The following is a 69,200-nucleotide window of genomic DNA, read 5'->3' as shown; positions in this document are numbered from 1 at the left end:
GATAGGGGCGCTAGGTGCTGATGCGAACGAAAAGGGGTAGACTGACTCACTAAACACAACGTGACGGGATATGATGATTTTATTTGTGGAAGGATTAAAGCATTTATACCCTCTGTGATTCGACGAATAGCCGAGAAACACACACGGAGAGGATCGAGCTTCGAGTTTATGACGAGATGTGGACGGAATGAGAGGAAAACAAAGGCATCCGAACACACGTAGATGAGAGTAGGTGGGATCTTTTTGATATAGAATTTTGGTGGGAGAATTATAACCAAAGACTTTGTGAGGGTAAATGTTTAGGAGATATGTTGCAAGTTCAAGGGCATGATGCTAAAATTGAAATGGAATTGATGCATGGTTCATAACAGTGCGGATGACATTGTTAATAGATCGGATTGTGCGTTCGGATTTACCGTTTTGAGATGATGTGTATGGACAGGAAAAACGAAATTGCATCCCATGATTATTGCAAAATTGATGAAAGGATTGATTGTTAAATCCACCTCCATTGTCACACTGGAAAACTTTTGATTTTTCCGCTCAAATTGAGTTTGGACATATGAACTGAAGGTAAGGAAAACAGAAAATACTTGTGATTTATTAGCTAATGGAAACGTCCACAAAAAATTTGTATAGCTATCAAGGAACAACACATAGTAACAATGACCACTAGAACTTAAAGTAGGAGAAGTTCAGATATCACTATGAATTACATCAAAGGGCATACATGCAACATTATACGAGGATTGAAACAGTAATTTGACTTGTTTTCCATTAATGCAAGAAGAACAAACAGAAATATCCTTAATCCTATTACAAGAAATTAAATTTTTATTCTGTAGGACACTCAACATAGGAAGTCCTGGATGACCTAAACGACTATGCCAGACATCGGAAAACAATGCAGTAAAAGCGGAGTGAGAGGAGGACGACATGGGAGGATTAGATGTGACTAGATAGAGGTCCCCTATACTGTTACATCTCATGATAGGTGTTCCCGTCTGTATATCCTTCACAGAAAAACCCAAAGGGTCAAATTCTACAGAAACATGGTTATTTTTAGTAAATTTACGGACGAAAATAAGATTTTTGATAAGTTGTGGAGCATGTAAGACATCATTTAATTTTAAGGGATAGTGTTTGGTAGCTAAATGTATATTGCCAGATCCACAAATTGGGACACAAGTACCAATACCAACAATAATATTACCATTGAAGCTCGAATTAAAATAAGACGTACGTGTACCTTTTTGAGCTGTCATGTGAGATGCTGCTCCTGTGTCCATATGCCATTGATCAGGGGGTGGGGTGATTGACATGGTGTGCATGGCTTCTGCAATGTCGGTTGGAACATATGATGGGGAGACCATATTGACATGTGCCTACTGTGTGTTTGGGCGCGGACTAAGGATGCCAAATTGAGAGACCGGTCGGCCTGATGAGTATTGTGGCTGCCAATTGTTTGTCGGGAAGGGGCAGGGTGGAGTGGCCCACAGCTATTGAGGCACCCATGGGTATTCAGGAGCCCAGGGCATGTATAGGGATGGCAACGGGTAGGGTACCCGCGGGTAGTGCTAATCCCAAACCCTTACCCGTTTATTTTTCAATTACCCGTACCCGTTCCATTACCCTAACGCGTATATTTTTGCATCCCATACCCTTCCCATTTAATTCGCGGGTACCCACGGGTACCCTTACCCGTTAAAAATCAATAAATAAAACAAAAAATATTATAAATTTAACAAAGTATAAATTTAATAAATCATTTATCTAAAAATTGAACAAATTAAACCTTAATCAATAAGAATAAATAGCTTAGTGATATCACTCAGTGGTTGAAAAACAAAAGATTGGGATTTAAAATCTCAAATATTACATTTAAAAAACAATAATTTTTTTAATATATAAAAGGATTATGACGGGTAACGGGTACCGCGTACCCTGGGGGATATTCCCATACCCGTCTCATTACCCTAACGGGTAATTATTTTGATCCCATACCCTTTTATACAGGGTACGAGTAGTCCCATTAGGGTCGGGTAGTATCAGGTACCCGCGGGTACACTACCTGTTGCCATCCCTAGGCGTGTAGGCAGCAGGACGGTAGCCTGAGTGAGCGGCAGACCGTGTGTGATAACGGACTCCTCGGTCGCGACTGGTTCGACCGTACCTGCCGCCGCGATAATAGGGCTGTTGACGCTGGTGCGGCAGGCAGGTAGGGGGAAAATGCGGCTGATGGGCGACGGAGTTGGTAGAGGTGGCGGTTAGGGCGACAGTGTCAGACGGCGGAAGATTCTTGCGGGCACGGGTTGTTTCCTCTAATATGAGCATGGATCGGGCTTTGTGAAAGGGGGGGAGAGGGTCCCCATGGAGAATCTGTGTTCCAATAGTGTCATAGGCATCAGTGAGACCAGATATGAGCTGCAGAACTATCTGATCATTGGTAACAGGGCAGTCCACATTGGCTAGTTGGTCAGACAAGGATTTTAGGTTTTGGCAGTATGAGGAGATATCAGAAAAATCGTCTAGTTTGGTTTTGGAGAATTCTTGTTGTAGGAAAAGGGCACGGGAGTGCTTGTTGTCGGAGAATATGTCCTGTAAACGGGTCCAGGCTGTGGCTGTGGCTGCGGTGGAATCTGCTTCAATAATGGTGTGAAGCAAATCAAGGGATATGGTATTGTATATCCATTGAAGGACAACAGCATCAATACGGGACCATAGGTCAGGGTTTCTAGTTTTGAGGGAGGTAGCAGGGGTTTCAAATGGGGGGATGATGTGGTCTAGGACTTTGAATGCTTTGGCATGAAGCTTGAATAAGGCTGCCCAGGTTGGATAGTGACATTTTTCAATGTGCAAGGTAATTTTAATAAATGTTGATATGTTTGAGACTGTCAGGGAGGGATGAGTTGTGGTATTGTTTTCGTTTGTGGGGGATTCAGTATTGGAATTTGCGACGTGTTGGTCATGGCGGCGGAAGGGAGAATCGACGGTGGTGAGACGGTGGGTTTAGGGTTTCTGCCGGCGGCAGAAATTAGGGTTTAGAGGAGAGAGAGATTTCGGAATTTTGAGGGAGGGAGGGAGAAGTAGGGTTTGGTCTCTGATACCATGTAACAATTTGAATTGTTCAGTGATTGTTATTGATGTGTAAAATGATAATATATACATAACACAGTTCACGTTTCAGTGAAACACTAATTCTAGAGTTTAGGCTAGAAATATGGAACTATCTAACTGTTGTGTAAATACAGTAAATTCTATAAACAGTAAATACTAATAAATATCTCTAATACAGATCACCTGCGGGAATGATTTGGAAGATCCAAAACAAAAAACAGTGGTATTTGCTAGCAACAACATAATGGAGGCAGTCAATCAATATGCATTGATCCTAAATCCGATTCAAATCCAATATAGTACCTATGGGTACATAAGAAATGTATTGACTCGATTCTTTTTAATGAATAGATCCGATTGTAACTTCGAATATGGAATTCAAAAGGTATCATTTTTTTTTTTAAATCATCATTTTCTTGATCTGGAGAGCTATTTTCTCACTTCACGTTGTTAAATGATTTAATCAGATTACAATTAGAAATTATAAACAAAACATGAATCAATTTCCTATTTCATAACATGGCTCTAACATGAAGAAAAGTTCATATTCTTTGAGCATAGATCAGATTAATTAATTCAATTTCGTTTTAAAACTTGAGTTTTGGGAATGTCCTCAATTAATTACTAACTATTAACTATATCATGAGATACTGTTTAGGCTTTATACTTTGGCCCTGTTTGGGAATTAGCTGTTAGCTGTTAGCTGATTACATTAGCTGATTTGACTAGCTGTTTGATAATAGCGGTTTGTGCAAAAAGACGAATAAGGGTATTAATTTTGGCGCAGGAGAAGAGGAAGTCTATCTATTAGGGTTAAAGAAGTCCATTAATTTTAATATTAGCGTTTTCATCCCAAAACTCTCTCCCAAACCTCTCTCCACCAAACACTCCAATTAGCGGTTTCAATGGTCAAACCTCTAAAGTTGGTCAAAACCGCTCTTTTTATCCCAAAACGCTCTTTACCAAAGAGGGCCTTTGTCCCAATCGAGGACAACAGCATGATTTAAGGTAGGAATAATTCTTTATAGGGAAAAAAGGTCTAAAGTAGCTTCATTTTATTTTTCTTTTTCCACAAAAGATTAAGATCCTATCATTTCTTTTCCTAATACATTCTTAGCCTCTAAATGTGTCCAAAACCCCTCCAATTTTGAAAACCATCAACTTGAAGTTGCTTAAAGCAATATGATTAACCTCCTACGTCTTGTGACGTTGAGCAAGTAGAGATTTGTACAAGTTGAAGCACAATCACTTTAAGAAAATTCAAGTGGGTTAGTTTAAGAAAATTCAGAGGGTCAATAAATCATTTTAAACAAATTTAAAGATTAGCTACAACTTTAAAGATAGTTAATCCGACGTTGTTTTCGAGGGATAATCAGCTTTTAGGCCAACTGGGAGGGATGTATATCTATATTAGACTCTCTCTTTTTACATGATAAACCATATACTGAATTTATCTCGACTATTTAAATTATAATCCATGGTTGTTGATATATCACTCTCTCTTCAAAATTTAAAACTAAATATTAGCCATTTATGTTAAGATTATTCTATATCATGTTCAAATGACCATGAAACCTTTTATCAAACCCAAGAACTGAAACAACCTAAAACAAGAAAGATTCAAAGAATAAGCCATAACCAAAGCAATGAATCCATATTGCTTTAGCAGCAATGGAAGAATTTCCTTAACCTTTCCATGTACTATAAAAACAAAATTATCATCACAACATAATCACACCCTTTTAATATATTTCAACTGAATTTCCTCCTCTTAACTCTCTCATCATTTCAAAAACACCCTTCACAATTCTTTCTCCTAAAAATGGCAGTAGTGGCTGATGCCCTTGTTTCGAAAGTGTTGGATATGCTGCTTTCCACCATTAGTAGCCAGATTGAGCAAGAAGCCAGGCTTATCTTTGGTGTCAAGAAACAAGTCAAATCACTCACAAGCAATCTCCAATCCATCCAAGCTGTCCTTGTGGATGCAGAGAAAAGGCAACTACAGGAGGTAACTGTTCAACTTTGGCTTGATAGGCTGAAAGTTGTATCCTATGACATTGATGATGTTTTGGATGAATGGAGTTTTGCAATTATGAGATCACAAATTAAGGGTGAGAAATATGCTAAGAAGCCTATAATTAGGAAGGTACGGTCTTTCATCCTATGTTCTTTTCATGAAGTTGTTTTCCGGCATCATATTGCTGTCAAAATTACAGAACTTAATGAAAGACTAGATGTTATTGCCAATGAGAAAGATAAGTATGGTTTTCGATTACTGAAAGGCGATAACGAACAAGTTGAACGGCCCATAACTACCTCTTTTGTTGACATATCAGAGGTGAAAGGCAGAGAGGTCGATAAAGAAAAACTCGTAAACTTTTTGTTGGCTGAGAGTAGTGAAACGCCAAAGCTCCATCTCGTGTCTATAGTAGGCATGGGAGGGATTGGAAAAACGACTCTTGCCAAACTAGTCTATAATGATGAAATGGTGAAGACCCGTTTCGAGAAAAGAATATGGGTCTGTGTCTCTGATCCTTTTGATGAGATTAGGATTGCCAAAGCAATTCTTGAATCTTCTCAAGGTTCTACTCCAAACCAAGTTGAGTTGCAAAATATAGTGGAGAAAATCCAGGAGTCTAGTGGGGGAAAAAAGTTTTTAGTTGTTTTAGATGATGTATCGAATGAAGATCCTAAGAAGTGGAAACAATTGGAAGATTGTCTGAAATGTGGTTTACCAGGAAGTAAGATTCTGGTGACTACACGTAAGGAAAATGTAGCAACAATCATGGGTTGCACACAATCAGACATATTCCGAATTGGATTGTTGTCCAAGGAGGAATTCTGGTCAATATTTTGTGACATTGCTTTCCTTGGGAAGTCTAGTTTAGAGAGGGAAGGTCTAGAAGACATTGGTAAAGAACTTGTAGGCAAGTGCAAGGGCTTGCCTCTTGCTGTGAAAACAATAGGAGGTCTTTTGCGTTTTAAGAGAACCCAAAACGAGTGGCAAAGTGTGTTAGATAGCGAATTTTGGGAATTGGAGGAAGTTGAAAGAGATATTTTAGCCCCATTATGGTTAAGTTATTATGACTTACCCTCTCCTTTGAAACAATGCTTCTCATACTGTGCCACTTATCCTAAAGATTATAGGATTGAAAAAGATCAATTGATTGAGCAATGGATGGCTCAAGATTACCTTAAAGAAACACAAACTAAGGATAAGGAAACGATTGGTGATTACTACTTCCAAAGTTTATTCATGAGATCTCTCTTTCAAGACTTTGAAGTAGAAGACCTATTGGATGGAAAGACTATATACTGTAAGATGCATGATATGGTGCATGATTTTGCTGCATCACTAGTTAAAAAAGAACATTGTTTCACCATGGAGTTTGGACAAAGAAACCCATTTCCTAGTTCATTCAAAAACCTAGAAAACTTGCGTAGTTTTAGTGTCCAATCAAGTCCTATGATTAGGGTTTCTTTACCTAAAATATTCAGTGAATTAACTTGCTTGAGATCACTAAACTTAAGTGGTTGTGGTGTTGTAGAAATACCATCTAAAATAAGTAAATTGATCCACTTGAGACTTCTCAACTTGTCTCATAATGCAAAGTTGAAGAACTTGCCTGAAAAGGTATGCAGATTGTATAATTTGCAAACCTTAAATGTGGATTGGTGTCAAGATCTACAAAAGCTTCCCAAAGGGATTGGAGAACTAGTCAATTTGAGGCATGTTCATAATTTTCAATCTCTATTTTTGTTGCCAAAACGAATTGGGAGTTTAAGTGGTCTCAGAAGGTTAGATCGGGTCAATATTGATCTTAATAACAAAGAAGCTTTTTCTCTTAAAGATCTCAAGAACTTGAATCACATTAGTGGATCATTGGACATTAGATGGCTAAACAGTAGTTCATATGATGTTGAAGATGCTAAGCAAGCACATTTGAAGGAAAAGAAATATATCATTGGACTGGGTCTACTGTTTCCTTTTTTGTCAACTGAGTACCAGCCAAGGCAAGAACGGTATGAAGAGTTACTTGAAGCTTTATTCGAGGAATCTCCAACATTTTCGGAACCACAAGATAAGTTAGTTGAAGCTTTACAGCCTCCTCCAAGTTTGGAACTCCTAAGAATACATAACTACATGGGTAAAAAAAGTCCAAGTTGGATCAACTCACTAACTTATCTTAGAAAACTTCAACTGATGAACTGGAGCAATTGCAAGTATTTCCCTCCTTTAGGGAAATTGCCTTGCCTTGAATTCCTTGACTTAACCTTCTTTGACAGAGTTAAAGAAGCTGGTGTTGAATTTCTGGGGATGGATGAGAGCATGCTTGTGTCGTCTTCATCATCGTCAAATGTTTCATTATTCCCTAAGTTGACAACTCTAAGTTTCATTTCCATGTATGAGTGGGAAGAGTGGAATAATTATGCTGGAGATGAAGAAATAATGCCATGCCTCAGATCTCTAACACTCCTTGAATGTGAAAAGCTGAAGGCATTGCCAAATTTTATTCTCAAAAAGACTCCAGTTCTACAACTGAGCATTGCTCAATGTTATCATCTGAAAGTTTAAACAAAAACACAAAGATCTTGGTAATTTTTTTATTTCTTCTCCTTCTTGTTCATTCTAACCCCATTCCAATTTCAAAAGCACTTTAATACTCTTAATATGCATACTATTTGTCACAGATTTGGAAGATTGGGATTAAATAAAATGGAGTTCAAATTATCAACTCCGGGTTGTGATTTGCAGGTGAGAAAATGTTGGAGTTGAACCTTGTTGCGATGCATAGCATTATTATATTTTCCTTGCTTTTCTTTTATGTTGGCTTGCTGATTTTTTATTATCAACTCAGATGCACACATGCAATAGATTGGAGCTTTGCTGGAAAATGAATTCATCGGGAGAAATCGTTGAGCATGGAAATGTTATTTGATGTCATAGTTGTGATTAATACTTCTAACTTTATTTTGTATTTTATTGGATATTGACTTCAAGGTTACAACTCATCAAATTTAATGATTATAAAAACAAAATAAATAGGTAATGTTTTTCTGTAAAGATTTTTTGTATTAGAATTATTGCAGGAGCTAGTTTAAGATGCAAGACCTGAAGTTCGAAGAAGAGTTACAGTTTGAAAGAGTTTCTTGGAAGTTCAAAGATTAGATTTTGGTGATTTATTTTCTGTTTACATACTGTAACAGTCTTGTTAAGGGTTGAGAAGGCCCCACAAAAGGAAGCTTGTTTGTGAGACTGGAAAAGTCTTGTTGGCATAGAAGTTTCTCGCAAGGTTCTTTGAGAAATCATCAAAGTTTTCTTGGTAGCATAGGAAGAACCAGAGGGAACCGTAATGTTCAGTGTAGAAACTATAGGGTTGTAACTCATTTAGCTCTTGCCCGTTGAAAATAGTTGATACTAGAGAGAAAATCTGTAACACCCTGTCCAATACACTTTGGGCCTCACGGCTTTAAAACGCGTCTGCATGTATTGGATTCTCATCTTATTAATCCACCTGGTTCGTCCCCGAATTACATCGTACATGGAGAGTCGGCTCTGATACCAATTGTAACATCCTGTCCAATACAATATAGATATTGTCCGCTCTGGCCCAAATCCAACACCTTGGGTCTCACCAATTTAAAACACGTCTGCATGTATTGGATTCTTATCTTATTAATAAGTCTCAATCACCGTCTCTCCATTTCTACTGTGGGATTCAGTTCATACCTACCCTATCGTCATCCCTTAAGGCCGCTCCTTACTCAGGCCTTCTACCCCAACGCCACCTATTTCGGACCAAGTCGTTACAAAATCTCAAGGAGGATCCTTGGGGATTGGATGTAGGCAACAAAAGCCGAACCACGATAGACTTTGAGTTTGATCTCTCTATCGCTTATTGTTTCTTAATATGCTGCATATTCTTTTGTCCAATCTGAAAACGTCTCATATATGTAGCCCCTCACTTATAATATGACAATTTGCTTCAGTTCATAATGTGATACAACTTTTTCTATTACCGATTACAAATATATGCATGTTAATAATTGTATAATAACATGTCGCAGAAAATTGCTATTATTATACAATTATCAATGTTCATATAGTTGTAAGCAATCATATCAAATTGGGAATAAGGGTGAAAAGTAAAAGTGCATAGGCTAAAAGATTCTAAATCAAAGCACATGCACATGAGGCCAATTAAAGAAGTAGAGTAGGCACAGATAGGAGACTTTTTATTTATCATAATAGTTTGACTCGAGAGGGTTCAGAGAGGACTAATTTGGCTTAGAACCAAACATCTTGGTTTGGAAATGAGTTTGGTCAGCAACAAACGCAGGAGTTCTATGGAGGAAGTTGCTTAGAGAAATTATCATTTAACATGATATGATTCTTGTTAATTTTGGTACACAATAAACGTATATACAATTGGGCAGAGGTTTTAGGTCTCAAAATCAACAATTCATCTCATAAAATCTTCAGATAGATCGATTATAATATTCAGTAACAGAAAGCATACCTTGACAAAAAGATTGAATCTCCTTCTGGATTTGTGAGATTAACAGAGAATCCGCTTGGGAGAACCTTGCAAACAAAGAGATCCAGCCAAACATCTGCTGCAGCATCAATCCAAATTTGAGCTATGGAAGGAGAAACGGAGTGGAGAATCAAGGATAGGACTATACCATCGCATCAATCCAAGTCACTTGTGGATCTGAATGGCGCCATCTATGGACCCGCACTTTGTTTCTCTCCAGTGAGAATTGAAGAAAACAACACCGATGATTAGGGAGCAGTGACTCTAGCAGTAATGGATTGCGAAAGAGCCATTGGAGAACAGAAAATCTCGTTGAGAGTAAAGAACATTAATTTAAATCTCATTGGGACAAATAAATTTGACAACATGCTGTGACTAAAACTATCCGTTGTAAAGTGGGTTTTATAGCAAGGGCCGTTTGGAGGATTAGGGTTGTAAATGAGCTGGGCTTATGAGCAGTTCGGTGGTCAGCGTGATAAAAGTGCGGTTCGACTCAGTTCGATTTGTAAACAAGTCGTTCGTGAGAACGATTTACTAGCTCGGTTCATAAACGAGCCAAACTTGAGCAGATCAAAGCTCGGTTTGAAAGCTCGCGAACAGGCTCGATTATAACATTTAGGGTAAATAATTATAAGATCTTTATGTTTTTACTTAATACGTTAGTAAGTCCATCATGTTATTACAAGGTCCTTAAGTTTTATCGTAATCAATTCTTTAGTCCTTCCATCTGTTTTTGTGAATTAGAGTCCAAAATTGACCCTAGTTATATACATAAAAAAAAATTAATCTTTTAGTTTCAAATTTAATTTAATTAGTTTTAATGAAGTTTTTGAACTATATATACACCGAAATTAATATACTTGAAAAACTATATTATTAATTTTTTTAAATTGTAATTATTTTTTTGATATAATATCTTTAAACTAATATTAAATATTATTATAAATTTTTTAAAATTCATATATATTTTTTTCATTCGTAAAATTTATTAGAATTGTAATTTTTTTTACAATGATAGTCTTACTCCTATTTTAATAATTTTTGAAATATTTTTTATTTATTTTTTAGTCAATAGATTTTACGTTATTAAATTAAAGTTCTATAATTGTATAAAATTTAATAAATCAAATACCTTATATTGAAGTTTATATTGGAGAGATTGTGATTATGTAGATTAAAACATAAAGTAAAGGGTAATTTTGGTATTTTAAAATTTATTTAGTATAGTTTGACCATTGACCCAAGCATAAGGACTAAGGAGTTAATAAAACTAAAAACTGAATGACTATATAATTATTTCTAAAAATATAGGGACTAAGTAGTGTATTAGGTAAAAACACAGGGACCATATAATTATTTACCCTAACATTTATGAACAAATTTTAGTCTTGTACAAAATTATATAGTTTTGTGTTAGTTTACAAATATCTAAACTTAATATTATTTCATTTGCGGCCTAATACTCCTCCAGCCCCCTTAACTTATCCAAATTGGTTACTTTACCCCCTCAACTTATCGAATATCCTATTTATCCCCTTAACTTCATAAAAGTGGTATTTCTCACCCCCTCAACTTATCCATTTATCCCCTCAACTCATAGAATATCATATTTACCCCCTTAACTTTATTAAAATGGTATTTCTCACCCCTTCAACTTGCCCATTTACCCCCTCCCCAACTCATAGAATGTCCTATTTACCTCCTTAACTTCATAAACGTGGTATTTCTCACCTCTTACAATCCGTCATCGATACCTAAATTGATACATTTTTTAAACGTTAAACCTATATTGGTGCTATTTTGTATGTGGAACCTAAATTGATACTTCTCCAAAATCATAAGCCTATTTTGGTACATTTTCCCTACATATAATTTCTTTAACTTGTTTATATTAATATTCTTAGTTTTTTATAAAAAAAAATATATATATTCTTGTTATTTGTATCTTTTATTCCTTCTTTCTCTTTACTTTTTTTACTAGTTAAATTTTGATTATCAAATTAAAACAAAATAAAAAATTGATATTAAAAATATATATTTTCAAACTCATTTGAATAAGTGCTATTAATTTTGCACTATAAAAGGGTAAGAAATACCACTTTTATGGAGTTAAGGGAGTAAATATGATCATAAGAGGTGAGAGATACCACTTTTATGGAGTTAAGATGGTAAATAGGACATTCAATGAGTTGATGATGGGTAAAATGACTAATTTGGACAAGTTAAGGGGGTGGAAAATACCATTTCTATGGAGTTAAGGGGTTAATAGGACATTCGATGAGTTTGAGGGGTAAAATGACCAATTTGAACAAGTTAACGGGGCTGGAGGAGCATTAAGCCTTTCATTTGCTATTAGATAAGTTCGTCCACAAACGTAATAAATGAGTAATAGATGAATTATTTGTAAGCATTTTGTTTATTTATTCACGAATTTTGCTTGTGCGCTTGTTTATATACACAATTAAAGAGTTATTTGCGAGCAAATTTCATAAATATAATTAACAATTTACTCACAAACAATTCATGGTTAGATAAATTTTTTAATGAATCAAATTCAAAGAGGATTTTGGACTCGAAACAAGCCCGAAACTCTGATCGAACTCGTTTATTTTCTAATGAGTTGAGCCGAACTTGAGCAAGGTAAAGCTCGTCTTGGATTCGAACTCGTTAATTTTATAACGAGCCGAGTTTGAGCAGACCAAAACCTACTCCGCTCGATTACAGCCCTATGAAGGACTACTCATACATAAAACAACACGTCACTTTTGTCATGATAAAAATGACATCGTTTTATGTATGGAGATCCTTGAGAGTCTTACTAAAATTTCACCACAAAATGAGTTATCTAATTTTTATTGGAACATAAATAACACTTCGGTTATTTAATCATTGACAAATTCAAATTTATCGAACCAAGTGAAACATTAGTCATAATTCAATTACGAAGTGTGCATTTATATGGATATTATATCATGATTTGTGCCTATAAGGATACTGTCAATTCTGCATATGATAGTTTATGTTTTGGATACGATATTATACAGTGTAATTTCAAACTTTGTAACGGAAGGGGATTGGACCTGTATACGGACCCCTATATGGTTATATTATATGCAATAGATATATGGAAGATTCATACAGTAAAACCTCTATAAATTAATATTCGATAAATTAATAAACTCTTTAAAATAATAACTTCTTCCGGTTCCGACTTGGGTCAGTTCAAAAAATGACCAATTTTAATAAATTAATAAGATAATAATTTTCTGGAACAACCCTTTATAAATACCTTGTATTATTACCTCTATAAATTAATAATTTCTCAAATACATATGCGAAATATATATAAATATATACTTAGGATAATTTAGCAAAATATGAATCTATAGTATTTTGTTTTTTCTTGAAATTTAAATCTAGTTGAATTTCTTCTTTAACTATTCTCAGTGCATTTCCGGTGTATCCTTGTCAAATTGTAACCAAAAATTATAAAGAGTGGATGATGCTATAATTGTTTCCTTTCTTGTGACTGGTTTCAAAGGTACCGAATCATCCTCAGCTTCATCCTCAATTGAATTTTGCATAACTATCGACATAATTTCTTTTAAACTTTGGACTTGTGAGTATTCATTGTTTTCACCTGGGTAATCTAATATTTGATTGACATCCATTAGATTGCGGTAACCAAGCTGACCAATCATTCCCTCAAGTTCATGAATGTTTTCTTTAGTGGTTGCTTCCTCTAAATTCGTCGTGACAGATTCATCTTATATACGAATTTTGCAATGTTTGAAACAATTTGTTATTGTCTCTTGTTTGATATCTATTTTCCAAGATGAGACTGTAAGGTTTATCGCATCTAACACATTAGTAATTCAATGAACTTCCATATAAATTTTATATAGTATTTCATTAACTATGATATATTGAATATTTTTAACATAAATATAATGAACTTCTAAGTTCAATTAACTTATGTAATGCACATTTAATTTGATTTGTTTATTGATTAAGATAAAAACTTTATTTAAATTAGTAATTTAAAATCACCCTATAAATAATTTATCGATTAATTAATAACTCTATAAATTAATAAAATTCTATGGTCCCAACATTATTAATTTATAGAGGTTTTACTGTACTAAGATCATTATGAATAATAGAAGAATAGATGACGACCCTGAATAGTCAATGAAGGATTCGGATCGAAGATCCGTAATAATAAAAAGAAATTTTTCGCATTTCAAAACTTCGAAAATTTTCTTTTGCTATTATCAAGGTGGATGAATCTTTTGGGTATAGCAGGAAAATTTTCTTTCTATTACTACTGATCTTTGATCCGAATCCTTCATTGATTATTCAAGGTTTTCATTTATTCTTCTATTATTCATAAAAATCTTACTACGATCTTCCATATATCTATTGTATATGGTTAGATATAATAGGTGTCCAAAACTTTGAACAGTTGAAAGGGTCAGAATATTAAACTGTTTATGCTGGAAATTAGATGGTCTGACAAGCGTTAAATTTAAAATTACACCGTTTCATGGAAGATAAATTTTGTACGTGGAATCTCCTATTATCCTTTTAAAATTAGATGAGCTACTAGTTGTCCCTAAATAATTGGGTTGGACTGGCGTTGCTCTCGCCATCTCCTTCTGGGCCAGACAGTGAGACGGCCTCTTCCTTTCCAGTACACTTTCGATAGTCTGCCTGTGTCAATCTCGGTGGGGCTATATTAAGATTTTGAAAATCAAATCCCACACCCAAACAGAAAAGCTGACCTTAACAAAATATATTTTTCTAACAAACAACGAAAATCATTTGTTGAGTTATCAAGTCGCCATTAGTCAAATTTTTTTTATTTACTAACTTTATAAATGAAAAAATATCACATGGTTTTTCTTTAATCATCTGCTAATTATTAATATTAGCTGATCTCGAATCATTTCGAGACTAAAACTTTGTTGTTGTTTATTAACAGGTCGATTCAAGTTATCTTGTTTTTATAAATTTTGAATCTAATCTAAAAATAGATGAGCGTGGACTCGTTCAAACCTTATACTAAAATTTTCAAGCCTAACCCATTGAATACAGTACTGGTGAACAAGTCTTTTTGTCCCTACAGTTACAAAATTTCAAGTTGTCTGAACTTCATTCCCGAATTTTTGACTTGCTTTCCCAAAAAAAAATTGACCCATATAAATCACTTAATATCCAAATTTAAGTTTTAACAAATTTTTTTATGTACAACAAAGGCATAATATCTATTTGACTCCCTAAATCATTTATTAGATCCCTGAACTAATAAAAAATCATCAATTGAGTTCCAATTCTAAACAAAAATCATCAATTAAATCAATCGGTTAAACAGTTTCAGACCCTCCTCCCCAAACCCATTTTGAACCAACACAAATATTATTACAGTCTATTTCAAATAGTCAGAGTTTCTAATTTTAGGATAGAATGAGAACTCAATTGATGATTTTTGCTTAGTTCATGGACTTGATTGATAATTTTGATAGTTTATGATCCTAATTGATTTTGAAGCTTTAGTTTGAGAACCAAACTAGGTGTAATGCCTACAATAAACTGTAAAGGAAAATCTCTATAATTGTACCTGATGAAAATCAACAATACAACTCAATTCGGTTTTAAAGAAAAAATCAGTGATTCAATTCACTTATGAATCTTTTTACTCGGATAGTAGGCCTGATTTTGATCCAAGTGTGGTCATTGTAATAAAATCACTAAAGTTTTGCTCCGACCACAATAAAGTCACAATAGCCAATTTAGTGCCAAGTGGCACTAGAATGATGACAGGGACAATTTGCAAGGGAGGTCTATGTCACGCGTCAACTACGTATAAAAAAATCCACCTGACATACATATGTATGCCACGTGGCAATGGATTAAAAAAAATTAAAAAAAAATTAACTATGGTTATAAAGTCAGGTAAAATAAAATTAATTGTTATTCAACCCACCTAATTCCAAGTATTGTAAAAATTTCAAGGATATATCGTAAAATTGATTTTGCAAATCGTCTGTCATTATTCCAGTATTACATGCACACTAAACCGGACTAAACCGGTCATTGTGACTTTAATGTGGCCGGGGAAAATTTATTGTTCTCCAAAACCAAATCGAAATAACACTTTGAAAAAATGTATTAAATGAACAGGTAATTACAAATACAAGGCAATAGAAACAAAAACATTTTTCCTTTTAACCTAATTCTCCAATACAACCCGGATAGACCTAAAAAAATCAAAAAGAAAAGTCTAAAAAAATAGAGTCAAGAGAAATTATGTAACACTTTACTGCCATTGACACTGGAAATAAAATTCTTTTCCACCCTCTTGTACATTCACTTGTGACCAGAAAAGAAACTGATGCAAAAACAAGGGAGGAATACACAATTAAGCAGCAGTAGGAACTAGCAAATACCTTGCAGAAAGCAGCAGGTATGCATGTAAAAGGTACAATGTTGATCACAAAATTTCCATCTCTCTCTTTAATTAGCCAGAATTTTACTGCTGCTCGTCTTCTGGCAGCTCCTCCCCGAAACCCCGTTGAGCGATTCTGTAGTAAAGTATACCCATAGTTGCCATGCAGGCCCTGCAAATGATGAAAACAAACTTACATTAGCAAATGCAGCTATCAAAAGAATATCTGTCAATTTATGATGTGCCGTAACAAACTACACAAATGCACTTATGAAGTGCAGTAGATGACTTAAGCTGCAGGTAAAATACACCCATGGCCCCTCAATTTTGCGTAACTTCAAAACCGGACATAAAAGTCCCTGAATTTTGACATAAAAGTCCAAATGACCGTTGACCAAAAATACCGGTAAATCACAATCCTTTGTTCGGGGGTATCGTATGCGCAAAGTTGTGGGGCCATGTGTGTACTTTACCCATATGATTTACCTGCGATTTATGTTGTCAACCGGCATTAACGGTCATTTGGACTTCATGTGTTGTATTTTACCTCTAAATGGGTGTATTTTACCCCTAAAGATCCAGAAGAGGTTCATGCAACCCATAAATACCAAATGAAGAATATCATATCAACCCATTGAAGCATATCCTATTGTGACACTCATGATGAGGACATTATATATATGATTAATGATTCGGAAAGATGTGCAGCAGGCATTACATGATTGCTATAAAGAGAAGGATTTTTCTTGGATCCATTCTTGATTGTCTTTGCCTTGTACGAACTTCTGGGGCATCATCTGTGTTTGCTGCATCTTTGCGTGGAGGTGCAGTGACTGGTAAAGTTGGTAAAGCACTTGACCAGAAGGGAAGCAATGCTCTGAGGAACTTATGCCTGAATGGACCTGAAACAGAAGAGTTGAAGTTGGAAATTTTAGACAGGATATAAAGCAATCAGAAATTAACAGGCATCAATATTATTATCTACATCAAACAATTCTGACTTGTGTGATGAATACCCTTGTTCATAGTATTATTTGAATCAAGATTCTGTAGGAATAATGATTGGAAATTAATACAAGGCATAATCAAATTATAACAGGTGTCAGGTACTATTATTCCACACCATTTAATAACCTAATTCCCCAAACCCATCTCGTTTTTTGCGATCCATATAGCTCATTTCCCATTCAGGCAGACATCCGTATGGGCCTTATTCCCACTAAGGCATGCAAATTTCATAGCTGCAAGAACCAATTTATTGGCCGTGGATGGCCAACTTAACTATATGCTTTATGATGAGCCGTATATGCATGATTTAATCTTATATCATTATCTTTGAGAAGCATAGCAGGAAAGCATAACAGAACTCATAGTATGTAGGAATAAGTTGTATTTCATAGTAAGTCTCACAAGTTCCACTATGTCATCTGATCTTTTTGCTTATTCAACTCACCCCTTCGGCTGTACTTTTTACGATTCCCATCTTCATCATCTGCATAGTATAGTGTTTCAGAATTTTGCCTCTCAACAACATGGATTCCAGCTTTACGTGTTGTAGCAACAGGCTGCATTGCATTGAATAAAACATCCCAAAACAAAAGAAAATGAGAATGAGAAAAGAAAATGAGAATGAGAAGTATAGAGACAAGATTAATTGCTGTTATATGTTCATGAAGTTTAGTTCACTGATCAAAATATTTGTTTCAAATAAATGGCAAGAGATGAAGAAAAAGGAAAATAAGCAAAGAGATGATGTAATCTCTTACAACAGGAGGACTAGAGGTCTTCAAATAATTTCCAGCTGCACTGGGGCTATCAATCTCTATAATATCCGGTACTGAAATTTTAAGTTGTCCTGTTCCAGATGCAGATGCGGCTGCTACACTTATTTCCTCTTTTGTCGCAGAAGGAGATGAAGAAATCGCAACCAGTGGATCCGAGGCAAATGCAGGAGGTGGCGCAGGTAGTGAAACTGGATGATTCCCAAACAAGTTTTTCTCCAAACCAGTCTGCATGTTAGCAAATAAAACTTCTTAAAAACTCAACTAAACATTGAAAAGACCAATGATTAATTATTTCAGCTCTCATGAATCTATTTAAATGTGGGCCCCTAGGTTAAGCTATCACAAATGGCAACAGCCCCATTCCTCACTACCCCATTGTGCCATTGGCAAATAAAAAGATATTCAGCTCTTGTTTCAAGAATCCTTCCACTGAATGGCACGTACTATTAATAATGTCCACACCAGTAATGAAGAACCACACCTCAAAATGAAGAAACATTAAACATGATTCTCCCTTTTGCATATACTACAGTCTAGAGCTCTTAAACAAAGTAAACACGGTGGGTTGGGTCTATTCATGACAAATCTCAACTATCATGTCATTATGATAGTTTGGTCTTTCATGACCATGCAGCTGATACATAACTCATAAATTTCCCTCCATACTGGAGAGAGAATGCACAATAGGATCACAGTACGATCAGCCACCCAAACAAGGAAAAGTGGTGAAATAATATAACTGCGCGTCATTCTTACAGCCATGTGGCCACAGGACCTTAATTTTCAGAATATCCAAGTGATTCAATAAGACATCTTTATACAGTTGCTCAAGAGGGATACAGAAAGCATATAAAATTATAATTTGCAAAATGAGGCAGAAAGGAGGGTAGATGCCAAAACTTGTGGGTGTCTCACCCAACAAAACAGAAGTGTAAAGATGAAAGTGGTTAATAACATTGATATCTCAATAATAAGTGCACGTCAAAAGCAAGATAAGCATGATTAATGACCAAGTTCTGTGATTTAATAGATATTGAGTTTATCGAGCAAATCATTATCAAATGATAGTACAGGTTGTCATTGAACAGGTATTAGCTTATAGTAATCAAAGGTTCAAGCTTAAAGTTACCTGCATGATAGCTTCTTTCAGCTTTGAATGAAGACGGGATCCTGAATCTTTAACACTCTTTGGAGGCCATATCTGAACCATTAGAACACCGTACGAAAATAAATTAGGTATACCAAAAACATCAGTGGAGCCAACTTCGAACGAAACAAGCATGAAAAATAATATATTCCTTTTATTTTCTTTGTTTGAACAAAATGTTCAATGCAATACACCAGCAACAAGGTAGGAAGAAGCCAAATAGCATTTGTTTTGTGATTCTAATTTATTGATAACAGTTTATATAGTAAATCTAATGCAGCAGAATCCCTGTCAAAAAAAAAAAAAAATTCTAATGCAGCAGAAGCAGTAACAAAATTGTGATGCTATGTGAACTTAGCACCAAAAACAATGAGCATTCCTACTAAAGCTCGATTTTTAACCTGATACTAGACAACTGAGTGCTAACTAATTATACTTCTGAGAACAATTGGAAGAATATATAAAGAAAACAGTATAAACTAAGTAGACAATATAGCATCAAACTACACGTTTACAAGGAATTACTCACTATTAACTACCAAAAATCCCAGCTGAACACGGTTGAATTGCACATCCAAAGGGTATTGCATCTCATCATACAAATAATTCACTAAAGACTAACTTTTTGAACAGAAAATTAATTCAAAAGAGCATTCACCGCCCTATTTATAAATAGCAAACCACTAAAGCAAGCATCCCCCAAAGTTTTTACAGATCCTAACAGCCTACGAGAAAAGAGAAATGGCAAACAGGAATACATAAAAATAGGATACAATTGGCAAATGTTTCTCGGAACATCAAGTGTGAATCAAACTTTCGAGAAAAGCCACTATGAAGCATCAGAATTGAACGGACTACACAAATGGATGAAAATATTATTTTAAATCTAAGCCCTTGCCAGTAAATGACACATCCTCATTATATTTGAGTTAACATCTAAGTAATTATCAAGGATTTTACAACTTTTATCTATTTGCAAGACTATCTCTTGCACTCTTTCGATATCCAACTTTTGTGTTCTTTCGGCCTGGATTGATCACATAAAGGGCGGCCCGGTCGCATTACGCGTCCCCGCTGAGCGAGGGTCCGGGGAGGGGTCCCACCACAAGGGTGTATTGGGGGCAAGCCTTCCCTTGCCAATTTAATTGGCAAGAGGCCGCTCCTAAGACTCGAACCCGTGACCTCAGGTCACACGGCAACAACGTTTTACCGTTGCGCCAAGGCTCGCCCTCTCCTGGATTGATCACATAAACAATCAAAATTCAACTCTATTTTCCTAATAGAGCACTAAAAAAACAAATTCTAGTCATTAGCAGAAAAAAAAAATAGTGTCTGAAGATAGAATAAAAATATAGCTAGCACAGAATACAAAATTGAGTTTCAAGTGCTCTTACCGATGTTGAACATGAAGGACATGCGTATCCAGCTGGTGCAGTGTGTGGAGGAAAGCTCTTGATATGTGAAACCAAACAATTTGTGTGTATAACATCTACAATGGAGCCCAATAAGAAATATATGTCACCTTGTGCACAGAAAGATATACAAGTTAAAGTACACATATTTGTGATAAAACATACGCAGGCAACCCAATCGGGTGGTTTGAGACCCGGTTCCCTCTTCAAGCACAGCTTGGCATGAGCAACATTTGGAAGGCCAATCATACTCTCCATCTATTACCCATTCTGAGTAAGTACGAACCTACACATTGATCAGAAAAATTATAGAGAATTCCTTGATTTATTAAATATATAAGAATTCCAGGTTTTATGAATGCTAGTAGCATATGCATATAAATAGTATATGTGAAACAAACAATGACAAGTGAATGAATGTACTCGCTTATCATAAAATATCTCTGATTCATTGACATTCGAGAATCAAATCCTATAAATTGATTGTGCATCACATGACAAACATTTGTTGGAAAATATAGCATTTAAAGCAAAAACTTAATCAAGTAATTATAACGTAATAAGCAGATTATTAATGACATTTGAATAATTGAAGAGATAAGTTTGATAAAAATACCACACATATTTGATGCTCTGTGAAGCAGATGCATTCCCCACAAACAGGAACCTTGTGCACGAAACAATATAGTTTTGTTGCCTGAAATAACAAAGCACACAAACATGAATCCTCATCCTTGGAAACATAAAAGAAAAAAGAGAAAATAATATCAATCTGATCTCCTGAGCCCTAACTGCCAATCATGACCAACCACCATGAAATACTACCAATATCCCACAGCAGTTCAAACTCCACGGGAAACCAAACCTCTAGATTAATTCATTTTGCTACTAAAGTATTGATTACAGTTCAATCAGAAAAACTATTTCTAGGATAATCGGCCAAACACTTGACTATTAAACAGAAATGTAATCCCAGCTGCCACCCGCCAAAGAAACACAATGCAGCTGAATAATCAGCAAAGCGCCAGTTGATTAGTTCCTAACTGGAGCTTCATGTCAGTAAAATTTAGTCTGATACCCAATTCCAATTAAACTGGAGACCTATAACAACATCGACCACCTTACACCAATCCCTAACACTTTCCCTTAACATCAGATTTTAATTAACCGGACTAAAATTAATCCAGAAACAAAAGATCAAATTAGATTCAAACTAGCCCTGCATATCAGGTCATAAAAATAAATCAGATCTAAAACTCGCATCGACTAATTGTAATTCCAGAACCAATTGAATCACGAAGAAGAAAGAGAGAAGTACCTTCCGGCATTTGCAGACCACCATTGCAGGGAGGAATGGATGAGGGAGGAAATGAAATAACCGTAGACTAGAGAAGTAGAAGAGGAATTTGCATAAATTAAGTTAGGGTTTAAGCGATCAAGAACAGGGAAGGAAATTGAATGAAAGAGATCTGTTTCAAATTTGTGGTTTGTTTTGGGTTAAATTGATGTTTTAAGTAAGCTCTCCTTGTCTCTTCTCCTGCATTTCCAGTTCCATTTTTGCTATAAAGATCTGTTTTCAGTTTTTTCCTTTTCTTCGACATTACTTGTAAATTGTAATTCATTAATCAGGATCTTGAGCTTGGGCTTGGGCTTGGGCTTGGGCCTGAAATAGCCCAACAATCTTATTCCCTTTCCTATACTTTTTACATAAATATCATAATTGACTATAAAACTGCAACTAAATCATATCATCAAACTTAATTATCAATATGTCATTTTTTTCTATATATATCAAATAAAATATACTTTTACATCTAATTTAAAAAGTTTAAACCACAATTTATAAATCTCAAACTCTTGACAATATATTCTAGACCCCTAATTTATAAATTTTAATCTTTAAAAATAATAATTTTATTAGTTTGATATAATTCAAAACTATAACTTGATATAATTGTAAATAGTTTTTCAAAACTGAATTACTACGTAAATTTCTCATCATATACTTGGGCCATTTTTCACTTGTTTATTACTTGAGAAAATTAAGCAGGAAGTCAACTTTAGAATTTATTTTACAGTTATTTATTTATTTATTTATTTTGTGTCTATTATCACACGAAGGAATGTATTTTAAATTTGAAATATCAATTTCTCATTTTATTTTTGTTTTTGTTAAATCCAAAATAATGCATTTCATAGATGAATAGGATTTGCATCCTCAAAAATAGTGTTAGATAACCAATTTGGCACAACTAAAGACAAAAAATCGCTAGCATTGGAATAGGCATGTCTAGCTACCAAATGAGCAGCCCTATTCGCTAAACGACTAACAAACGATACTGAGAAAGTAGGATTAGATTCAAGGATAACTCGACAATCATGAATGAGCGTTCCAAATTCTGAGATATCCTTTTTGTTGGAAAGAATTGCATCAATAACAAGTTTGGCATCTGATTCAAATTCAACATGTGTATAGCGCATAGAAGCAAGCCAGATCATACTCGTGCGTAAAGTTAATGCCTCAACCACCTTAGGTGTTCTAATACTAGCAATGCAACTGCTGCTACAAAACAAAAAGGTACATGTGTCATCTCTGATAACTGCTCCTATACCGTCAGTTTCCTTAAAGATAGCACCGTCGACATTGCACTTCACTGACCCCCTTTTCGGCGGCTTCCAATTTACCCTTTCCCGAAACTGGTTAAGATCATTATTTGCTCGGTTTTGTTCAGATACCGGCGGACCAGTCGCCGTTGCTGATGCACTGGAGGATGATCCAGACGCCGCGGCTGCAGTCGTGGATGCTGTTTCCATAGTCGGGGCATGTGGTGCGCTGGTTCCAAGGTGATTTCGTTGTCTATTTTTCGATAAAAAACCAGAATTCACCCCTGGCTTATTCTACTGATAAGCCCGCCAATCCCGCAGTTCATCGATGCCATATCGCCAACTAATGTCCACCGGCCACCATGTCAAGTGCCAAAGGACTCCGTTATTGTGATCCCAAATGGCCTTTAAAGCACAACAGAGTCTGTCAGTGAACTCCAGATTCGGACCACAAATTGCCTGCAATAACCAATCTGCAAAATTCATCCCGTTAGTTTGTAGGATTGGGAGGCTGGCTATTCGCCAAATATCACCTACAAAACAACAATCAACAAATAAATGGTTATCCATTTCATCATGCTCCACACACACATGGCATTCAGTTGTGATTGGTACGCGTTGTTGGGCCAGTCTAGCCCGAGTGGGTAGGCTGCCCGAGCAAATTCGCCATATAAATAGCTTCAGTTTAGAGGGCATATTCAGACTCCAAATCCTCCTCCATCCCTCATTCGCTAACCTCTCCTCTTCCACCTCCAACCCAACAATATAACCCGAATGCACATTGTAAAAACCATTTTTTGACCAGTTCCAGACTCTTCTATCCTCACTGACAGTGAAAGGCAAGATAATGTCACAAATAGCATTCACTTCAACTTCACTAAAGCACCCCTTCAGTTTGTCCACATCCTATCCCCTCCCATTTTGAAGTAATAAATCAGCAACTCTTAGGTCTTGTAATCCAGGGACCAAAAAAGAATTTATGCAAAACTCGCTCAGTTTTGGTACCCATGCATCCTTCCAGACTCTAATTGAACTACCATCTCCCACCTTCCATATTATCCCTTTTCTAAGTATACCCAGGCCACTCCAAATACTTCTCCAAACCACACTAGGATTATTGCCTAATTTAGAGAAAATCAAGTCTTCCCGCGGTAAATATTTCGCTTTGAACATTTTACTCACTAAAGTATTTGGATCATGTACTAATTTCCATCCCTGCTTACCTAAAAGGGCCAAATTGAATAAATGAAAATCTTTGAAACCCATACCCCCTAATTCTTTAGGTTGGCATAGCCTGGCCCAATCAAACCAATGAATGTTTTTTTCCCATCAGGTTTCATACCCCACCAAAAGGAGTTCATCATTTTTTGCAGTTCGTCACAAATAGATAAAGGTAAGAGGAACGTACTCATACAGAAGGTAGGTAGAGCCTATGCCACTGACTTTAACAACAACTCTTTGCCTGCTTGGGATAAGAATCTAAAGCTCCAAACTCCGAACTTTTTCCTCAGCCTATCAACTAGAAAGCTAAAAATCCTCTTCTTGGATCGCCCAATTAGCGAAGGCAAACCCAAATATCGGCATGTATCCAGAGGTGCATCAACCTTCAATATTCCTTTGAGCTCGTTCTACAAAGTAATTGTGACATTAGCACTAAAGAAAATACCCGACTTGCTCAAATTCACAGCCTGACCGGAAGCCGTCTCGTATTCAGACAAAATACTCATTACCTTTCTAGCTTCATTTGTTGTTGCTCCAAAGAACAGAAAACTATCATCATCGAAGAATAAGTGTGTGACTGAGGGTGCCCTTCTGCAGATTCTACACCCTGAAATTAAACCCTCACTTTCAGCCTTCGTTAGCAATTTAGAGAGAACTTCAGCACACAGTATGAACAGGTAGGGAGAAAGTGGATCCCCTTGCCTGAGTCCCCTGCCAGGGATAATTTGATTAGAACACTCTCCATTCACTGACACCTTATACCTAACCATTGTTATACAAAGCATCATCCATCTGATCCAGGTCTCATGAAAACCCATGCGAACCATCACCAATTTCAAGAAATTCCAGTCCACCCTATCATAGGCTTTGCTAATATCAATTTTTAGGGCAGCCTGCCCAGAGGTTCCCCTATTCTGCCTTTTTATAAAATGAATGCTTTCAAAGGCCACCTGCACGTTGTCAATTATTGACCTTCTAGAGACAAAAGCAGATTGAGTTTCCCCAATTACTTGTGGAAGAACACCCTTCAACCAGTTAGCCAAGGCCTTTGCCGCTATTTTGTAGAGCACATTACACAGGGAGATCGGCCGAAAATCCTTAAGCATTCTGAGATTCTCAATTTTGGGGATAAGCACAATTGTAGTGTCATTGAGATCAGGTGGGAATTGCCCATCACTTAGCCATTTCACACAGGCCGTTCCCAGTTCCTTTCCTATTGTTTTCCAAAAGGATTGGAAGAAACCTGGATTTAGGCCATCAGGCCCAGGGGATTTGTTTGGGCTCATAGAAAACAAGGCATTCTTGAACTCCTCTATCTCAAAATGAGCCGTAAGCATGTCGTTTATCGATGTGTCGATTACTACTTCAATAACATTCACGGTGTCCGACCCGACCGTCCCAGTTTCTATGAAGACTGACTGAAAATACTGTTGTGCAAAACTCAACATATCATTTTGATTGTCGACAATTACCTCTCATTCATCACTGAAAGATGCAATGCGATTCTGTTGCCTCCTTGCTTTCACACTAGCATGAAAAAAATTGAGTATTTTGGTCACCCTCTATCAGCCAAAAGACCTTAGCCCTCTGTTTCTAGAAGCTCTCCTCTGCTTCCAACACTTCATTGAGTTTTATTTTGGCAAAGAAAAATTGGGCAATTGAAGTCCCATCCCTTTTCCCATCCAGAGACTCCATTTGTCGCCTCCATTTCCTGACCTGGCTTTGAAAACGCACATTGAAATTTTTTTCCCAATCAACCATTTTTCTCACACACTCCTTCAACTTCTCCAGCACGGGTCTGCAACCCTGCCCCACCGACACATGTGTCACAAATTCAGTAAACGTAATCTCATTTAGCCAACTATCTTCAAAATAGAATCTTTTCATTCGCTTATGTGCTGTTTGCTCCAGTCTAAGCAAAAGGGGAAGATGGTCAGAGTAGTCTGTCATGCAAGTTTTAAATTAGTAATTAGCAAAACGATCCAACCACTCAGCCGAGGCAAAACCCATGTCCAACTTTTCTTTCACCCAGGCCTCAGTTCCCCTCCATCTTTCCCAAGTGAAAGAGCTACCTTTCAATTCTAGTTCCGACAACCCACATTCCTCAACTGTTCTACAAAAATACTGCATCAAATAAATAGGGAAAATAGCTCCCCCAAGCTTTTCATCTGCCCGCAGAATGTAGTTAAAATCCCCTATTACCACCCAAGGAAGGCGTGACTCACCAGTAATTCTCCTCAGTAACGCCCACAATTCAGCATGTCTATTACGGTCTGCAAACCCATAAAAACCCACCATCCTCCAGTCCCCAAACGACGCATCACTAATTACCACATCAATATGATGCTCAGAATAGCTTTTAACCGTAGTCTGAACCCTTGCTTTCCACAGTAATGCTAATCCACCACTCCGCCCTTTTCTATTCACAGAGAAAGCCCCCTCATACTTCAATTGTTGTTTTATAGTAATTATCCGATGATCCTCAACCAATGTTTGCATTAGAAAAATAATATCCAGGCGTTGGGAAGAAACTACCTCTTTCAAGGATCGAACTGCCTGGTGGTTTCTCATACCACGACAGTTCCAACTTAAACAACTCATTCCACCTGGCGGCCCTATGCACGAGGGCTCGCCAAAAAAATTCCTTTAGGAATCCCCTTATCCGAGTCTAGAATAGAAGTTCCTGTCACTTTTGCCTCTGCCGAAACCCCCTCCCTCTCCTTCCCATCCCTTCCCCTTATCCGATTCTAGAATAGAAGTTCCTGTCATTTTATTATTTTTAATTTGAAAAAATTGCATTTATCGGACATATTATTTATTTAATTATTTATTATTTATTTCAAATTCATAATTAAGGTAGCCATTATCCTCCCTCCATATTATTGTTTCCTTTTCTGTTCTGCGTTTTCTGTTTTCCTTTTTTATTCCGTTGTTTATAAATTTCATTTTCTACCGTTTATGCAATCTAATGAGGACTTATAGTAATGTCGTTACTCATTAAAATCTTCTTCGATTTTCTGGGTTTCTTTTACAAGTGTGTTCTTCGAAATTTTCAACGGTTGAACCATTGTTTATTTAGCAAGTTGATTTTTCATTTTCAAATAGTGATAATTGATGTAGATTTTGGCTTTATTGTTCTATTAATGCATAAGTATATTATGACTATACAAAGAAGGTATCTTCTAATTCCTTCTATGTTCGTTGTTTTTGTTCACTTACTTTATTGGATGTTTATTTTTCATTTTCCTTTTTGTAGCGTTTCTGGATACTATTGATGAAAATCATAGTATTTTCGGTTCTCATTATAATCTTTGGTTTTTTTTGGCTTCTTTTGCTTGCGTGGGTTGCTGGAAAAAAATTCATGGCAGAAACTGTCATTATAATTCCACCAAATGTGCTTGTATTTAATTGATATGTAATCTTGAGTTTACAGTAAATACATGGAGTATTTATATAGCTAGGAAAACTTAACTAAGATATGGAAGATTGAGAAGCATATTCTAAGGGGTTAGTAATCCTTTACTAACAGATATAATTTGAATGAGATTTAATATCTCTTGACTAGGTAAATGCAGTTAGTATGTAAATTAATATTTACCATGGGGTAAGGGTAATTATCTCTAACATCCCCCCTAAAGTCGATGTCTCGGTAGAACTTATAACCTGGAGTGAAGCATCTGGAAACGAGTAGAGGACAAAGGCTTGGTGAGTATGTCAGCGACCTGATCATCAGTGGGAATGAAACGAACACTTAGGAAGCTAGACTGAACTTGTTCGCGGACAAAGTGATAATCAAGCTCAATGTGTTTGGTACGTGCATGGAATACCGGATTGACTATGAGGTAAATTACACCAACATTGTCACAACATAGTTGAACAAGGCTAGGCATCGGATATCCGAGGTCACGCAGCAAGGAGCATAATCAGAGAAGGTCGACCGACGATCATCAGGACACCCTCCCCAATCACTGTCAGTGTAACAGTGAATTTGACGAATTGGAGTAGGAGAGAATGTGAGAACAGAGTCAAAAGTTCCTTGTACATAACGAAGGACACGTTTGACTGCTTTCTAGTGTTCATCCGTCGGGAAGTGCAAGAACTGACATAGTTTATTGACGGAAAAGGCAACGTTTGGACGAGTGATCATGAGATGTTGAAGGGCCCCAACGATACTACGGTATTCTGTAGGGGATTGAAGCAGAGTACCACGTTCCTTAGACAAGGCGGGAGTGGTGGCCATGGGCGTAAGGCACAGTTTACTATCAATCATTTTGACACGGTTGATAGGGACGTTTTGTCCATATCTTTTTACCGTGATTTACAATTTATTTTGAGCTAATAATTGAGTTTAATTACAAAAATAAGTGTGTTTTGATTAAATAATAAAATAACAATAAAATATGTACTTTCGATAATTTTTCATTCCCCTTTTAAATATTTTAGAGGAATAAAGAATCAAGTAATCTCGGTGTTCGTAGTTGTGTTTTGCAGGTTCGGGATAAACACACGAGACACAAAGGACAATGGAAAAATGGCCGAAATTCCAACTTCCACGCGGAGCGTGCCTCGCCTCACGCGGAGCTTGTCAAGTCATCATGCGGTGCCCACTGAATTACGGTAGTCAATCTTATCCTTGTCCCAAATCAACTTCAGTCCACACGGAGCGTGACATGTACCACGCAGAGCTTGGAACAGTGAGAAACGATTAATAAACTCTAGGAGCTCATTCATGCGGAGCTTGGGCAGTTCCACGCGGAGCATGGATTGGGTCCACACTTGGGTATCCAGTCTTCGAGTGTGTGAACTCTGCAACAAATGAAGAATACCCATTCTACGCGAAGCGTGCTCACCCTCACGCGAAGCGTGGCCTGAAAAATCAATAGAAAATGTGAACTATCCCAAAGATCTTTGTAATTATGATTATGCCCCCGAGCTTGATTTGTGTATAAATAGGAGTGCTTGACACTCATTTAGGCATTCAGATTTTGTGTAATAAAACTCTATCACCTTGAGAGCTTGTGTAATCATTCCGTTACTCCATTAAAGTTCCATTCCATCCTCATTCCCCAAGCTCGAGAGTGGAGGGCCTAAGAGACGGCTTTGAGTCCAGTTAGCTAGTTCTAAGGGCTGATTCTTCTTCCCTTCCTACTTGTTAATTAGCTTGCACTCTTCTTATGTACTAGGCTTGGTTGTATTCCGCATTTACGCGTTCCACAGTTATAATTTATGATTTGCAATTTCAGTTTCTTTATACGTGTTATTATTTATTACTTGCTTTGATATTGATAATTGATTATTGTGTAGGTTGATTACGAACTCCAAAATCCATTAGGATTCATATAAGTGTTGCTTTACCGGAATCGACAAACCGGAAACCGTAGGAATTAACAAGCCACGGAACTTACGGGCTCTAATTTCTGATCCTAAGAAGAATCACCTTAAGAGGGAGCCACAATCTAAGCACTTCACGGGGTTGGTCAGTTTATACATAACCGTCTTTGCAAGAGTAAACAATTACTTGTATATGTTCTGAAATAGTATTTATTGTATGTTGTAACTTATCATTACCCATTTCACTTCACTAGAGTTTGAACTACACAAGTCTGTTTCACCTATAGTTTAGGAGTAGTTATAGTTGTCATCCAAACCCAAAGCTAAAGTATTCAGATAACGTATAGAAACAAGTTGTTTAATACTTGTAGGTATAAATCACGTGGATTCGATACCTGGACTTAACCAGATTTATTACTTGATACGACGGGGTACACTTATCCCTTAGTTGTCGCGAAGAGACTGCTAGTTCTCTACTCGCATCAACGATCCAGAATGTTATTAACATACTTGGCATGACTTTGTATAACGAATCTCTATGCCTAAAAAATAAGACGTCTGGTCCAAGTTATGTATGGAAAACTCCATTTCAATAAGAGAAACATCATTCGTAATGAGAGAATGGGTGCATGTGATGAGAATGTCATCCACGTAACATAAAATGTCTGTCTTCTCATTACCTTGACGACGCACGAACAAGGAGTTATCGGTAAGGGACATGATGAAACCAATAGTTACGGGCGCTGGCTCCCCCTATCATTAAGTGACCAACTTCCCTGATCTTACGGCACTGGACTGATTTAGCCCTCATACATGGTCTTATAACTTTGCAAAAACATGTGTTTTTGGTAAATAGTCATCTGGGTCTAGTCACTATGACCCCATTTGTGAGTAGACATCCCTTCTTCCGAAGTTACGAGGCTATTAAGTCGAGCTGAGTTAAGAGAAGGGGTTAATTAACCACCTTAGTAATAATATAATGATCTATTTGCTGATTTGAGGAGAATGATGACTAATTGATTTTGAGACTATAGTTTAGGAGGCAAATGGATTTATGCCTTGTTTAATTAACTTATTTATATAATAAAAATCGACTAAATATACATAAAGCACAAAAATTAAAAAGAATTAAAAATGGACGTAGCCAAACTTTAATTATTGGTAGATACATATAGTTTCCATTGGCCCCCTTCTAATTCAAATTTAAATTCAAATCGACCCCTTCGATGCAGAAGAAACGATAACATTCAACTGTTTATTAAAAAAAAAAAAACAATAACATTCAAAAACCTTGCAACACCGTGTTCCCATTTTCAAATCTCATTCCCTCTCAAAACCCTAGTCCCTAGCTGATACAACAACCGTCTTCTTCTCCTCTCCGATTGCCAATAACTCCATGACAGCTGTTGTTCCTCCGCCGGGTTCCGGCCGCGAGCTTTCGAATCCGCCTAATGACGGAATCTCGAATATCCGCTTCTCCAACCACAGCGATCACCTACTCGTCTCTTCCTGGGACAAGGTATGCCTGCTCATTTTAATAAATTAAAATCCCTAGCTCTGTCGCATTTCTTCATTTGGCTTTTTCGACTTTTGAATAGAGTGTGAGATTGTATGATGCGAGTGCTAATGCGGTGCGGGGAGAGTTCATGCATGGCGGGCCTGTGCTCGACTGCTGCTTCCACGATGATTCCTCTGGGTTCAGTGCCAGTGCTGATAATACTGTGCGACGGTCAGTTTATTGTTTCCCCCCTTTTTTTTGAACTAAATGAAGTAGACAGCTACCTATTGGTTGCTGGCTTTTAGCTTTGTTCAATTTCGAAGTGTGCAGTATTTATTTTATTCCCGAAATTGTTTGAAGAAGTTAAGCATGTGTTTAAGTTCTGAAAATAATTAAGTATGAAATTTATGTAAGGGATAACTTAGAAAAACGGGAGCTGGTGAAGATTTAAGATCTGGGAAGTCGAAACACCTGATATTCTAGTGTAGATTTAGTTATTAATGACAAGAACCAGGAGTAGCTAGTCGATTTGACCATTTTAGGCTCTTGAAAATGTGGAACTTCTTTTTTGTGGTAATTAGGTATGATTGACCGGTTCGTGGTTGTTCAGGTTTCCTTTCCTGATTATGTGAAATGATGAAGTATGATTGAGGTTCGTGGTTGTTCAGGTTTCCTTTCCTGATTGTGTGAAATGATGAAGTAATTAATTGTTTGTGCTGACAATTATAAATTATAGATTTCTAGTAGCCAATTGGAGTAGGTTTTCTTTTTCTCATATTTTTTTTTACAACAATGTAATGATTTCTTGTACTTCCTTTTTGGTGGTAACTCTTGCCCGTTCATTTCTCAACGCACTCAAATTAGTCTTACATGGCACCGTTACACTTGTCTTAATGCAAAGAGTTGCTTATCATTTGCTTGCAAATACTGTTGCTTTTGGATGGTCACTTTTTCTGCCTGTCTAGAATATATATTATATGATTCCTCATGTTTATGGTGCGATTAAAATTTTATGTCTTTTTCATCTACTTAAAGACTTTGGAATTGATATATTTCAGGCTGGTCTTTAGCCACGGAAAGGAAGATATTTTGGGAAGGCATGATGCCCCTGTTCGTTGTATTGAGTACTCTTATGCAGCAGGTGTGTAAGACTAGGATCAACATACTGCCCTTTGATGTCTATTTTATTGTAAGTTTTAGTATGTTTAAAAGATTTATCTACTTTAGCTAGTGGAGAGTTTATGATGACACTGACTATCATGAACCAAGAAAAGTTCAAATGTTGAACATGATGATAAAACATGTATATGGATTTTTAGCTAGTGGAGAGTTTATGATGACACTGACTATCATGAACCAAGAAAAGTTCAAATGTTGAACATGATGATAAAACATGTATATGGATTTTTTTATGTGCACCGATGTAGCAGTTGTTAGCTGAAATGCATAGTCCTTGTTACGATGTCAAAGTTAAGGATAAAGTTCTCCAGCATCACAGACATCTTCATGACATGTACAGTGGGAACGAAGACTAGTTTTGGCTTTAACGATTTTGTGTAGTATCCCCAATGTCTTCATCACACTTAATCAGCCTTTGTATATTGTATGAAAGAAATATATGCTTACTATCTTTGTATTTATTTCATGTTAGTGTTAGCTTCTTTTCCCCTCTACTGCATATTTCTCATAATGATTGCAATTCATTAGGCTGTGAGAATCCACCCATAGAATATAAGAAAAACCTGTTCTCTCTTGTGAAAATTTATGACCCATTTCTATTTTGTGCTTTCATGAATGAATATAGGGCAAGTTATCACTGGTAGCTGGGATAAAACAGTGAAGTGTTGGGATCCCAGAGGAGCAAGTGGACAGGAGCGTACTCTGGTTGGCACATATCCGCAACCTGAACGTGTTTATTCTTTATCTCTTGTTGGAAATCGTGTAGTAGTAGCTACTGCTGGAAGGCATGTAAATATTTATGACTTGAGAAATATGTCTCAACCTGAGCAACGGAGGGAATCATCATTGAAATATCAAACTCGATGTGTACGCTGTTATCCGAATGGTACAGGTATTGTAAATCATAAAATTGGCAGCATATTCTCTGTTCTTGCAGTTAGAATTTTGATGGACTAGAATGATATACCTATTCTACATGATTTCCAACGAAAGACAATTGTTGTTATTACTAGTGCTTTGTTATGGAACAGTTGCTTTTATTAGTGCTTTCTTATAGATTTGCAGTCATTTACCAAAATAAATGTACTTCCCCCAAGGTAGAATGTTATTATTAATTCTATCACATCAAATGGCTTTGCATGGTGTCTTAATTGGAGTGAAATAAATATGGGGATAGAGTTGTCCCCTGTTTGATATCATGCTACTTGTCTTACTCTGTTTAGTGATATACTAATATTTGTATTCATCTGGATTGCCATATGCAGGATATGCTCTTAGTTCAGTTGAAGGAAGGGTTGCAATGGAATTTTTTGATCTTTCAGAAGCCAGCCAAGCAAAAAAGTATGCCTCTTATTTATTTATTTATGTCTTTGCTGGTTTGCCCCATCAAAAGCACAACATGATGTTGATATTGTTCTTCTTGATTACTTCGCAGTATGATCTTACAATTTTTATCATTTTGTCCTACGATACATGCTAGACATCCAAACTTGACATGTCCTGATGCTGCACACTTGTTACTTTTTTTTTCCCATCATTTGTTATTATAGGTTTTGGTAGATGTCTCTATGGGCATTAAAGTAATGTCGAATGTCACTTTCCAGTTTTCTTCTATGAACCATCATCTGTCATACATGCATCAAGCCTTCTTTATTTATGCTCTCTTAGCTATCAATTTTGTGTTTTCCACTTTATTTTCTCCCTAAGATTCTTTGCTTAAACTTTTCCTCATGGCTTTTTGAGACTGATGTTTGCACTTGATTTGAACAAAATTGTCCATCTTCTACTACAGCATCTCTTGCACAAGTGCAAAATCACATCTTCTAAATTATTTGCAGAATACCGGGTTTCATTTTGCTATGCTTTCTGATGCACATTTCCAAACCTCTTGCAGATATGCATTCAAGTGTCATCGAAAATCAGAAGCTGGAAGGGACATTGTCTATCCAGTAAATGCTATTGCATTTCACCCAGTGTAAGCTTCTGATGGTTCTTTGTGCATCAAGTTCCTGAACTGTTTGATTGAGAAATGCAGTCATACTTTGTTTTTCCCAGACAAATTCTAGTCAATAAAATGGTTTGTTTTTGCCGAAGTTCTTTTACCTGAAAATTTATGAAAGGATCATCAAAAAAAAAAAAAAAAAGAAAGTTACTGTGAATTCAAGCCTGGTTATATGCATGTAGTTTTCTTGTATGAGTAAATGTTGATGCTTAGAAAAAAAGTTTACTTCAATAATAAAGTAACAAGTTGAAGCACGTATCACTTCAGGCTTTGATTGGATGAAGGGTTTTGGGGAGTTAGTAAAGGAAAGGTTAGAAAGGGTTAACAAAAACTCATTTCTATTTTATAAAGATTATTGTCAACAATTCCATAGCTTTGCTTTACTAACCCTCCAAACCCTTCCATCCAATCAAAGCCTTAAGCAAAGTTCAGAGGGTCAATAGGTCGCTTTACACAAGTTTAGACAGCCAATAGGTCGATTTAAGAAAGTTTAAAGAGTTAATCGATCACCTATTGCACAAGTTTAGACAGCCAATAGGTCAATTTAAGAAAGTTTAAAGAGTTAATTGATTGTTTTCAAAGTTTGAGGGGATAATCAGCTTTTATGGCCAACTTGGAGGGGCTGTGTATGTATAGTATTAGGCCTGGAACTTAAATCCCCAACATTTGCAACTTTCGGTTCTACTCTTTTTCTCATGATTCTCTGCTTCCAAATTCAACCTACAGCTATGGTACATTTGCAACTGGTGGCTGTGATGGATTTGTGAATGTTTGGGATGGGAACAACAAAAAGAGGCTATACCAGGTATGTGGCTAGCAGACATAATAGCATTGGTTTATTTCTGAAACTCATAATGATCCGTCTTCGTGTACTGCTCATCTTTTCCAGTACTCAAAATACCCGTCGAGCATTGCGGCACTCTCATTTAGCAGGGACGGTCGACTGTTGGCAGTGGCATCGAGCTACACATTTGAAGAGGGAGAAAAACCGTAAGATTGATTCTCATCACCCACTCTCTTTTGATTCTCTGATTTCTCTCCTATCAGTTTTAGTCTATGTTGCAAGGAAATTTTGATTTTAAAGCGTTTCACGTTTACATATCCGTTTCGAATCGAAACTCTTGGAAACTTGTACAAAATGTAACATAGGTGCTAATTGATACATGTTTGTTTTGCAGTCATGAACCAGATTCTATCTTCGTCAGGACTGTAAATGAAATAGAAGTTAAGCCGAAACCAAAAGTGTTACCAAATGCTCCGGCGTAACTTATATTGCAGAAGCAGTGGTGCCCTTGTGTTCTCTTACGTAGTATTGTATTCTTATGAGCTTCATTTATCTCGTATGAAGCTGTTCAAAACTTGAATTCAGCTGATATTAAATTAAGTTAGAATTTTTTCACTTGATTTCTTTTTCTTCCTCTTTAGATCCACATTATTCTGAGCAATGGCCAAAAACTTATACTAAAAGTGAAAATATTTCAGTACCCTGCAAGTATTGCCCATGCATTTCTTGTTACAGATGCATATGTTTGTCAACGTAACCTCATTGGAGGAAGAGATGGAAACTGGGAACTTGTGTTTCTGCCGGGGGGCAAATTAAGTGCCAAAACAGTCCCTAAAATTGATAGGTGGAATCAATTTAGTCCAAATTGAATTCTACATATCAATTCGGTACTCTATTAAATAATATCTAACATATCAATTCTGTTACCTTCTCTTCTTGAGGATAGGATTGGGGTCAGTCTTCCTAGACTGATCCCGGGTTAGGTTTTTATTTGTTTGTTTTTTTTTTTCTTCCCTTCTTACCAAAAAAAAAAAAAATAATATTTAACAAATTATTCCAAATGTAAAAATGGAAATATACATGGATAAGAATTTTTTACATTCTACGTAATACGACTTAGAATTCAGAAGTTCAGCGTTTCGTTTTTCACAATTAACAATCTCCCTGCCCGAGTTTTATCCTTTTAACTGATGCACAAATTTTTGGACATGGCTTGATGGTGAAAGGACATTTTGGGCCTTTATTTGTCAAGCAAAAAACTCACGAGTAGAGTAGAGAAAGCTGTATAATACCGTTTTAAAATTTTCAATTTGATTTTTTTTTTTTATATTGTTTTGCATTACTATTTACTAATACATTTTTGACAAATTTTTTATTATCAAATTTAGGCTTATTTATGTTAAGTAACTTATGCAAGCAATTCTAAATAAGCGTAATAAATAAGAAAAGATAATTTTTTTGATAAATTTTACATATTAAAAGTAGGTTATTTTAATAGTCTAATTATAGTAAAACCTCTATATAGGAATACACTTAGAACCGGCTATTTGTATAATAATTGAGAGGTTATTATTAAATAGAGTTTGGTATAATAAAATTTCTCAACAAATAAAATTTTAAATTTTTATCATAGACATACATGGTTTATATATAATGTATAACAATAGACATTAATGGAACAAATTAAATATTTAGAATTTCAATTTAGAGTTTAGTTTCAAGTTATAGTTTATGTTTCTAACTAATAGATAATTTCAATAGTCTTTTTTTTTTTAATTTTATAATTTAGTTTGAATTCTTAATAAATATATATATATATCAGTGAGGCTATAAAGAGGGACTCCCTTACTCTTTATTCTAAGGGAGTTATAGACTTATTCTAGTTACCAAACAATACATTATAATTTAATTAAACATATTTAATTAAGTAAAACAAAATTAGTCTCTCCCTCGCAATATACCGTCTTCTTCTCTGATTCTTCTCGCCGTCTCTCTCTCTCTCTAACAGTAATCAACGATTTAAGGTCTCTATCTCGCTCCTTCACCGAAACCCCAACTCCGGCCAGAAATCGATTCTCTCTCCATCTTCTCCAAGGTCTCTATCTCTCTCCTTCAGTGAGGTCCCAAATCGGTTTTATCTTTTCGGTGAGTTTCCTTCCAAACTCTCAATTAATATCATCCATACCTGGTAAGATTTGTAAACTTATTGTTTTAGTAGTGTTCAATGGAAATTGGAGTCTTGATTTTATTCCCCATAAGTTTATGGCGGAATCAAAATCCTAAATTTGGGATTGCAATCGCAGAACCTTCCTCCCTCGACCACAGATTGACATTTGTAACCCAGACTAAAAGAACAAATGAATGGGCATGTCTATTATTTTCCATTATTTCTCTTGTTGAAATCCAAACAAGCGTTTTTTATTTGAAAAATAATGTTATTGAAGAATTTGGTAACTCAAGTAAAGCGTCATTTATCTATGCTATGCAATCCAATAATAGTGTTTTGGCTTAAAAGCACAGTCCCTAAATTTTTGGTATTATTTGGACATGATTCTGAAACTTGAATTCCTATCATGGGAATACCCTAAAAACTTTAATTCCTGTGCAGTTCAATGGGACTAGGATGCATGATAGATGCTAATTTCTTTGCATCATTTTTCCTTTTGTTGTATGGTTGCTTGGTCCTTTGCCTGCAGCCTTGTCCTCCATTACATTTGTTTGGGCTTTATATGAGCTTGATTTTTTCTGTCAAATGCAATGATAAAATGTAGTTTTACATGTACTTCTTACCATATAAATTGAATTGTAATTGATTTTGGTCGAAGTTATTGGATAAAATTATGTTTTTTAGGTTCATATTGTTGTTTCGTCAGAATGATTTCACTATTGAAAAAACCTCACTGATAATTTCACTATTCCTAAAAAAATTAGGATGTGTTTGATGAAGGTAAATCAGAAATTGGTAGTGCAAATATTAGAGATCGGAATAATATTTCACTCCGTGATAATCATAGTAACGATGAGAATGTCTGATGTTTATTACTTTAGAGCAGATGTTGTTGCGTTCTTGTTTCTCCTGTTCTAGATTATTCTACTATTTAAGAGGTAGTTCCTTTTGGTGTGATTCTGTTGATAGTGAGTTTTCTTGTTCAGGAAAATTACTAGCATGCTTTTTGGGGAAGTGCTTTGGAAGCATCATATTCATGCAGAGCATTTGATGGGAAGTACATAAATGATTCCATTAAGGCCTTTTACTGATTCTCTTGTAGATACGGAGTTGGATAAATCATTTCATTTTTTTTTTACTGTTTTGAGGATATGAAGGACCTGTGAAAATTTATGTCAGTGAAAATGAACAATGGAATGAGAAGTTGAATGTTAAATTGTAGTTTTATTTTTGTGAAATATGTTGAACAGCAACAGTAAAATTGTTCAATCTCAAATGATAATACCATTAAGTTTTGATTTATTCATTATTGAGCAACTTCTAGCTTTCTGAATCTGTTCATCTTTAGCCAAATGTTTTATTCCAAATTGAATTACATAAGAGAGAGTAAGATTAAGTTTATGGTTTTATGAAGAAGCAATTTATAGTTGATGAATTTCTGAAAATCAAATTGATAAATTGAATCTCAAGTATTAAAAGTTTGGAACTCTGTTGTTGCTTAACATTTACATGTTCAATAGCTAAAGAGGCAAACTCAATATTGTAGGCAAACTCAATATTTCGTGCAATTTTATCCGGGATAAGGTACTAAAATAGGCCTATAGTTTTTTGGAACTATTAATTTAGGCTTTACGTATAAAATAGCGCCAATATAGACTTAAGGTTTAAAAAAATGGTACCAATTTAGGCATCCATAACAGATTGGACACGTCATTCCTATTACTCCATTAAGTTCTTATTTCTCCCTCCATGTACAATTGATAGAACTGAACGGACTAATATCAATGACGTGCCTCGTTCCGTTATCGAGGCCTAAATTTGTACATTTTTTAAACGTTAAGCCTATATTGGTACTATTTTATACGTAGAGGTATTTTGATACCTTATCCCATTTTATCAAGACATTACACTACACCTGCTAATCATAAATAATCTCTATGAGGCTGCACTTCGCTTGATAACATGACCATCATTTATATAAAAAGATAATTACCTGTAAAGATTGACATCATAAAACCTCTCTCATGCCTATATTTTAGACTAACATTTTAGACTATATTTATGATGTTTATGGTGCTGTACAGGACCTCACTTTTTTCATAAATGTGGTTGACAGGTAACTAATTTGCTCAAACAATTCCACTATACCTAATTTGCTCAACTTTAGAAGTGCACACTCCATTCAATTCCATGAATAAACACAATAAAAAATAATATAATTACAAAAACAAAATCATATTGGTACTAAACTCTAATAAGGGACAAAATTTCATTTCTCAAAATCAACTATATCCAGCAATTAGAATATGCATATACTGCCTCAACAACCATTAGAGAAAACTATTTTGCTCGCTCTCGACTTCATCTTCGTCCTCACTCGATAAATACCTACATTAGATAAAAACATACATATCAGTCAAATACTAATACACAAAAATAATAGAAGAATGAAAAACAACATTAACTATATCTTACTGAAGTGATGGACAATTTCTTTTATCATGAGCTTGACCAACTTGACCGCACGCATTGCACTTTCTAGCTTTTATATTTTTTTTTGCTTTCATCATTGCCTTTTCTTTTCCTCCTTTCAGCCTTTTTCCACACCCTTTTGCTCGCACTTTATCTGGCTCATTATAAACATGTTCAAGGCGACTCAAATCTTTTTCACTTGTAGCAAGACTACATAAAGAGCTATATTTTTCTTCAAAATTTGTCACTCTATCAATTTTCTCACGAATTGCTTGAAGCCCGTCTTTTAAAATATTTTTTGCTTCTTCACATATGAAGGCTTTATCAATCAAATCTACACAATCTTTCACTACTTGACTCCTTTCCAAGATAAATTATTTGTCATCGTTTATAATCAAACCGTCATTATCAACCACGACCCCTGCTTTTGCTTCCTTAGTCCATCTCTTTTGGATGTATTGGTCTGGTAGCTTGACAAAATCATGACGTTTAACTAAATAACTCAAGATATGCCTACATGGAATGCCAAAGCTCTCTAATTTTCTGCAACTACAAGAAGCAAAATTAAGTTCCTTGTTATATAAAACTTTACGGCCTTTACTATCTACTCCATTATTGTTTTTAACCGTAAACATCTGCTGATTCTCAGTTTCATTAATAAGCTCAATCCTATACTTCAAACAGACCCACATTTCATCCTCAAATATATAATAGATTTCATTCGTATAAATCTCAACCATATGATCCAAAAAGTCATGGTTCATTTTTATTTTAGGCCTCTCGTTCATATCTTTGATATCTGCAACCAATTCCCCATGGCGTTGCTTAACGAGTCCCCTACCAAACCTCACCATAAAGTCAAACAAAGAGTTGCTTTTTTTGATATATTTCTTGAAAAATGCGTGGTTGGTCTCTGCCCGTTGGCTACTAGACATGTTCGCTGAGAAAACATGATTAACATATGCTGGAATCCACTTGGACCAAATTTTATAGATATTTACCAACCACTCATTATTGTTTAATCCATCTTCCGCAACAAGTTCCGTCCACTTCAGGTCAAACTCTTCAGGATTCTCTGAATTCCAAATGCAATCATGAAACTTGGCCTCATGTGTTGCATATTTTACTGCACCAATTTTTTCAGAAAATTTTGACACAATATGCCAAATACAATACCTGTAAATGATACAATAAGAAATACAATACAAATTAAGTTTCTAACTATACACGGTATGAAATTATCAAGAACAACTATTAATTTTATTTTAATAGGTGGAAATGATGGAATGTAAAAGCTATATATTATTTTTCTAATTCTATTTGTTATGGACGAAGTTAGGTGTCTATTTAATATACTCCTAGTCACCATAATATATAATTTTATCACAGTAATATGTAAACCCAAATTTGATTAATATGCTCCTAATCACAATAATATATAAACCAAATTCAAGTAATAAAAAAAACCTGTGGAAGGTATTTGGTAAGATTGTCGATATGGCACTTGTCATTGCTGGGTCTTGATCAGTAATTATCATTTTCGGTGCATCACCAGGCATAGCTTCCAAAAATTGTGTAAATAACCACACAAAATTATCAGAATGTTCCCCATTCAATAAAGCACAAGCAAAAACAATAGTTTGTCTGTGATTGTTGACCCCCAAAATTGGCGCAAATATCATCCCATACCGGTTGGTGTTGTACGTAGTGTCAAAAATGATAACATCATTATAAAATCTATAACTCCGTCTCATCGTTGCATCAGCCCAAAAACAACGTGTAATTTTCTTATCATCATCTGCATCAATCTTGAAATAAAATGAAGGGTTTTTTGCCACTTCTGATTCAAAATATTCATGCAACATATCTCCATCGTGTCCTTTTAACTTCAACCGCTTCTTTGTTTCATGATTATACAAATCCTTCTGTGTGCACCCGAGATTTTCCATCCCCCCTGCTTGTACCTGAAGAAAATTATATTGCTGATGCGTAGGTATATTCACCGTCGACAGTTGTTCATTCAAGGATTTTGCAGCAGATGGTACTTGGCGATGAGACCGTAGGAAGGGTGTTTTTGTTGGGGTTAGTAACGGGTGATTGTGCTCCTCGTTAAATGTTTTTACCATAAAAAAATGTTTTTTATTTCTCACAACCACCAATTTAGCGTTACAGTCAGCTTTATATTGTCCCCGACGTCTTTTCGCACCAACATCACTAAACCTTTTGGATTTTCCTTCCTTTGAACAAACATATTCTTTCCTAATAATTTCTCCGGTGCTCTTTTTTAACTTCGATGATGACATTCGAACACTAAACCCAACGTTTTTAGCATAAGCATTATAGAATTTATAAACATCATCTAATGTTTGAAATTCTTTTCCTTTTGTCGGCTGAAGTTGATCACTTACAATTTCATTGTCGGAATCTTGTTCTCTGTCAGACTCTTCGGCAGTCACAATATTATTACTAAAATCATGACTTTGAAAGGCAGAATTATTATCATCTTCCATCTCTATAAAAAAAAAACATTAGACGGATGTAAAGTGTAATCACTGTAAAGCCCAAGAAATAATTGTATTAATCATGAATTAAGAGTGAGAATACAACATGTGATTTGACGGTAACTAAAATGATTTTTTATCACTATTGCTGAAAAAAAAAATTGCTCCATATATAAATCTATATAGGTTTCACGTCTTGTTGATGTGTGCATATTTTTTCAATATTTTTTCACATCTCTAAGCATTATTTCTTTGATATCTTTTGTTTCCATCCACATATTCTTATTCTGAAACTGATTTAAATGGAAGTAAGAAATGAAGCAGGAGGTGGAGGCATTGGGATATCTACTGTCCCTTCTAACATTAATATAACTTTTTTTCATGGAAGGACGAAGGAATGGCTCATCAAGATTGCACCAAACTCCAACTTTAATCATTCTATCCATGTGTTTCTGATCGACCTCAGCTATATGTGATTAGTTTATTTTATCTCATTGCCCATGAAACAATCATAAATGCTTTCTACAAGAACACGTTCATCCTCATCAGCACTATAATCTACATTCTTTATGCAGCATGTGATCTCCAACAACATAATACCAAAACTATATATGTCAGCTCTAACTGTCACTGGCAAATTTCGATGCCATTCTGGTGCTACATATCCCCTTGTTCCCCTTATCTTGTGAATGTTTTGGTTTGGTTTTCCTTTAGTAACTTTGCCAATCCGATCAGATATTTTTTTAGCCAATGTAATTAATTAGAAGGCAAAACTAAATTTGCTACTAAGCTGTAGTACCTATGAGGTATATTACAGGGATAAGGTGCGAAAATACCCCTAAGGTTTATAGTCAGGATCAATTTTACCTTTAACGTTTAAAATTGTGCAATTATACCCCTAATGTTGACAGCCAAGAACAATTTTACCCTTAATGTTAGTAAGTTCGATCAATTTCAGACATTAAGCATGATTTTCAGATCAGAGGAGAAGAAAGCACTCAAACGCAGGACAAATGGAGGTGCATTTTCACAGAATCATCATGGAAGAACTCCCTGCAGTTTGAATTGATACCCATAAAATAATAATTGATGGTTAAATGTGTATGTTTGAAGACCCTTGGAAATTTAGCAGACAACGAAAACTGAAATTTGAGTGAATTAGAAAAGAACAGCTCCACCTCCACCTCCCTGGAATTACAGCAGAAAGGGATGCAAATGAAATGAAATCGTCTTATATTTGTTTAAGTGCTTAGCTTTTGGAGTGAAAGTTACAGATTTGGAATATTCACTCACTATAATCTTCGTTTATTTGATGAATTGACTCAACTTGATACGATAGGGGTAAAATTGCTCTTAACTGCCAACGTTAAGGATAAAATTGTACAATTTTAAACGTTAGGGGTAAAATTGCTTCTGGTTGTGAACTTTAGGGTATTTTCGCACCTTATCCCTATATTATATAAGGTGTACTATGATGCAATACTAACAATCCACCTTCACAATTCTAAATTGCCAATTACTAACTTTTAAACTCAGAAATAATTTTCATTTGTATTTGGGTATTAAATAGTACATTCATAATTGTAATTAATTCATTACTAACTTGTAAACTCATCATCAAATTAATTAGCAACAGAACCAGAAAATAGGATGCAAGGTGGGATGGAAAGCATAAAAAATCAGAATATATTTTTGAAATCGTCCTAATTTTTTTTAGGAATAATGAAATAGAGTTTATCAATAAAATAGAGTTTATCAACAAAATAGGTAATGATGTGATTTACGTATTTACTATTATTGCCCGTCATTTAATTGTGGAATCCATAGAATGAACATTAATGACTTTGATTCAAATATTGCCACACTAATTTCACTATTCCTAAAAAAAAATAGGACGATTTCAGTATTGCTGCAAAAATAGGAAGAATTTTAATACTATTGCTGAAAAACTGGATAATTGAGAGTTTGGAAGGAAACTCACCGAAAAGATAAAACCGATTTGGGACCTCACTGAAGGAGAGAGATAGAGACCTTGGAGAAGATGGAGAGAGAATCGATTTCTGGCTGGAGTTGGGGTTTCGGTGAAGGAGCGAGATAGAGACCTTAAATCGTTGATTACTGTTAGAGAGAGAGAGACGGCGAGAAGAATCAGAGAAGAAGACGGTATATTGCGAGGGAGAGACTAATTTTGTTTTACTTAATTAAATATGTTTAATTAAATTATAATGTATTGTTTGGTAACTAGAATAAGTCTATAACTCCCTTAGAATAAAGAGTAAGGGAGTCCCTACATATATATATATATAATTATTACTATATAAAGGCATAGTTTGTAAGGGTGAGACTTGAAAAGTGTATAACGTTTGAGAGGTTATTCCTATTTATAACTGGTCTTGGGACCGAGTTTTTTTATAACAAAATAGAAGTTATTCTTATATAGACTATTCCTATATAGAGGTTTTACTGTAATATTTTATTGGTCTTGGTAAAAAATCTTAAATCGACATAGTAAGAATTATATATTAAAAGCAGCTGGAATCAGAAGACAAGCATTCAGGTGTTTGCATTAGAAAATACTATCTTAAGAGTGACCTTTTGTTTCACCTGTAAATTCTAAAAAGCCTTCTTTTACGCAGAATAATACACATTGCACTCAGCATTCCAAAACAAGTACAATGACCCAAAGGTCTATCAAGTGGGATTCTCCTTGATTTTTTCTTCCATATTTTCAACTATGCTTACTTTATAATTACCTAAACCCCGACGCAGTTCGCGGACCAGCTTGTGCTGCTCTCATGGCTTTTGATTGAGCAAGCAAAGCCTCATAATCCTGAACATAGAAAGGAGGTTGATATTTAAGTTGATCGGTGACGAATGAAATGCAGCAAAAGACATAAGCTGAACAAAACGAAAAATTTACCCGTTTCTCAAATGCGTCATCACTTGAATCAACTATTTTATCAGCAAGACCATATTCTATAGCTGCTTGAGCGTTTAAGTACTTCGGACGCTGAATGTCCTTGTTTATTTCTTCCTTTGTCTTCCCAGTTCCTTTTGCTAATAATTCAATGTAATACTCGGTATTTGCATCGAGTTCCTTGGCCTGATAAACAAAGTCAACAGGAAGAAGCAATCCGTTAAAGTTAAAGAAAATCAGAGAAACACGCATAAACAAATGACGAAAGCGAGAGCAAGAGAGAGAGAAAGAGACCTTAATCCACATATCAATTGCAGCCCCACTTGATCTGCTTACTTTAGGCAGATACAACTTTGCTGAAATTCAAAATGAATTTGTTAGAAGAAATTAATGAAATTTACCAACGCCAAGAACTCGAGAAGAAAGAATCCTCTTCCAAACTACTGGCGCGACAGCATGTAGAAGAGCAACCAAATTTCTACCTATTTTATTTCATCGCCATATCTACTTTCCCTCGAGGTTATTATCTATTGTTTGTAAAATTATAATATATGGTTCAAAAGCTGTAAAACGAGTAAATTTGCAGCTCCGCTTTAGTGTAACGTAAAGATGAGAAAAGCACACCATCTTTCTGATAGTTTGGAAAGGCCAACATATACATTAAGGCTGTCAATTTCTGACATGACAACACGATTTACAAACACAACTCAGTCGACACAACATGTTTGACACCATTATTAATTTTATGCCACTTATATGATATATAATCATGTTGAATATATAGATCACATAATACGATTATAACAAACCTACAAAATGTAAGTGCTTTAGTGCATAAGAGAAGTTAGATCATACTGGAAGAGTTTGGCTGCATAGCACGATAACCCTTAGCTCCAAGAGATAGAAGCATAGCTGCTTGACCATACGCCATGCCACAATTCACAGTGTACACTGTTGATTTGCAGTACTTCAAACAAATAGAAAAGGAGAACACGTATTTAGCATAACGAATATCAGATGGTTGAACAAAGCACAACAGGCATATATACACATACATACATTCGCGGAATGACACAAATAGACGCACATGCATACACATAGGTACACACGATGTGTGCCAAAGCACCAGCATACTAGATAAGATAGTATAATTAGTTAGGATATACAGCTACCATTTCGCAAGCGTTTACATTTTTCATTGCATATAAGGTACAAGTGCTATTAGGGGGAAAAACGAAAAGTTTCAACTCAGAGATTTATTATGGGTCCTGATAATATCATGTGCAGATGATAATACTTACAGAAATGCAATCAGCAATAGCATATGCCTCTGTTTCAGAACCAACAGTCTCCATTTTCTCATCCTATATTCATAGAAGGAAACCCAATTAGCAACGAAAAGTGAAACTTGCTTAACAAAGAACATGACTTGGCAATCCGTAGAATGTCACTCAACATCTCATCAGAAAACATCTCACTAGGCGAAGGAAACAAGAACAAACGAAAACAAATACTCCTACCTGTGTCCCAGATGAGTTAATGTACAAATATATAGGTTTCGAAGAGTCATCGTAATCCAAATACATAAACTGAGCAACAAGAAGCTCTGTAACAGCCGGTACAATCTGCAGGAGTCAAATACAAACAAAATCAATATGCTATTAGTAGGATCGAAAGAATATAAGTAGAAAAATTATAACATTTCAGCCATTAGCAAGGACATTAATGAAGCAGCTCACAGGCATTCCCAGATAGCATATCCGAGCATCTAAGAGTAAAGAAGGCAAATCCGGAGGAGCACTTTTGGGTCTCCCAGCTCCTCTGCTCGCTCCTCCACGATACATGCTTACGCTCATACGATATTTTGCAGGACCCCTATCCGCCATGCCTGAGAGGCTGTACATTCCCCCATGATCCAAATAATGCCTTCTAGCTGTGATGCTTTCCTGGCAAGAGTTGTCAAAAACAGAGAATCTATCTAGATTATACAGGCTTGGGAAGAAATTAACGGCTGACAAAGAGAAAAGGACTAGTAATATTGATTGCTTATTAACAGATAAACTCTAATCCGTATAGATGATTTCAACAAATAATGAAAAGTAAGAAACCTCTGTAACACTTTCTGACTGTCTGCGGGCTGGATTGTCTTCAGTCATGAACATGTCCATTTGTGAAGGAGTAAGACCATAGAGATGTCGTGGTACATTTTTGTAATTATCCGTTACTGCAGTTGATGGATATAGAGAAAACAAAGTTGGAATTTGAAATTTCTCATCGTGTAAATATGAAAAAAAAAAAATCAGATCTCTTAAAATTTCACAAGATATTTCAGAAATGCTAAAAGAAAGCCAACTTGATATCAATAAAGGGAGAGTAAAAGAAAATCATAGTTACAAGCAAATAATCAAAAAGATTATTACTAAAATGGCCATAGAGAAAGTTACACTTAAATAATATGATTACCAACCCAACAAAAGCCCTTCAAAAGAAAACTCGCGAAAGATATAAAGCTGTTGCACACGTTGTGTGTAGAAGAGATACTAAGAGTACATCAAAAACTGATGATTTCTTTTCCTCAAACGAAAAGTGAGTTCTCTAAGCTATCCTCCTAGTAAGATATTATAAGTTGTCAATTTCTGACATGACAACACGATTTACGGAGACAACTCGCCTAACACGACTCTTTTGACACGATTATCATTTTTGTTGCATTTATTTACATCACATATGAACACATGGTATTACAGATCACATAACACGATTATGACACGAGAACCTATTTTGACACCCGACAAACTTTGAGCACATAAACCGGAAAACTAATTGATATACTATTATGTCCAACTGTACAACCTCTAAGAACAGCCATTATTTGATTGAATGACCCAAAAATTCTTAGTAATTGCCGGGGACTTTCTTGAGCTAATACTCCAGATTAAGAGATTGTGATGTGTAACTTTTCCAGTTCTTTCTCTATACATTGTTACTAGAGTAGAACATGTTAATTAAACTCTTAAATCTAATCAAGGAAGCATCATATTTCCATGTCACCATGCTGTTCAACCTGATGTGGCAAACATCTAGCCATCTTTCTCCTGGGGTAAAATGCACCAACGATTATTGAAGCCTGGGGCTTGTTTCACAAAGGTCACTAAACTTCATTTTCTTTCAATAAAATCACTGGAATTTTGAAGCGACACAGAAGACAGTTGACTATGTATTAACTAAGCGTCATGTCAGATATGTATGACTTTTATGGCTAACGTGGCAGAAATGTGGCAGCCAAGTGTGTGCAACATGACACATCCTAAGACGTTTTTTTTCTTCTTTTTCATAATCACATCCTTATCTGATATGACACTTCGTTAACATATGGTCAACTGTTTCATCTCCTGTGTCAAGCCAACATTCTGGTGAGTTTTAATACAGAAATTGGCCGGAATGACTTTACTGAAATCAAATGCAAAGTTCAGAAAGTTGAGTAACCTTTGTGAAATAGACCCCAAACTTACATGAAATTCGGTGCAATATACCCTTTCTCCTGCTCACAAAGTCCCACCAGATCTAATATTTTCCCCCATAATGGAAAACAAACTGTTGACCCTCAAACCACTTTTGCATGGTTTGTTTAAATGAACACCAGATTCATCTCACTTAATTCAAAGAGGAATGAATTGATTTATAGCTATTGGAATCACATTACAAACTAAAACTACCATCGGAAAAGTTGTCTATAAATCCCAACAATACAATATCTTATTCCGACAACAACCTTCTCCACAAATATCATCTCTTCTTTTAGAAAAACAACTCCCAACAGAGAATGCACATTGGAGTGGACATGAAACAAGCAAAGCTAGCAATTTTGTTGAAGAGAGAAAAACACTAAATGATAAGGACATAACACAATTGAACATACGTTAGGCATTGAATCCAACATCTCAATTCTCAACTAGTTTTTTTCTTTTTTCTTTTTTGTGCAGGTTAGTATCTTGTATTGTATCCTATCTGCCAATCATATTTTAACAAAAAAATACAGAAAAATAGCCTATTGCCCTATTGACCAATTGGCTTCTTAAAATTCAAATAGCAATTTCATGCAACCGCCATAATACTTCTCAGCATAGACTTACAGCACAACCAAAGTGTAATATCTCCTTTTATCTTAATTGGACATCAGAGAGACATCTTCCCTTTAATTTCTAAGAGCTTAAAATAGAAATTAAATTACAAAGGCTTAATACATACTCAACTAACTTCGACTCAAACGCCAAATGATCCCCCGAACTTTTATAATGACCATTCCGCTATTACAACTTGCTTGAAATGACTTTCCTACTACCTCAACTTGCTTAAAACATTCTTTCAGCCATCTCAACTTGCTTAAAATGGCCTTTCCGCCATAGTTATTAAAGGCGCATGGCGCACTAAGGCGCAAGGGGTCCTGGAGCCATGGCGCATGGCGCATGGCGATGGCGCGCGCCATAGTGAGACAAGGCGCACTTAAAAAAAATAAAAATTATAAAAATATAAAACTAACATAAAACTAAATCATGAAAATATCTTAAGCATAAATAAATTTTAAAATGCAAAATAAACCCCATATTAGAAAACTTTAAAGTTGAATACTAATTCCTAAGTTCTACTCCTAATCAAAACTCTACAAATCCATCACTCCTCATCATCACTATCACACTCCTCATCTAAGGCATCATCAAACTATTGATCATCAAAGTTGAATTCCCTTTGGCTTCTTTGTTTCTGTTGTTTGAATCCGTTTAATGTGTTTTCTTTCTAGTAAACTTCTTCCTCTTTTAATGACTCTGTCTCTTACTCTTCAAATGACTCTGTCTCTTCCTCTTCAAAGAGTCTCTTCGTCTTCTACTTAGTTTAAAACCTATAATCTCTCTCCTTTTTAATACTTTTTGTTAATATAACATGTGTTCCATTCCAGATATATAAAGTAACTACCAAAAAACTGCCCATAACTGCCTCTAACTGCCAAGGCGCGCCTTTGGCAACTGCATTTGGCGCAAAATGGCGCACCAGGCGCGCGCCATGGCGATTGCGCCTCGCCATGGGGCTGCCATGGCGCCAAGGCCTGCGCCTGGTGCGCCATGCGCCATAGGCGCGCCTTAGGCGCGCCTTTAATAACTATGCTTTCCGCCCCCTCAATTTGCTTCAACTGCTAGTGATGCATACAAAGTACGATACTACCACATGGAGATAGGGGTTAACCATGGCCATTCAAGCAAGTTGAGAGGGGGAAATATCATTTTAAAAGTTTAAATGGTCATTAGCCGTTTGGATACAAGTTGGAGAGGATGGATATGTATTAATTCAATTACAAACTATCAATCTTTATGTTATATTTCCTAACACCCAATCTATGTTGCACTACACTACTCTATAGCAGAGTTTCTGCCTTTGGTTTTGTGTCAGTGTCTATTTCTGTTTGAAGGCTATTTTATGAAGGTTATGTTCTAGAAATGACCTTCCCAATGTCCTTTTTCCGTGTCCAAGCTATGCAACATAGCACCCAATACTTTATAGGCTCAAAATAGAACCAGCTAAGAACAGGAGAAACTCAATTCCCAATATCCTTCTCCTTTTAATTAAAAACAACAAATTTCCAAAAAGTGAAGAAACTAAAATCATCCTCATCACTAAAAATTCAAAACTACAACAAAAAAAATAGATAACAAGCAGTTGATAAAAAGAGAGATAGAGACTAACATCCATCCTTGAGATTTTCTTCTCTGAACTTCTTGGGTATGTGTTGGAAAGAATTCGCAGATGCAGAAGGAGGCTTGTAGCATCTATTTTTATCTAACCTCTTATTTCGCGAATTTGGGACAAAGAAAAGCTTAGGATTGGAGAGGAAAGACGATTTCGGCAGACCAGAAGAAGGATTCGCTAGCTCTGGGTTTGGAGATGATAGCTGAGGAAGAAAAGAAGAAGCCATCCTCTATTAAAATCGATAAGCTGCTGGTCTCGAATGGAGTCTCCCTTCTGCAAATTTGCTTCACTGTGTAGAATTCTAGAAGAAGGATTCGAAATCGAAAGCGAAGCTTGAGGCTTTTGTGGATTTGGGAATTTTGAGGTTTAATTTTCGTGCGATTGTAAAATATAATTACCGAGTAATCCTTCATGTATCTTGGAATATAAATTTTGGTCCTCGTTGTTTCTAATTAACAGATCTTTTTCATTTTCATAAAAAAGAACAGATCTTTTCATGAATATTTTTATTTATTTTTTTGAAGATTTATTTTTTAATTAATTTATTATTCCATATAATTTATTAGCAGTTTCATTGAATTAAAAAAAAAAATCATATTTTGAGCAAGTAGGAAGCTGTTGGCAGGTCTAGAGCATGGTGTTATCATTTTTTCGATAGTCTGTCACCAGGTTTGGGAGTGGAGGAATAAGGAGATTTTTGGAAGAGAAAATGTGGTTAGACCTAATTTATTTGAATTCTTCTCTAAAAAGATTTGTACCATTGTTGATAGCTTCAAAGAAGATTCTTTAGCTAGGGCTATCCAGAAGAAGGTTGTTCATCTCATTGGCTGGAGTAGGCCTAGTGAAGGGGTGGTGAAGTTAAATACTGATGGCTCTTGTCTAATGGACGGTACAATTGCTGCTGGAGGGGTTCTGAGAGATGCTGGTGGCGATTGGGTGTCTGGGTTCGCTCAGAATCTGGGTATGGGTTCTTCCTTTTCTGCGGAACTTTGGGGGATCTTTTCCGGCCTCAGGCTTGCTAAGAATCTGGGCTTGAAGAAACTGATTGTGGAATCTGTTAACCTCGAAGCTATCAAAATGATCTCTGAGAAGAGTGCTATTTGTTTGAGTAGCTAGAATTTAGTCAAAGAGATTAGAAGGGTTTGTTCTTCTTTTGACTCCATCAGCTTCTGCCATATTTTTAGGGAGCAGAATCGGGTGGCGGACTGTCTTGCGGCTGAGGGTCATGGCAGGATGTTGGGTGTCTCAACATTCTCTTCACCTCCTGAGTTCCTATTTTCTCTCCTTTTGGATGATGTGGTGGGGGTTAGTTTTCCTAGGCTAATCTCGGGTTAGGTTTTTTTTTTGTTTGTTTCTGTTTGTCTTTTCTTTTCTTTCCTTTCCTACCAAAAAAAAAGTAATGTGTTTTTATCATTGTTAATCATTACATTGTCAAGAATAAAATAACCATAGAAGATATAATTGTAATAATATAATTGTTAGATTTACTGTATTTTTTTTATTATTGTTATTTTTCTTTTCTGTTTGTGTTCATATATTTCATCCAATCTCTTTATTCGCTTGAATTGTATCAGTTCTCTATTATTCTTTCATTTATACCTTTTTCGAATTTAGCACGAGCGGAAACGACTTATCTTGTTTGTGGATCAATGGATCTACGTGGTTGCAACAAAAGAAAGAATTTACATCCAAATATTCAGAATGGCTTAAATGATGATGAGTGGATTGCAGATGTTTTTCTACGAATTTGGATTTATGATAAGTATATTTTTTTTTTGTTCTTTTATGTTTTTAATACCTTTTATGGTTATTTATGCTCTTTGTAGCTGTTTTAGTGCCTTTATGGATCGATCTTGTAAGATTTTTATTTCTTATGTTTGTTTGCTGTACTTGTTGTTTGTTCATCTATTGAAGATACAACTATTTTCATAAAAAAAATAATAAAATTGCTAGTGGTATCAAAATAAATTGTTCGTATTTTGATAAGTTCAAAAAATTAATTATAATTAAATTGTAAAATGCTTTTTAAAAAAAGTATCATGCGGGTGTGATCATATAAAACTAATAGACCGAATCTTATCGGAACTTTAAAATTAAACGTGCTTGGATAATAATAATATTAAAATGAGTGTTCTCGTGTTGCATAAAAAAAAAATATCCCATAAAAAAAGTATTATGCAATTCCAAAACATTAACAATGAAATATCATTACCCATCATTTTCATATTCTCATTTTAACATTCCTTTCAACAGTTTTTTTTTTTTTTTATCATAATCTTTTTCATTGCTCATAGCAATGCATTATCTCAAAGTCAGACACTTTTATTGTTGGGAATCATCTGCGGGAGTTTTCGTTCGTTTCTCCTTATAATTTTATTTTGGATGATTGTAAAAGTTTTCTTAGTTCTTTTAATGATGTTGTTGTCTCGTATGTCAGTCGCAAACCGAATACAGCTAGTTGGCATAGCTTATTCTATGTTAGGATTTAGAGCTTAGTCTAGGACCTCCTAATTTTCTGTTTAATGCTTTCTATCTTAAACCTTAAGGAGGTTTGGTTGCTCATTTTCAGACTCCTTTTGCCTTTTCACTTCAAAATGGAGAGTTTTAGGTGTTTGGTTAGTAACCTCCTATTTACCTTTTACAATTGAAAAGCAGCATTAGGTGTTTGGTTAGTGGTCTCCTGTTTGCCTTTTACATCCGAAAAGCAGCCTTTTACAAAAGCAGAGAATCTCAGCTTTTTGGAAAAGCAGTTTTTTCCAACAGCAAACAGCAAACCGTAACAACAACAACAAACAGCAACAACAAACCGTAACAGTAAACAACAACAGCAAATCGTGTTAATGAAAGTTGATCTTTGTTAAAAAAAAAAAACTCATATAAAATTGAAACTGATGTTTGATTTGAATGCTCTATGTTATATTTCAACATGTATCAAATTAAGTTCACAATGTTTTAATATTAATGTATTTTATCGTTTCAATCATTCAATTCTTTGAAAAAAATAAACAAAAAATTTAATTGAACATATTATATTATTAATTTTAGAAGGATAAATTAAAAAAATATATATATTATTTTGATAAAATTAATGAAAGTTTTCTAAAGACAGATTACTGGATTCATAGTAGATTGGGCTAACTCTAATCCATGGGTGAATTACATGAATATCATAATTAAGTATAAAATTACAATTAAATCATATAATCAAACTTAATTCTTAATATGTCATTATTCTTTATATATTATTATTTTATATTATAATTTAAAAAATTTAGACTCCAATTCATATATCATAAACCCTAAAAAATATATTCTAGACTTATAATTTATAAATTTTAATCCTTAAAATATATTAAAAGTACTGATTTTACTAGTTTGACATAATATAAAATTATGACTTGACATAGTTTGAAATAGTTTTAAAAAAATGAATTTCTGTGTAATTTTCCCTTACGTATTCCTTCCACAAAATCCAATGATTACACAAACTTTGAAGTTAGAGATGCTTCCAACAATACTATGAAATATTCTTAACCTATCCAAAAATGTTAGTTTTTATGTACAATCTATTATGGTAACGGTCACACAACCATTTAAACTAAAAGTTTAAAGTGATAGTTAAGATTTGATTCATATTAAAGCAGCCCCATATGCGAATACCTACAAATCTTGAAACATGTACATCACAAGTTCATTTTCATTTTACATATGTTGAAATTAAAGCAACAAATGAGGTTATTAAGATTCAAACTCTTGATCACTCCATCTAAAAAACTGTTAACATATTAATATATGACTATAACATTTGCTCCCTAAGATATCCAAATTATTGCCTACCCTATCTCCTAACATATTATTTGACAATAATTAGTCACTCAGCTACTGAACTAGTGAAATCTCAACCAACGTGGATTTAAGGTAACAGTTCTATTAAAGTTTTCACAGCTCCAATTAATTTTTAGATTTTGATAGAACTGTTAAATTCAATTCCACATTCCACATTGGTTGAAATTTCACAAAATTTGATAGGTCAGAGGGCAAATGTTATCAAATAATAGATGAATAGGCAAAACACAACATTTTGGATAAATTAGAAAGCAAATATCACCAAATAATAGATCATGAAGTCAAGACTGACATTTTGGATACGTCAAGGGACCAATAATGCTTTAAGCCACGAAATAAATAAATAAAAACCAAACCAAATATGGAGACAACTTGAAAAACTGCAATAGCTTAAACAAAAGAATACTTTCAGTACAATTCCTTCTCTCTAAAGAGTAAACAAACTTCCATTACATCAGTATGTTGCATAACCTAATCATCATGAATTAACAATGGCAAAATTTCACTATATAACAAACCCAATTCCTCAAACTCAGCTGAAGCAAGGCAATATGAATACTCATACTTTCACGTTCTATTTCAAATGCCCGAGCATAATTCCACGGCGGCGTTTTCTGAGATGCTAACATTGTACAGTTGTTTGTATTTCTCTGCACATGGATCTAATGCTATAGTTGGTCCTAAATTTCACAACTATCTTTGGGCAACACTTTCAATAACTTAAACCATCCTACACTCACATCTCAATACAAAATTTGAAGCCAAAAGCCAACATCTGCCTGCTTGCAAATAACTTGAGGAAGGACAATCTTACCAAGTCGAATCAATCTCATACCTCAGATTTCGAGGAATGCCTCACACATACCAGATCATCCAATTTATTGCCATCCATTTTGTAGAGAGACACTCCTTCCATCTGGACATAGTGATCACGTGCTTCCTCTCTAAGACTTTCGAACGGCATCGCCTCCCATTTATTGTAATTTGAGTTCTTCCTCACATCACTCATGTCTGGAGATCCTGACATGGGCCCACCATTGTAACTACCCCACACCTTACAACTTCCAAATTGTCCAAGTCCGTTACCACGCTTTAGGCGCAAGGCTGCAGCATGAGCTCTGCTTATCATTTCTCGGGTAGGAACATCTGACCAGTCTTGTTTTCTCTGATCTCTTATGGGAGAATGGATCCTAATAACCTGAAAAGAATAAATGAAGATGTGCAGCTTAGTAAAAATGTTTTTTTAAGAGACTATAAATAATTATCGGAAGATCAGATATTGCATCAACGTTTTTTTTTTTTCTGTAAGAGCAGTATTTTCATACACCAAGGCACTCTAAAAGCTGATAATACGCACGCCCTTGAAGTGGATTGTGCCCTTTCCTGGGAGTAGAGAAGTATCTTGTCCTGCAACAAATACCAGAATGTTTTTTTACTTGGAAAAAGAAGGGGATAATGGAAGCATTCAATATCATGCACAAACTAGAGAACCATATTTTGCGACAGTTATAAATCCCGTGCACAAAAAAGAGAAACCTTGAGTTATGATAACTATATAGTATGGAATTGGACATATGAAGGCATCAAGTGAACCTAAGCCAATAGATCAACTGAAGCCGTAATGCAAGATCAAAATAACAATTTCTGGGTTGAACAAAACCTAAAATCCTGCCAGATTCTGCTTACTGTGCTTCGTTCTATCTGCCAACCTTTCAAACCAACACCTGCAGCCTGCCCACATTGCCCTTCCTCTCAGGTTTCAGAATTCTACAGACTGTTCTTAATTTACTAGGGGTAATGTAAGTATCAAGCATTTGGTTTTAGCTGTAAGATTGCAGGTGGTATATCTGAAAAATCCAACTGGCTTAAACATAACATAGAAAATAAGCTCTATGTTATGAAGATATGCGGGAGGGATCTGAGGAACAGGATGTGCATGGTGGCTTTTATGGCCATAGTTTATGGTGTCCACAGGCTACAACTAAATCATTTCAAGTTAGTTTGATTTAAACGTAAGCTGTTTTAGATGATATCAGCTTATTCTTTCAATTTTTGAAATGCCTAACATTACAAATTCTAATTCTCACGATCCTAGCTTCTTATGGAAAACATGATAGATAACTAACTAACAAGATATATACGGGTTGAACTCAACATTTTAGACATGTAAAAGAAAGAAAATAAGCCGAACGAGGAATCAAGAACTAAGCAACTACAAATAAAAGACTTGATAATTAAACTTACCATTCAGTGTAGCCAGGATCGACTGTGAAACCATATATGTTGACAATGTCGCACATTGAAAGTGCTAGTTCAATGGATTTCATTCCAGTTCCCTTGGCACCTCTCCGTAGAACAATTCCTTGGAAGAGATATACTGGATTTGGAATACTCTGATACATTTACAAGATGTGTTAAATGCATTCAAAGAAGTAGCTGTTTGAAAAGCCAACAAAGGTTATATACTTCAAATTTCTTCAGAACATGCGATCCAGTAAATGACAAATGACCAGCCATTATTCAGCCAATCCAGTGTGATAGCTTCACATTAAAATAGCTTCCTCCATTTAGAAATCTAAATATGAAAAAAATAAGAAAGATGGATTGACATATTGCATTTACCTTGATCATAGCATTAAAGTCTCTGTGGGTCACACTTTTGATTATAAGTACTTCATCAGCTGCAAAGCCAAAAAAAGCCAATTATAATTGCCTTTCAATTAAGGAACAAAACACAAACACAAACACATTGTTAAGCAGGTAATATAAAATCAGACTGTAAATGAGAAGAGATATGTGAAAACCCAAAAAGACAAGATATACAAGTTTAATATCATAATTCAAACAAAATAAAACCAGAGTTAATCAACCTTATTTTGTTCCACCACCCTTTTTAAATGGAAAAAGGAAAAAAAAAAGGTTCGCCATGTTATCCTCGTAAAGAAGGAAAAAGTTCAGCCTTTGTTCTCAAAACAGTGCATTACTATAGATCACATGAATTAGTAAGTCTAACCTATGGTCTTCCATTTTTAACAGTGAATTTGAAACGTCGAGAATAAATGTATTCCCTGAAGAAAACCACATAAACCAGGACAACTCAATTTGCTTGCCCTCAACATAGAAGCTATCAGTAAGTTGACATCCCGTAATGTATCGGTAAGAGAGGGAAAAAAACAAAGATACAGAAAAACTATGATACCACTAATGCTCCCATCATTATATTTTAAATTGCCCAAGCATGACAGGACATGAAACTATAATAAAATGCCTGTCAGAATTTGATTATGAAAGAAAAGATATGAAAGCAAAACACCAGTGCAACAGTTTTAGTAATGAGCAAAAGAGATATATAGGCATACTCGATCCATTGAGAATTTTAACCATGTTACGAGCAGCACCGCGAACAACAAGGCGGAAATCACGTTTTAGCCCAACATGCTTGGCATATTTCTACACAATAAATCAAAACCAGGATAAGCACTTGCACATAATCATGCGACTGTCCAAAAGAAAAAAAAAACACAATACCGCTCACAATGTGGCAACCAAAAGAAGAGAACGTTTAAACGACTACACTAAAATATGAATGCAAAAATCAAATATGTCAATAAAAAGTAAAAATTTAAGAAAAGAGACTTAGAAAGTTTTTAATCCATGAACCGAGCTCCCACCATCCAAGTAACATAATGGAGGCATCTATGGGCCATCGGGGTGTTAGAAGTACAAGTAATACTTTGTATTCATATTTGAAAGTTTTAGCCCAAGTTCTGCCAGCCTACCTCATTAACAGGAGCCTCATTGTCTCGTATGACAGCATCATGGCTATCAATCTCTTTTCCAAACTCTGTTTTCAGGAGATCTCCTGAGTTGCCAACTACAGCACAAGTGCGAAATTGCCTAGGACGGAAAGGGGGACTTGCTGGCAGAATCAAGTTAAGGTGTTCCTCACAAAGAGTCTTATTGTAGCATTTATCTGCACCCCTGCAGGCAAAACAATCAACGTATTTAAGCTTACGGGGAAAACTAAACCTTTCCAGAGTATGTGGGAACGAAAAATGAGGATCACAACCAAATCACAAGGAAATGTGTAATGAATATCATACAGTTGAGCTATCCTTTTTGCTGCGTAGTCTAACCACCCATCTGGCCGAGCATCAAGGTACTCCCGAGTCAGTACTGTAGTCATGTTACGGTACTGCAATCCAAAATACATAAGATTGTTCCATTTCCACAAGTGTGCTACCTTATGGAAATGAAAAAACATCAGGCACAAACCTGTTCCCACAACAAGATTGCATCACAAACATCATAATGATACTCCAGCGGTTCATAAATTTTGAATTGAGCATTATACTGAAACCAAAAAAGAAAAATCAGAGTTTAGCAACTTTTTAAAATTTATATACATATATATAATTGAAAGAGAGAGCCAGACCCAAGTGCTGTTAGTGCCTTCAGGAAACTTGAGAGTTAACTTGCATTGGTCAACGATTTGTGCAGTCAGACCGAGCCCTCTGTTTGCCTATAATTAACTTACAGCTTTTAGCAACGAATTCAAAGAAAGAAGACCAGCATTACAACTCCTATTATCACACTAAAGCTCCTCCCACATAATACACAAAACAAACAAGTTCACATACGAATGGCAACAATTAAAGCTCTCAAACCAGCAATCCTCTCAATAATTCAATTTCTTAAGCGAGAAATCATGAAGCAAATTCAAAAGTATTACAAGCATAATTCCAAGGAATCAGAAAAATCTACGAATTAAATCAAAATCCATAAACTAATACAAATACAAGAGATGCAGATCTACCATGGAAAAGGAAATCGTGTCAAACATGCAAGTTCGAAGTAAAAGTTTAGACGCTAACCACACATTGCTGAATAGAGGACTGAAAATCAGACAAAATTCGGATTTCTTCTTTGTAGAGATCTGAGTTACGACCACCTGCAACAAATGAGGGAAAAGTAAAAAGTTAAATACTAGGGGTTTAAAGGAATTAGAAAGAGAAATGGAAAAAATAAATAACAACCTGTGAATAGAGAGGATTGAATAGCGAAGACGAGAAGAGAGAAAAAAACAGCAATGCAGACCAAGTGGAGGATGGCTGGTCTCCTGCTGCTACTGTTGGTATTTTTATGAGGTCTCATCTTCACTCAACTGCTAAACTCTGTGCAGTGATCAGATAAGCTACATTTCAAATCGCTGTTTACATCAAACTGTAAAATTGTGTGTCCACCAAGAAGAAGCAATATTAACATTAGCTGCATCCATCATGTTGGTCACGCAATGCATAATATTGAGACTATGGAACAAGATTTATGAATAATTTTGAGTTAACAGAAGACACAACCACGAAGTTACAATTTCAGAAGTTGTTAAGTGTTTCAGTTGCAGTAGCTTAACATAAACCCCAAACCATAAACAGTCTTTTGAATGTGGAAAGTCAGTCCAAAAATTAATAACACAACACTGGTAAACAAAGAGCCAACGAGGGGAGAAAAAGTAGACAGAAGTGAAACATAATTTCTAAAATGCCAGTTTCTCTTCGTTCGCTCTAACCTCAATTTCCCCAAAATTCTCGTATTCTAAAAATCAGATCAAATTAGTATTTAATTTGAGTCACGTGAAGAGGAAATCTATTTCCTATAGGACAGACTCCATTTCTCAATCAAAGAGAAAATGCGAGTTCAAACATTACCTTTCAATTTCAGCCTAGCAGCCAAAACTCGCTGCTGATGCCTTCACCAACACACCATTGGACCTCCAAAATTCAAACAGAGGGTATAATTGCGAACATGAAGAAAGCTTGCAAACAGAGCTCTTTGGATTCCACGAAATGTGCCAAAAATTATCCACTGGTTGTTAGAGACAGATTCCACGAAAGATTGAAAGATAGAGATGGTAGAAAATCGATCTAGGACATAGAGACGAGACTGGACTGAGAGCGCTTCAGATAATCGATCTATGGCAGAATCCACCTTTAGCACAGGTGAGAAATGAGAAAGGGCAATTTTGGTGAAGATCGGGATCTAGGGCAGTTGATTCGAAGATCGGGATCAAAATGCAGGTGAAGCTTTTGGGAAATTTTCGGAGGTGGCACAGATTGAGGTGAAGCAGGTGAAGATTTGGGATTGGCATAACATTCAAGATGATCCTGAACTAAAACTTCAAAATCAATTAGAACCTTAAACTATTAAAATCATCAATTAAGTCTCTGAACTTAGCAAAAATCATCGATTAAATCTTTATGCTATCTTAAAATAAAAAACTGTGACTATATGACATGATTTAAGGAAGAGAATCTGAAATTGTTCAACCGAATGATTTTCAAGGATGATTCAATCGATGATTTTTGCTTAGGATGAGGACTCAATTGATTATTTTTACTTAATTTAGAGATTCGGTTGATGATTTTGATAATTTAAGATTCTAATTGATTTTAAAGCTTTAGTTTGAGGACTCAAATAGCTATTATGCCTTTAGGGGTTTGGTAAATTTTGGGTTAAATTACAACAATGTACCTTTAATTTTGCCTTACTTCTGCATGGTTCCTAAACTTTAAAACTAACTTGGCAATTCACCAACTTTAACTTAAATAAACGGTGACAAAATTACAGTTGATAATCTCAAAATAAAAAATTAAACAATTAAAATTATTGAAAACCACATTTATTAAAAAATCATGTTTTTTTATTTTCAAACCTTATTTTTTTCACATCTTTCTCTCTCCTAATTATTCTTAAATGACTTTTCATACGATAGAATATGTATAATAGTGTTTTGATATTTGAGAGGACTTCTCTAATGCTTGAAATAAGATAAGAAAAAGAAAGATAAAAGTGAAGCCGTTGATCGACGATCCTATTCTGATGCCAAGTTAATAGAGTGTAGGAATAGAGTGCTAAACAATTGAGAGTAAATTGCAATAGTGTAGACTCTAACATATGGTAAATCTTGAGTCTCTCCACCAATACGACAATCATGTCTCCTCTCTCTAACTCATTCTCGACATCTGCAACTGCCTCTATCTACCCCAACTATATCAACTATTGTACAACTATGTCTATTTCTCCATCAAAACATGTACACCTTTTTGAAGAGACCATAATATTTTTCGGTGTAAGATCTACTATATCTGTCACAAACCGAGACAAGTCCCCAACATTCTCATTTGTGTACCCATGCACATGTCTTACAAGCTAAAAGAGATTATGTCTTCGCTCCTCTAAACCCGCCATTAGATCGGCCAATTGACAATATGTTACTACCTATAGATGGTGCACTGCTTAAAACATATCCAAATCTGCCTCATGATCTATCCCCACCACGACGGTTAATACTACCACCTTTGGATTGTTGAAAATAGTCTTTTAAACAAATTGGGGAGCCACCTCTTTATTAACTTACTAGATTAGTCTAATGTTTTAAATTTTGGCTCATTAACTTGTCGAAGTCTGGAGATATATAGTTCCTCCACAATATCCCTCACAACACCGACATTCACCGTTTGGTTTCCCATCGAAGTTTGTTGGATGTGAGCTTGAGGATTATAATATCCGGTAATAAGGTTTTCCATGTTTCCTCTCATCCTCATCACGCCCCTCCCTAACATATTTATGTGGAGAATCTTGCATATTAGTACCTTGCATATTAACAGTGGGAACAATAGTTGAGTTATATCTACTTCCATTTGGAGTGTGACTCTGGTTGTTGGACATTTTTAGAGTATTCTCTTCTTTAAGTGGGGTAATTTGGTACTTTTTATTAAGGTGACCTCTAATTTCTACCACGAGGATGCACCTCTCTTTCCCTTTGATAGAGAACCAGTGACACTTGACTCTATATAATTCTTCCTACTTTCACTTTACAGATTAATTTTGTTGTTAACTTGCTCCAAAATAATTGAACCGTTTGACCATAGTATTGATTACTTTGGATAGATTAATTAAAGTTGCAGCTATTGCTGGAGAATTCTACTCCTTTGGGATCTATTAACGAGGTTCCTTTTTATGATTGGAATGATAAATCCTGAATTTTTTTTGATGCAAATAAACCCTGAATCATTAACACTTGAATAAGTGTGGAGAGCTCTTTGATTTTTTTTTTCAACTAAGTCAACAACTTTCCTTATATTATCATACACATTTTTTTGTATCATCTTACGCAGCAACAACATTTTTTCTAGAATTCTTTTTTGGCAATTAGGGCCCCTCCGAGCGTATTGTTTCGTCTTTTTGTTCTCTAAAACGCGAGCATATCAGAGATTTTGCAAGAAAACTCAAAATTTAATAATTAAATTACTTAATCAGATTTAAAAAAAATAATTAATTGCAAAATCTGCCAAATTAAAATGTGGATATAATTTAGAATGTTCTTTTTGCTTACCTTATATTATAAAAGTATAGGTGATAGGTCAAAATCCTAAAATTCTCTTTGCAATCCAATTTTCGGTTCATAGTGATATATTGGCAACTATTAAAACTTAAAACAATAAAAACTTACAAATGTTAACTAAATAAAGTGCTTAATACACTAACTAGTAATTAGTAATGTGTTCAACACTAAAAAAGAACTTTTATAAGTAATACTTTTATTTGAGTTAGATTGTATTGTCGTTATTAGCGTCTCTATAGATAAAATAATATATAAACTCTCATAAATACTATGTGACGGGAAATTATACTAGACATTAGATCTTCCAATTCAAATAAAAGACCCCAATGCATAAAATGATTTTTCAATTAATGATGTGGTTAACACAGTCTTCCATTTGAGTTCGAAAAACGATCCCGATTATAATTTCCCCAATGTGACCTTGACCCTAGACTTGAAATATCCTTCCAACCTCTTAAACTTTTTGTCTACCAAACAAAAAAAAACACTAATTAGTATGTTATTGATCAAACAAATTAATTAATTTGGTGTTACCACTTGCACTAATAAATTTAAGTTAAGAAGCAACTTGTTTAACAAATATTAACTAAATTAATTATAAGATGAATGTGACATTGCTAGGTTGGGGACATTAAATTTAAAGTTCTCTGCCCCTTCAAATCTCACTTAATTTAACATAATTAATTACTAATCTTAAGCCTACCAAAATGGAAAGCGAAAGCCATCACTATAATTGTAAATTTAACTACTTGGACCAAGTGTACATATCACAACTAGATAAGTTTGAAAATTTTATATAACATTTATTTAAATTAAAAGATGCATATATTATGTTACATGTGTGGGTTTGATGATTTTTTATTATAATATATATTATTACATATAATTATTTCAATTAAAAAAATTAACTTTAGTACAAAAGAAAAAAAAACTTGAAGTTTGCCCAGTTTGTGTGTAGTTTTAGTAGCTTTGTACTCTTAAAAGTTAAAAACTTGCAAACATTAATTTATCTTTTATATAAAAGATCCGCGAGTTAGTTTTTGGTTAAAAAAATATTTGTAGTCTAATTAATTTATGAAATCGAATAATTTATAAAATTAGACTTTTTTATTTTTTTAAATTGCACTCTTTTAGATAAATAGCCATGATAATAATTTTTAACGGAATATTTGAGTATCCAAACTGCACAACTTTTAAACCACAGAGTTGCGTTTACAAAAAAGTTAAAGTACACGTTTTTTTGTACTTTATTCTAATAATGATACAACGGCTAAATACTTCTTTCTTTACAATTTTTTCAAAATTTAATCTTTATTTCTTGACTTTAGAAAAATTAATTAAATTTTAATTTATAAAAATTAGAAGTTTAGGGTTCTAAAATACAAGAAAAATTAATTAAATTTTAATTACAAAAATTAAAAATTTAGGGCTTCTAAAATACAAGAACAATTAATTAAATTTTAATTGCAAAAATTAAAAGTTAGGGCTTCTAAAATATAGGAACCGTCCTGTTTAATATGATAAATTACAAGATCAATATATCTCAATGTATATATATTAAAAAAAATAAAAATCATTGATGGGGTCATTTTATTTGTTTGTTATCTTCATATATTGACTTGATTTTTGTTTTATTTTGTTTTATTTGATTACTTTCATGAAGTCCACTGAAATCGAAAAAAGAGTATCAGTCAGTATGGGTAAATTCTACTTATGGTCATTAAATTTTAAAATATAACAACAATTTTTAATATTATAGATAATCACTTTCAATTAACGTTTCAAAATAATCGTTGGTGATTTTAAAATAAAAAAATTTAAAAATTAAAATTGTTTAGAACCACATTCACTGTAAAACTATGTTTTTTTTTATTTTTCAAAATCACAATTCCGGAGCTTTTGCTCTCTAAACGTTTACTTTCTCTCTTCTAACCAAACAACACTTAAATGATATCAAAAGAAAAAAAAGTTGAAGTATTAAAGTTCTTTAGAATATCATCAATTCTAAGATTTTTATATTTTGAAGTCATGAACGGTTATTTTTTGAAGCGTTAATTGAAATTTAGTTGCTATAATATTAAAAAGGTCTAAAATTGAATGAATTTAATGTTTTTAATAATCATACTATAAAAATAAAAATAGTAAAGTTCAGTGAGCATAAATGTAACTTAGCCATCAGTATTACCATAACAAAGATTAATTTTGCAATTTCATAATTATTGCAAATTATTAATATTCCTTTTTTTAGGAAATTATTTATATTCCTTTTGGTTACTCTATTCAGTTCATGCATCTTTTTCTTTCATAATTTACACGCAATTTATATATACAGTGAATAGAATCAAGAAAAGGTTCTCAACTTTGAACTCTTGCAAAATGACAAATTCTGGAAAATGATGTAATTTCATCTTTCCTTTTAATCAATATTTAATTAACTTACAATAAAGTTTTAATAAAAGTTCTAATCTATAGTTCTATCATTTTTATACTTTTAAAGTATCACTCACATACTATGAATCAAATAAATATTTTATATGATATGAAAAGTTAAAGAGATTGGCCTTTTTAATTAAGTTACAATAAAAAATTTAATCTATAATTTTTTAATAAAATTTTAATATGATTTACATACCATAAAATAATTTCTTTACCTAAAAAAACCAATATTCATCTTCATTTATCTTTATTGTTGTTGTTGAAGTCTCACTTTAGTCTTGAGATTTTTTTTGGCCACGCTAAAAATATCTTATTATTGTAGAATTTCCTTCGTTCTTATGAGGTGCTCTTGGGATTGGTCAGGACACTCTGATGTCAAAGTCAGTAGAGTATTTGAAAATAATAAAAGTAATCGCTAAAATATTTAGGATTTAGTTGGCGTACCTTGGATTCTCTCGGATTAGAGATTTTTTACAGGTTGTAACCTTGTGGCATTAATGCAGGAACAGTTGAATAGTCATGCATTCGATGCTTATTGAATGGCTATTGATTGTCAGGTAACCGTTCTCAGCATTAAGGACGTTTGTTCGGTTTAAACCTTTGGTATTCTTATGACAGTCCAGAGATACGATGACGGATCCTAACTCCTACGAGTTGAGTAGCGGATTCTTTGGATGTATCTCCTTTTATGAATCTTGGTGTATCTCCTTCCTTTAGTGAGTCTTCACCATTCTACACGTGGCTAATTATGATGCTGGCGACTCCTTGTTTCTATGTCTTTTTACACTTCTACCTCATAAATTATATATTCGAATGTTATCAATATCTTTTTTACCCCTTAACTTTTTGGTAAAAAAAGTATTCCTAATATAGGATACCTTTTGAGAGTAAAATAAAAAGAAAATTTCTTTAGGAAATGTTATTAAAATAATTAAGATGAATATTCAAGTAATTAAAAATTCCAAGAATAATCCAAGTTTGCTTTCAAGATTGAGCCCCTACACGCAAAGAATTCCTAAACTTTTCCTTGCTATTCGGTGACTTGTAAAGCCATTAAAATTCTATAATTAAGCAACAAGTATCTCCATTTTAAAGCATAATTTCTCTTCTAATTTAATTTGAACTTTTAGCCCAAATTATGGGTTTACAAGGTGTCCAAACCATACTTCTTAATCCTCATTTTCTTTTCCAAGTGGGACAAGTATAATCAATATTTTATTATATTGTAGGGTTAGATAATTTTTACGCCATGAACTTGTCTAAAAAGTTTGATTTGTCCCCTGAACTTTTAAAGTGTTTCGATAGTTCTCTGAACTTGCATAAAATATTCAGTTAGTCTCATGGACTTGCGTAAAATATAATTAATTGATCACTTGGTTGTAAAAAAGTAAGTTAAATATGGAAGATGTATTCCATGCACCTTAGAATGTTATTACATAATTAAAAAAAGATTAAAAAGGAAATTATTGTTTGCTCAACTATACAACTTGTCTTCTCTAATATTAGAATCGTATACTCCGATTTTGGTCGTTTTACTTTTTTTAAGACTTGTGGAATACATTTCCACAGTTAACTTACTTTTTTTATGACCGAGTGATCAATTGATTACATTTTGCGCAAGTTCAGGGGGCTAACTGAAAATTTTATACAAGTTCAGGGGGCTATCAAAACACTTTGAAAGTTCAGGAGGCCAATCAAGCTTTTTGGATAAATTCAGGGGGCAAATGATGTATTAAGCCTTTTGATATTGGTGTATTCATATATTTTTTAGGGTTAATTACAAAAAAGTACCATATGGTTTGGCCGATTTGCGATGTGGTATCTTTAGTATTTTTTTTTTTGCAAACACAACATTGTTGTTGTCACCGTTAACAAAATCGCGACAAATGGATGGAAACCGTTAAGTTGATGATGTGGCAGAGGGGTAATTTGGGAAAGCAATTTTTTTTTTATTTTACTATTTTTCTTTCTCTCTCCTCCTCGAATTTCCAGACGTTCATCACGTTTGGATTTTCTAGATGTGAACTTCACGTCTGTAAATTTCAGACGTGATGAACGTCTGGAATCCAGACGTTCATCATCTGAAATTCCAGAAAGAAGGAGAAGAAGAAGAAGAACCGCGACTCAAGAGACAGAAGCCATGCCTCGTCAACGGTAACATTTTGGTCTGCTGTTATAGAAGTCAGAAGCTAATGGTGACAAAAGTCGTTCCCCCCCCCTAACGATTAGTTTGAAATTCAAATGGATCTTTCCCAAAGCTTCTACTATAAATACGAATGCCAAGTTGATTCACAACTGGCGAATTATCAAATGCTGAAAAGAGATAAAAGCTTCCAAGTGAAACTAGAGCAATATTTATGATACACAACTATTTCAATATTTGTGTAAGTCCAATATTTATGATAAAAGCTTCTAATGTTGTTATCTCACATATCAGTTCTAACTGTTAAGCGCCTATTAAACTGTTAATCTTAAGAAGTCAGAAGCTCCATTAAATGAGATGTCCTCTGAGGGCTTTCATCAGAAGCGGAATCAAGCTCAGTGGACTGACTAATTCAGTAAACTGAACTTGCATCTGCCTCGAAAGCTTACCTTTGTGCTAAGCTATTTAAAACGCCAAGTGAATTTTTTTTCTAAACGGTTAAAATTAACCAATAGTTTCATTCATCCCCTTTTAGAACTAATCTAACCTCATAAGGACAAACAATTACAAGTTTTTGTAGATCGATATCTATGATTTTTTTGTTACAGACAAAACCCTATAGCTTGCGTCGTTAGTAGAATCAATACAAATGTCTTAACTCTGTTAAAAGGTATGAGTATTTTGAGAAAAATCAACTTTTTTTTTTTACTTTTTTTACTTTGAAAAGTTAAAATCAACTCTCTCTCTCTCCCACTCTCTTTTCTACTTCTTCTTCTTAATTTTTTTTTCATATTTTGGAATTCTAGAATTGGAATTCCATTTCTGCAATTTCCAGAACATTAGAAATTTCAGCCAAAAAAAAAGAAAGAAGAAGAAGAATGTCAGCCTTTTAACAGAGTTAAGGTATTTGCCTTGATTTTACACACGGTGCAAACCACATGATTTGATTTGTAACAAAAAAAACTATGGGTATCGATCTGCAAAAACTTGTAACCACATGGTTTAATTTAAAATTATTGGTTTTATCCTATCCTTTGACAAGTTTCTTCTTTTCTTTTCAATTCTTGCATCAAAAGTTCTTTTTCCATCTATGACATCATCAAGTAATCACTCTAGAGAATGCATTCTAGCTAAGATGAGAGCTTTTCAAGAAACCTCAGTCCCCAGCTAGCCGAGACCATGGCTATCAAAGAAGCTTTCAGTTGGATTAAGAAACATTACCCCAGTAAGAAAATTCAAATTCAGTCGGATTGTCTCATCATAGTCAAGACAATTCAAATGGGTTTAGAAGGTCCTTCATATTTAGTTGATATTATTTCTTATTGTATTCATTTATTACGAGATTTAGAGCTCTATCTCATTTATTAAGCATTCAGCGAATTCGACTGCTAATGCTCTAGCAAAATCGATCAATTCTATGTCTGTTCGGAGTGAGTGGGCATGTCCACACTATTTCTTAGCAATATTCTTTCATCTGATTTAAGTTGATAAAACTTACATTATTTCAAAAAA

General features: G+C 34.8%; 5 protein-coding genes across 7 annotated transcripts; 2 read left to right on the top strand and 3 right to left on the bottom strand.

Moving 5' to 3' along the window:
- Positions 1 to 4,939: 4,939 nt before the first annotated feature.
- Positions 4,940 to 8,144, top strand: LOC136226111 (putative disease resistance protein RGA3). The gene has a single exon (XM_066014442.1). The coding sequence runs from the start codon at positions 4,940 to 4,942 to the stop codon at positions 7,691 to 7,693; it is 2,754 nt and encodes a 917-aa protein (XP_065870514.1). The 3' UTR covers positions 7,694 to 8,144.
- A 7,718-nt stretch (positions 8,145 to 15,862) lies between these two features.
- On the bottom strand, positions 15,863 to 22,040 carry LOC136227712 (uncharacterized). Its single transcript, XM_066016454.1, has 9 exons — positions 21,766 to 22,040; positions 21,064 to 21,144; positions 20,613 to 20,733; positions 20,430 to 20,524; positions 19,018 to 19,089; positions 17,871 to 18,113; positions 17,558 to 17,669; positions 16,823 to 17,006; positions 15,863 to 16,276 (listed from the first exon to the last, which is right to left on the bottom strand). The coding sequence occupies exons 1-9, from the start codon at positions 21,787 to 21,789 to the stop codon at positions 16,189 to 16,191; spliced, it is 1,020 nt and encodes a 339-aa protein (XP_065872526.1). The 5' UTR covers positions 21,790 to 22,040; the 3' UTR covers positions 15,863 to 16,188.
- An 8,787-nt stretch (positions 22,041 to 30,827) lies between these two features.
- LOC136225528 (mitotic checkpoint protein BUB3.1) lies at positions 30,828 to 35,686 on the top strand. Its single transcript, XM_066013589.1, has 9 exons — positions 30,828 to 31,122; positions 31,202 to 31,332; positions 32,160 to 32,242; positions 32,906 to 33,172; positions 33,546 to 33,621; positions 34,175 to 34,255; positions 35,009 to 35,087; positions 35,172 to 35,272; positions 35,461 to 35,686. The coding sequence occupies exons 1-9, from the start codon at positions 31,000 to 31,002 to the stop codon at positions 35,546 to 35,548; spliced, it is 1,029 nt and encodes a 342-aa protein (XP_065869661.1). The 5' UTR covers positions 30,828 to 30,999; the 3' UTR covers positions 35,549 to 35,686.
- A 9,061-nt stretch (positions 35,687 to 44,747) lies between these two features.
- LOC136226472 (ATP-dependent Clp protease proteolytic subunit-related protein 1, chloroplastic) lies at positions 44,748 to 51,251 on the bottom strand. Its single transcript, XM_066014974.1, has 9 exons — positions 50,860 to 51,251; positions 47,232 to 47,347; positions 46,863 to 47,069; positions 46,644 to 46,748; positions 46,425 to 46,487; positions 45,979 to 46,090; positions 45,418 to 45,479; positions 45,127 to 45,309; positions 44,748 to 45,036 (listed from the first exon to the last, which is right to left on the bottom strand). Exons 1-9 carry the CDS (start codon positions 51,086 to 51,088, stop codon positions 44,956 to 44,958), a joined length of 1,158 nt encoding a protein of 385 aa, XP_065871046.1. The 5' UTR covers positions 51,089 to 51,251; the 3' UTR covers positions 44,748 to 44,955.
- Positions 51,252 to 55,080: 3,829 nt separating this feature from the next.
- LOC136226482 (sialyltransferase-like protein 1) lies at positions 55,081 to 60,853 on the bottom strand. Of its 3 annotated transcripts, none has more exons than XM_066014985.1 (12): positions 60,414 to 60,853; positions 59,745 to 59,902; positions 59,583 to 59,659; positions 59,144 to 59,230; positions 58,984 to 59,061; positions 58,812 to 58,903; positions 58,488 to 58,689; positions 58,068 to 58,158; positions 57,331 to 57,389; positions 56,953 to 57,101; positions 56,034 to 56,115; positions 55,081 to 55,906 (listed from the first exon to the last, which is right to left on the bottom strand). In XM_066014985.1, the coding sequence occupies exons 2-12, from the start codon at positions 59,860 to 59,862 to the stop codon at positions 55,538 to 55,540; spliced, it is 1,404 nt and encodes a 467-aa protein (XP_065871057.1). In that variant the 5' UTR covers positions 59,863 to 59,902; positions 60,414 to 60,853; the 3' UTR covers positions 55,081 to 55,537. The 3 variants fall into 3 exon arrangements, with proteins under 3 accessions (XP_065871057.1, XP_065871055.1, XP_065871056.1); XM_066014983.1 differs by having other exon boundaries at positions 59,745 to 59,931; positions 60,414 to 60,852; XM_066014984.1 differs by having other exon boundaries at positions 59,745 to 59,882; positions 60,414 to 60,852.
- Positions 60,854 to 69,200: the final 8,347 nt, after the last annotated feature.

The sequence above is a fragment of the Euphorbia lathyris genome, chromosome 4, assembly GCF_963576675.1.
Source record: "Euphorbia lathyris chromosome 4, ddEupLath1.1, whole genome shotgun sequence".
Classification (NCBI taxonomy): domain Eukaryota; kingdom Viridiplantae; phylum Streptophyta; class Magnoliopsida; order Malpighiales; family Euphorbiaceae; genus Euphorbia; species Euphorbia lathyris.
The sequence above is the reverse complement of the archived record's forward strand: the minus strand, read 5'-3'. Positions and strand labels throughout refer to the sequence as shown.

Bases quoted from the DNA above. Each gene is read 5' to 3' on its own strand.
- LOC136226111 (XM_066014442.1), top strand. From the start codon at position 4,940: ATGGCAGTAGTGGCTGATGCCCTTGTTTCGAAAGTGTTGGATATGCTG.
- LOC136227712 (XM_066016454.1), bottom strand. From the start codon at position 21,789: ATGGTGGTCTGCAAATGCCGGAAG. The intron at 20,734-21,063 runs GTATTTTTATCA...ATCAATGTGTAG, and splicing joins CAGAGCATCAAATATGTGTG to GTTCGTACTTACTCAGAATG. The intron at 16,277-16,822 runs GTAATGCCTGCT...CATCATTTGCAG, and splicing joins CTTCTCTTTATAGCAATCAT to GGCCTGCATGGCAACTATGG.
- LOC136225528 (XM_066013589.1), top strand. From the start codon at position 31,000: ATGACAGCTGTTGTTCCTCCGCCGGGTTCCGGCCGCGAGCTTTCGAAT. The intron at 31,123-31,201 runs GTATGCCTGCTC...ACTTTTGAATAG, and splicing joins TCGTCTCTTCCTGGGACAAG to AGTGTGAGATTGTATGATGC. The intron at 33,173-33,545 runs GTATTGTAAATC...TGCCATATGCAG, and splicing joins CTGTTATCCGAATGGTACAG to GATATGCTCTTAGTTCAGTT.
- LOC136226472 (XM_066014974.1), bottom strand. From the start codon at position 51,088: ATGGCTTCTTCTTTTCTTCCTCAGCTATCATCTCCAAACCCAGAGCTA. The intron at 46,488-46,643 runs GTAGGAGTATTT...CTATGAATATAG, and splicing joins TTAACTCATCTGGGACACAG to GATGAGAAAATGGAGACTGT. The intron at 45,480-45,978 runs GTATGATCTAAC...TTTGAATTTCAG, and splicing joins TATGCAGCCAAACTCTTCCA to CAAAGTTGTATCTGCCTAAA.
- LOC136226482 (XM_066014985.1), bottom strand. From the start codon at position 59,862: ATGAGACCTCATAAAAATACCAACAGTAGCAGCAGGAGACCAGCCATC. The intron at 58,159-58,487 runs GTAGGCTGGCAG...TTTATTGTGTAG, and splicing joins ATGAGGCTCCTGTTAATGAG to AAATATGCCAAGCATGTTGG. The intron at 55,907-56,033 runs GTATGAAAATAC...TATTCTTTTCAG, and splicing joins AGCTTTTAGAGTGCCTTGGT to GTTATTAGGATCCATTCTCC.